General features: G+C 41.1%; 2 long non-coding RNA genes across 2 annotated transcripts; one reads left to right on the top strand and one right to left on the bottom strand.

Moving 5' to 3' along the window:
- Nucleotides 1-33,840: 33,840 nt before the first annotated feature.
- LOC122986710 lies at nucleotides 33,841-41,724 on the top strand. The gene is made up of 3 exons (XR_006404360.1): nucleotides 33,841-33,996; nucleotides 34,373-34,726; nucleotides 40,809-41,724. It is a non-coding gene; the product is annotated as an uncharacterized LOC122986710 (long non-coding RNA).
- LOC122986711 lies at nucleotides 36,135-51,518 on the bottom strand. The gene is made up of 3 exons (XR_006404361.1): nucleotides 51,289-51,518; nucleotides 51,041-51,075; nucleotides 36,135-36,185 (listed from the first exon to the last, which is right to left on the bottom strand). It is a non-coding gene; the product is annotated as an uncharacterized LOC122986711 (long non-coding RNA).
- Nucleotides 51,519-62,854: the final 11,336 nt, after the last annotated feature.

Genomic DNA, 62,854 nt, shown 5'->3' on the forward strand with positions numbered 1-62,854 from the left:
TTCTAACCTAATTGAATCATCTCTTCTTGGATAATTCAAACCAAACATTTGATTCAGGGAGATGACTGGAAGTGGAGCACAGCTTGGAAGGAAGTGGATTTTATTATAAAAAAAATGGATATGATGCCCTGTTCATCTCAGTGAGAGCTTCTCAACGGAGTTATTATAACGAGGTTCAGGAACAAGACCACACCTCTGTCCCCAATTCAATCACCTATGTCTACCTATATAGGTGTGCCTCCTAACCCCTTTCCCTCCCATTTGTCTCAGTCCTCAAGTCCGTTTGTTTGTTCTTAGACACACTGCCATTTATTAGCTTCCCTCTGTTTGTTTGTTTACTTTCATCATGGACTATGAGCTGGTTCACCTCTGACCTGACACAGCCAGCCACTCAGCCTTCACATCTGCACTCTGCTATCCACATTCCTCAACAAAGCATTGTCCATTACTCTCCATCCCATAGCTCCGGCAAGAGACCATCTTTACCACTGCATCCACATAGAGGCTGTAGTTGCCATCGTCATTCCTTGGAACAAGGCTACTCTTCCAGATGCCACATGTCTGACCGGCCAGAAACCCGACGCTCCACCCACAGCAGCACAGTGGCCAACTCGCCACTCCTGGACACGGCTCCTCCCCGTGCAACTAAAATCTCCAACTGGACAGTTGCCCGCCTTCAGCGTACCCTCAAAGAGAAAAACGTTCCGTTCCATCGGACCGACAATAAAGCCAGGCTTTTCCAACTCTACACTGCCTCCACTTCCACCTCTGCTCCAGTCAGCTGCTCACTTCTGGGTTCCCTACCCAGCGCTACTTGCACATGGCACGCCAATGACATCATTGCGCCACCCACTACAACAGAGCCCCTATGGTATCACAATGTCATGTTTTCGGTCTTCCCAGATTTCAGGGCCAAGCTAGATGATGACCTGTCCACCATCTTGGATTTGGCCTTGCGGTTCGTTGGTACTGGTACTGGTACTGTTCTTTTGCATCCCAGGCTGCTGGCCTTCTTCAGCAGTTTCACCAGGGCACCAACTGGGGTACCTTGGTGAAACTGCTGTGCCGATTCCCTGGACCTGTTCCCTGCTATACCCATTCCCTGGATTTACAGCTGTACTGCTGCATGTTCGTAGCATGCTTTTCCCTCGATTGCGACATGTGCGGAGCATCTGCACACCCAGCCACTGAATGTATCGCTACTGCTCCGCTACCCCATCCTTTCGCTCCACCTGCACACACCCCCCTCCTGTATCTTCAAGGCTTGGTTCCACCGCACCTCCACCTCCCATCACTCCCAAACCACCTACCCTTCCACCAGACAACATGCGGCTGTCTGTCTGTGGTTCGATTCCTCAGACTGTAGACAGGGCGGGAAGGCCTGTCTTCTACCAGGACAGTGGAATGGTCTGCAACAATTTCAATGACATAGGTTGCAACGTTTCAAGTTGCCACTTCCTCCACACCTGTTCCTTCTGCGGCGGCACCCATATCAGGTCCAGTTGCTCCCATAACCCCATCAAGCACAGTTTATAACCATGCCCATATCTCGAACACCCATAAACATTAAATACCCTAAACTCTGCTCTGCATGACCATCCTGACCACCAGTTTGTCCACTTTCTCACTAATGGTTTCACCTACGGTTTCCACCCAGTCCTCGCACTTGACCCCTTTCCACTTTTTTCTCGCTACTTTCTCCCCATCCCTTGACCCTCCTTCATCCCTCTGTACCTGACCCTCATCCAGCCCTTCACAAATCTACTGGCTTTTGACCTACCCCCTTGCCCTTGGATGGTCCCAAGTGCTTTCTGTGATGGCCGCTTCACCCAGTCTCACATCATCCAGCTGCACTCCGATCCTTCGGATTAAATGGTTAAAGCAGTGGTCTCTGATCAGCCATCTCAACTGTTTATCACTTATGCCCAGTTCTCAAAATGAGATAAACCTCCATCCAGGTGTACATCAATTAGATTAACTTCATCAAACTGCTTCCCAGAGCTCCAGCCCCTTCCATTTCTCACTCCCTTGCCGATACACCAATCAAAGGCCTTCAAAAAGCAGAACCTCGACTCTCAACAAAACACTTATCCCTGGAGGCAGATCTCCTCATCCGTTGCATCCAAACCCTTCACATAGGATACCGATGCTCTTCCATCGACCCATTACTTAAATTAATGTTACTCCTAGCATCTTTTGCAATGCTCAGAGTTCGTTGCTACCACTCCATCCACTCCCCAGACACCCTCATATTTAATTTCACACAGAGCAAGATCTATCAGCTTGGCCTCTCTCAGCCCAGTATTTCTCTTTCACCTGAATTCATAACTAAATTCATAACATTTCCTTTCGAACCCACCCAAAGCATTCTGACAAGGATTCTCAGACCACACCATCTCAGCCGATAGTCATCTCAAGTTTACCACAGCTACATCCACAGCCACCCCAACGACATCTGAAAGGCCTGCTCTTACCTCGTCATTTGAAGCTAACTTTGGGGGATGATAAAGCTGAAGCTCATCGAGATGTGTACCCATCATGAGTCTCGCTGCCTGGGTTCCTCAGCATTCCAGATGCATCACGACCCCCATTCATCCCCACCATACACAACCCTCATCCAACCGTCAAACCAAATAAACCATTTTGTTATTACCGTACAAATGGCATGGTCATATATGCCAAAATATTTCTTCAAGCTTCTGTCTTTCTGTATCTGGACTAATTTCCTGCTGTTTCCCTGCACACGTTTTTTTTTTTTATTTGTAAAAGTTGAAGAATTACTTTTATGTGTAGCACTCATTAAATTTTTCTTTCTGGGCCAAAACATGCCACATGACTTGTGTTTCTGGAGGCTTAGAGAAGACTAAAAGCATACGAAGTCTGAATTTTATGTGTTTGTGTTTTACTTGACCATCAAGCAATGAATATTCTTTCACCTCTTAGGGGTAAATAAAGTATTAAAAGCCAGGAGAAATTCATGAGCTGAAACTAGAGGCTTCAGGATCTACTTTATGGTGTCAGGAGCCCAGTTTGATACGGTATATTACTAAAAATGTTCATCAAAAGAACCAGATAAGTTACCATTATCAAGTAATGCTCAGAAATCAGTACATACATACGGTAACAGCAGGGAGGAAGTGTCTACCTTCTACTCTATTAATTATCTGTTTGAAGACTGAGCAGAGCATCAATTTCTCGGCACATTACACATCAAAAACATACATGTAGGCTCCCCGTCTTATGGAACAAAATGGTCTACCTCTCTTTCTTTACCTATTGTGGACATACAGTACTTAGCTTTCCTTACATGCACATGGCCACTTTCATTTGATGACTTTTAGCTTTTATGTTTTATGTTGTATTTGCCTGTGAAATCTGTATGAAAGTCTGCATAGTCAGGTAATGTAACATCCATTATGAAACTATTGACACGTACATTTTACTTCATCTTGCAGTTTGTTTGTTTTTAATAAGGAAGGATGAAGACAGAACTGAGCTCTTCACTACAGATGAAGAAGACAACATAACAAAATGTTCTAGTTTGATCTGAGCTGGTAAATAGAAGCATAACCAAAATTAAAGACGACTTGAAACAAACACACGCTTAATGAGAGAGACACACACACACTCACACAGAAAGAGAGAGAGAGAGAGAGAGAGAGAGAGAGGGAGGGAGAGAGAGAGGCTAGGTTGATGTTGCCATCATAGATCATGTGAAACAATCACTTACAGCAGAGTGAGGCCCACACAGTCAGAAAAACCACAGACAAACACATGTCTGCACACACACACACACACACACACACACACATCTACAAACACATAACAAGTCTGCACACACAGTTCAGACAGGAAAGCAGACACACACACACACACAACATCATGTGTGGGTGTAACTGTCTAAAAAGAGCTCTTTTCAGGAGAATAAAGCTAATTTACAAGAAATCCGAACAACCTAAAACCACAACTGATCACTTCTACCAGATGTTTCAGTCAGCTGAAACAAAGTTAATATCACCCCTCTAAAACGTATGAAATATTAGTTTTCCTCAAAGGCTCACGGTGAATGAATACAAGCAGAGGAATGTACGTTGTTGCATTTTGTTTTTAAAGCTTGTCTAGAGAAACACAGACAAATGAACCATGCAGGCTATAAATGCTCTGGTATGTGATCATCTGTTTACTGCATTTATACAGTGCTATACTGTGGATTTTCTCAAATATTAATAAATAAAACAATTAATAAATTAAAATATTAAAATGAAATAGACAATATAAAGAATTATTTTGTTTATTCTAACAATTGTTGCACCCATTTACAAAAGAGATGCGATGACTCTGGACACATCTGTCATATTTTCTGACCTGGAAAGTCTGCTTATTTAACTTGAAAATGTGCCTAAATAGCAAAATACTCAAAGAAAACACTGAAAACTGTTGAGGTGAAGAAATATCCCGTCATTTAAAGGATGTTAAAGTTGTGTTTTGTTGCTCTGACCTACACGGTATTATAAACAGCTCAGCTAGCTGTGAATACATTGTTAGAGCATTCCATTAAAGACATAAATCTGTGTATTTAAGAGTCTGTTAAATTGCTAGCTCTCAGATCTTAATGGCACTCTCAATAAGTGCTGCATCGCATTACATTCATCTGGCAGACACTTTCGTGCGATGTGAGTTTCTAAAAGTGCATCCAAACATCATAGGAACAAGAGCTAGAGTGCTACAGTATGTGGTTTAGGTTTGGTGAACTGTCTACTGTCCTGACTCAGCAGCAAACAAGCTGAGTGACTACAATGTCCTCCCTTAGGAGTGACAGGAAAGCCAATGGTACAGAGGCAGAGGAACACAATGGTCACACCAGAGAGACTGGATGTGAGCTGCAAAAGTGAATCACAAGACTGGTGGTAGCATTCTGGACTAGCTGCAGAGGTCTGGTGGCAGATGCAGAGACTAAGGTGAGGCACCTGGATTTGTGCACCTTGGCCACCTGCCTAGTAAGGGTGTGCTTGAATACAAATACATTATTCGGCAAAGCACAAATAGTGGGGTTTCATACAAATATTTTTAAAATTATTTGTTTTCAGGGAAAAAAAAAAAAAAGAAACCAAGTCAAATACCAGCACGCAGGTCGGTTACATCACTGTCTCAGTCTCTGTCGCCTGCTCCACTGGTACGTCTGTCAGCAGGTCTCAACGAGGGGAGTCACATCCACCTGCTGCATGACGCACATTTCCTAATTTGGACGACACTCCTGGAGTTAGGAGTGTTTCCCAGAGATAAAGCTGAGCCTTCTGACACACGCTTCATGAACACTTATCGTAAGACTTTAATTTTCTAAAAATAAAAGTGTCATTAAAAACAAAAACAGGATTTTTAAGCCTCTTTCCACCTTTATTTGAATACAAATACAAATACCGGGCCTTCTGCACATCCCTACTGCCTAATGAGGAAGAGGCAAATACTCCTCATGTTGTACAGGAGGAATCTACAGTATTGTCTCAGCAGACTCAATCTTGTCCCAGTCGAGCTTCAGATGGTGTGTTGACATCCACTCCAATATATCTGCCAGGAAAGTAGTGATGCATGGCTCCACTGAGTGTCAAACGGGGGGAATTACAAGAATAGATTGTCATCAGCATAGCTGTGGTAGGAGAAACTACGCAAATGTATGACAAGCTGAATTCAGGGAACTAGAAAAGTAAACCAGGTGCCGTTTTCCAATAAATACAAATGAACGTTTCTCTGTTCAAATCTATTGTGTACTCGCATATATTTGTTTGGCTGTGTGTATCACCTGACTCGTGTGTCTCATCTGTGTGATAGCAGTGTGAGTCAGACAGTCAGACAGATGGACATGTGGAAGTAGCTGACCTGGATGCACAAAGGGACTTTCCACCTCTCCTCTTCCTCCCTCGTTCCTTCCTCCTTCTCCCCCCTCTTCCCCCCCCAAAAAAAAGTATTTTTTGCTTTTATTGTCAGAGAGGGAAGAGTGAGAGGAAAGTTGGGAGAAGGACGTGTTAACAGATTCAGGCAGTTGAGAGTGTTTTCCATGACTTATTTTTATGACACTGAAATATGATTTCTTTCCAGTTGGTCAAAAATGATATTTCCATCTGGAAACAATCTAATAAAGCGACAGCATAAAAAAAAAGTTGAACACATTCCACCTTATATTTATTCAGTGGCTCATTTGTGAAGTTCCCTACTTTTCCCTGAATTCCCCTTACAAATCGACCGATTTTCAAACTTACCCCTCACTACGAAAAATATCATTTCATGTTCCGTCTTCACACTTGACTGGATTCTTTTCATCTTCTCTTTCCCAGAACTTCCACTCATTTTGCCTACATGTCTCATATTTTAGTGACTTGCTCAAGAGAGGAGAGCGTTCCAGGTCTTTCCAGCTGGTCTGGGATTTCAAAAACATCATCCTGTTAGATCCAAAACTGTGAAAAAAAAGTGCACAGCTCAACTCTTTACACCTCTGAGGATCGTCAAATTCAGAAAAAAAGGATCTGATGTCTTCTTAAGAGCTGTTACACCTGCTGGATTAGAATGATGTTGAGTGACTGTGTGAGTGTGTTTGACACTATTCGGGTGAATAACTCAAATGCAATTGCAGATGGTCTAATTCACTTATTTTATTTTGTGAACTGAACTGAGAAAAACCTGTCAGAGTTTAGATTTTTTCTGGACTGAGTTTGTAATTGAAGGGATTGAAGATCATTTTAGCTAAAGTTCAGGAGCAGTGACCACACCTCAAACACTCCTCTTCCTGTCTATGTCTATGAAGGCCTCCGTCCGCCGATCCCGGGAGCTGCTGCGGTGGATCTTGACGAAGCCTTCCCCACACGCTGCAGCCATTCTTCCTGCTCTATTGTTCTCATTCACTAATCACCATTCCTAAGTTCATAATCATTAAACGATCACTCGTATTTCATTGAGGTTGTGGTCCTTGCTCGTGAATCTGAGTTTGCTATTATGCAAATTATGCATCATACAGATCAGGGTTCAGTGTCCGATTTTAAGTTTGAAGCAGTGAAATGGGACAGCGGGATCCTGGTGCATCAAGATGTATCACTGATGTGCAGGTTTACATAGAAAACAATGGCTGTGTGTTGCATTTAAAACCTCAAACAGCTTTTTTGAGGAAGTAAGGACCGGATAATATACTCTGTTTTTCCAAGATGTCCTTGCTCTCAAGGTCTTTTAACTTAATCTGGTCTTTACAAAGACATGCGAGCACACATAAACACAAACACACATATATATGTTCTACTACCAGTGTGCTGCCTGAGGCTTTGGCAGCTTTTTTAACAGTGACTGAAATGTTTTCAGACTGTCCTGAGATCAGTGAACGTGATCATAATCCATCCTGAAAAAAATGGTAAGATGAGCTTGTAAGAGAGACAGAGAGAGAGAGAGAGACAGAGAGAGAGAGAGAAACAGAGGTGCGGTGAGGCTGAGCAGAGGAGGTAGAGCGGTGAAGTGGAGGAAACCATACACACACACACTGCTAACACTGATGTGGTGAACACACAACTCTGTCATCTACCCACATACGCACACATATATACACATACACGCGCTGTATATCGACGTCAGTACACACAGAAACCATGAATATTCACTCAAGATACAGTCGTACACACGGGTGACACGGGGACACCTCACAGCCACGTGAACACACAGAAACAGACACAGGTGTGAAAAGCTGAAAAGACTACATGTATACGCTGCAAAACTATAAAATTACATTACAAAAAATATCCAACCGAGCAAGAAAAATGCATATTATTGAGTTCTGAAAGTGTCGTTCTTAAAACACATCATTACCAGCACTGGCAGGAGGTGGCAGCGGAGGAGTATGGGAAGGGATAAAAAGGTGAAGCGGCCTGATAAATGAGATCCTGCACTCGTCTCTTCCTCCTTCCTGAAGCTGTGTCTCTCCTCTGAAGTGCAGCTCTGGTCCTCCAGAATGAGCAGAGAATGAAAACAGGCCTCATAACAGACGTCTATTGTTCCTGAACATGTTTGAAATAAAAGACAGAGGTTTTTTTTTAACTCCTGGGACCAACAGCACATGGAAACAACGTTGATTCCTCTATCTGACCTGACAGCCTGCCTGTCTGTCTGTCTAATGTCTCTCTGATGTCTCTTTGTCTCGACATTTAGTTCTTTACATATTCTTTCTTTTATCATTCATTAATTCAGTGTTTCTCCATCTTTATCATGTTTTCCACTCAATAGGGCTCATGCAAGAACTTGGTTGATCAGATTTGTCCTCACTGTTTGTGGCACAAACAATTGAAAGAACTTGTCGCATTCACCAATCTTACTGTATTTTGATTTTTTCCAGTTCAGGCCAGTTGTACAAGTCCTGTGCTTGAGCTAAGAATTATAGCGCTTTAATATGAATGATGTTGGAGTTTAAATCTGATACCGAAGTCAACAAAAAAAACTTTATGATAAGGAATTATTTATTGCCAATTCACTGAGAGATAGGGAAATATTTTATTCTCTAGCTTTTTTTAAAATTTCGGCCCAAGGATTCAAGCTCTCACAGTCCAACAGTTTCACATCACCTGTAATAAAATGTATTCTCTTGTCCTCTACTGTAAGTCATGAACTGCTTTGCTTTGGCAAGATGTTTACTGACATCTACTGTCAAAGCATTTCTTCTTTTTTTGCATTAACATACAGCTCTCTGATGACATGCGGTGTTGTTCTCTAATTTTTTACCACTTGGGACACAGTTAAAATGTGTTATGAGTTCATGCACTGATGACTTAAAGCTTTTCTGTGTGAATTTTTTTCTCTTGGGGGACATTTTTGTGAATGAAACTTGCCGACAAATGCAGTGAAACATGCAGGTCACCTTATATACAGAAGCAATTAGGGGGTGTTGATTATGTTAATGATCAAATCTCACAAATTCGCACAGCTTCAAGGACAGGTGGCATCCATCAGGTTTAAACAAGCAAAGTTTGTGCAGTTAAAAGAGTTTTCTCAATCAGACAAGCAAACCTGACGGACATAAAGTAAAACCGGTTGCTTAGGCAACACAATTACTAGAATAAAACTTTTGCATTGTACATTTCTGCAAATGCACAGATATGCTGAATCTCTATCTACGTTTCGATCGCATTTCAAGCTTTTCACATGTCATTTAACGCCGCATTAAACGGCCGTTATCAGTTGAGTAATTATGTTTTATGTTGTGACAACGCTGTGGTTGACGTCTGGTTAGGTTTCGGCAGAAAAACCACTTGTTTAGGGTTAGAGAAAGATCATGGTTTGGTTTAAAATAGTCACTTTTGTTGCCAGAGAAAACGGCTGCAAATGTCCCAACATCTCATACACGGTTGAAACGGGAACTGCTTTGATGCTTTTGCAACTTTCTGCCATGCAACTAATTTTCTAGCGAACCACCCCCCCACACACACAAACCTCCTAACATGGAAGTTAGCTCATTTAGATTACAACTGATTTATGTCAGCAGATTATAGAAATGTTGATATGATACATATTAAACGTATAGATTCAACGTATCCGTGCTTTGCAGAAACGTACAATGCCAACATTTTATTCTGGTGACTGGGCTGTGTTTAGGATATGAATATGAAGATGTTTTTGCATGTTTTTGTCTGTCCATCAGTCTCATCTCTTTCAGTCTCACTGCCTGCGTTTACAAAGTTTTCACAGTTACTTCAAAACCATCTGACGATTCTGATAACTTGTGTCCACTGTCTGCCTTTCATTCCTTCCATTTGTCTGTTTATTCTATCAGTCAACATTTTATTTCTCTTATTTCTATCGTCTGTCTTTTATCATTCACTCTTTCCTTTTCCAAATTCTTTTTGGTCTCATTCTTTAAAAATTTTGTCTCACACCGCCTGCCTGCCTGCCTGTCTGTGTATCTTTATGTCTTTATGTCTGTATCTCTGTCTGTCTCCGTCTCTCTGGGTGGTCTGTGGTCCAGCAGCCTCCTCTTCTCCCTCCGGTGGTGGTGCGAGGGTGTTTTTGGGGAGGGGGTTAGAAGGGGGGGGGGGGTACATATTGGGTATTACTTCCTCACCCGTTCTCCTCCCACCCCCCCCCCCCCCATTTACCCTTCACTTCCTCCCCTCCTGGTTGTTCTTGGCCCATAAAGAACATAACGTGCCCACACACCAGTGATGATGCCCAAATGCCTTCACCAAATCCTAACTCCTCCAAAAAATAAAAAGTTTAGGGGTTAACCACTGAAACCCACTGACTGCTAACACCCCTGCCTCCCTAACACACACACACACACACACACACACACACACACACGCACACACACACACACACACACATTGCCACCCCTGCACAGCTTTGTGTATGTAAACAGCGGTTGCTCACGGGCGGAATGACAGACAACAAGGCGTGCAAACACACATATATACAGTAGAGTCACATTCACACACATTGACGGACACACACATAGAAACATACACACACATGGAAACACACACACACACACACACACACACACACACACACACACACACAAAGACAGACATACAGTATACATGCCACACGCGGAGACATTGCTCGACATCGCCATCAAAGAGCTACACATCGCTTCCTCTCCTCCATGTCTTCCTTTTCTCCGGTCTGGTAGCCATTTTTCCATCAATGGCCTGGTTGCATTTAGGGGGATTTTCCCCTTCAGATCTGGCAACCACAGCAGCCGAGGCCTGCAGAGGCCGAAAAAGGAGAAAGCAGTGAGTGATTGGCATGTGGTGTGCGCAATACTGTCGAGTTCCTTCTTGTGTGTCTGACTAAAATGCAGATTACAAAACAGACACAAACATGTGCGAGTTGGTGTTGAGTTAAATCACTCTCACATGGCTCATTGTTAGTCTGTTGTAAGCACTAATCCCACGCTAAGAGGTAGCTGAAGACAAAAAAATTGAGTTTTTTTTTTTCAGATTCACTGGCAGGACTAGTTAGGAGGACGTGTCTTACAGGCCGCAGGGTGAGGACGAAAGAGTAGAAACATAATGGTCAATCATTTTTCTTAATAATTAGACTGGAAGTTTTGTCTTTTTTTAGAAGCAAATGTGAAAAAAGAATCTTTATTAAATGTGAATTAAGGCAAATCAAGGCTGTGAGCAGGATGTTCTACATGGAAAAAAAACTCTGTGACTGTCTCTTATTGGAGGAAACACAATATAATATAAATTCATTGCATCCATTGTGTTGAATATACATAATTTTCTTTAAGTTATTTTTATTCCCTCCCACATCTCACAAGTGTAAAATAAGTCGCTTGTTAATGTGCATATACAGTATGTAATTAACTGTAAACATGTGTGTCCACTGATTTGTGAAAAGTCTCAGAACAGGAAGTGCAAAAAAACATGTTGTAGATAATGACAGAGGCCTTTAAAGTCCGGTTTGAACCAGTGCATAAACTGGACTGAATGCATGTGCAGCATTTGAGGTCACAAGTCGAGCACAAAAAATTCTTAACTTCACAGTACAAATTACTAATAAATGGTACAAAATGATAGTAATTCCTGTGCACAAATAATCAAAAAATGTAAGAGATGTCTAACCTCTTATACTGCAGCTAATAACAAAGCTTCACATTTGATGCATGGGCCTATGCTCTACCAGCTTGCTTCAGTAGAAAACTATACTGTACTGAGTTCTGGCCCACTTTAAGCACTGGTCTCAACTGTATTCACACAAGACTACAGAGCATTTTACCAGTTCATATTAGACTTTTGAGGCACCTTTGGGATGTTGTCTGTATCCTTGTACTCCTTGACAATTTGATTTGTTAGCAGTAGAGTAGCAGGATGTTGCTTGCTTGTCTGTTCATAATTGGGTCCAGAGCACCTATCTTAACATCTTCTCGCCTGCTTGTCTTTAAATTGGCCGTATAAATTCATGAACCATTTTAGCGATCTTCTGACCTTTAGCACCGACATGAGGAAAATATTTGAGAAATAGGAAAAAACAGAAAAGCAAAAAGTTTGTTTCAGTAAATCATTTCTTGTTAAAAACCTGCTTTGTTGTTCTGTAAATAAAGCTGACCAGGATGTATTTGATAAAATGCGTACTTCAAGCGGTGGGAAGATGATGGTCGAGCTTTTTTCATTACGTCAACGGTCACAGCTGATGAAAACCCTGATTGAAAATGATTCATCTTGATCAAGCATATGCCTGTAATCTGCAGCGATTATTTCCCAATACCCCCCCCCCCCCACACATTAAGACGCACAGAGCAGCTGCAGAGGAATTTCTTAATTTTTTTCTCACGGATTAACCAACGTGTGTGTGTGTGTGTGATGCGACTCGCAATGACTCATTACAGTCCTCAGTGGGGATTAGCATGAATTTAGCACTTAGCTCAATTAGCAATTAGCAAAGGTATAAGCTACCCCAATGACTCATCATCCAGGGATTAGTGTGAATTTAGCATTTAGCTTGATTTGCAATCAGCAGAGTTTCAGATGTATTAATGACTCATACCGGGGATTATCAAGAATTTAGCATTTAGCTCAGTTAGCAAAAGTAGCAAAGTATTATCTTTTGCACAAGACTGATGAAGCTGCATTTAGTGATTTACAATCTTTAGATGCAACGTTTTCAGCCTTACACATCAAACAAAAATGAACTCAGTTATAAGATTCTGGTTAAATATTATACTAAATCTCCATCTTGAGTTAGCTTTGAGCCACTGTTAGCTGTTAGCAAGCTGCTGTCATTCTTAGAAGTTAGAACTTCTTTGTATTCTGTGGTTGATGGTTTTTCCTTAAACAGTAAATACATATATATATATGTTTATAACTGTTAAAATAACCATAATGCTCACTGACTAATGGTACCAAATGCTAGACAGCGCAAACCATACAGACATTGAGTCACTAACATCTCCTTTAAAAACGCTTCTGCTTTTTTTTTTTGCGGTTTGGGAAGGATGGAGAGTGTGAGAGAGAAAGAGGCAAAAATACAACTCAGGTTATTTCAGTGTGTCTGCGTGAGAATAACGTCACTGAAAAGAGTTCCTTCTTTTTCACACGCACTTCCTGTCAGTCCTGAAGCAGGAAGCAGAGAAGGACCCAACGATGTGTTTGTGTAAGTGGGGTCTGTGTGTCTGTGTGCCAATGCTGTAGCACAACTTGTATTGTCTTTCACACGTCTCTGCTGTGTCTTCACTCACTTTCAACACACTCTTGGTCAAACTGCAACAACACGCAGATGCAATCCAACACTTTTCACTTTTGCATAATGCTTGTCAATCACTTCCTGTCAGTGCAAAATCACCCTTTGCATTGTTTGCTGCTTATAAGCATCACGAAAAACTGTATCGGAATCCACATGTTGCCTTATCTGCTTGTAGGATTTAATGTCACAATGATCTGTGCTGTTATAGTTACATCCATACAGTCTCGTACAATTAGGCACAAAATAAAGGAGATATCTTGTTTATTGCATGTTCTAAAATAAACACTGACTTAATATTATGGACTCTAAAGAAGAAAGCAGCAACTTCAGGATGCAACTGTGCAAAATCCAAAGTGTATGTGTCATTCTACTCTGACCTCTCACACAGTATTTGTGGTGATTTCTGCTGAGTTTCATTCAAAAAAATTTTTTTTGTTTTTTCTTTGTTCACAAAGACTGAGATATTTTCAACACAGAAAGTGTTTCAGCCACATTTCTCAGTCATCCGTCTCACTTGTGTCACACTAAAGTGATTTTAATCGATACAGCTCTCTACCCCGGCCGCGTATCAGCGATCATGACCTGAAGTGTGTTTATTTTTACACTTCAAGTCTATTTTCTTTCATATCACATGCACAGTTATTGTGTGTTGGGCTTTGAGCGCTGCCAAAACGCTAGTGTCCTACACTCAGTACTGTTCCTGAACACATCCTATGTCATAATAACAGCCTATACAGTATATTTTGAAATAAATGCATCTTTTTTAGGTCTTGAGAACACAACAAAGTCAAAACAAAAGGCAAAAACCTGCTCTTGAATATGATGAATTCTTACATATAGATTTTTTTAAATTATTTTTTTTCACCTTGTTGTGTCTTTTCGCAGCTGGACACACAACTTTTAGCCGAGTTGGGACACAAATTCCCAGTGAAAATCACTTGAAATTGATCTGCTTCTTTTAGAAAAATGTAGGTGTTTGGTGAAAATCTGTAAAAACTGAAAACATTGATTGTTCGGTGCAGTAAGCATTGCAGAACTGGGGTCTACTAACAGTGTTTTAGATGGTTATTCTTGTTTTTGAGAGGAAAATTCCTGCGCTGACAAAAAAAAAAAACAGACAAAACATACTGGATGTGAAACTTATCTTGATATCAACAGTCAAAGATGACGTGTCGTTCTTTCTTTCTGTTGACCATAACTGACGTGTCAGTCAAACCGTTGTCATATGGATCTCGTTGTGATAACACCGTGCGGTCGAGCGGACCAATCGCAGCTCTGCTCTCATTGTTCCTCCGACTGTTTACCGACCGCGCCGCCACGCACAGTGACTCTGCTGAATGTATATTTGTAGTTGTATGTATAGTCTTCTGTCTGTTTTATGCTCTGCACTGTCATTTTCCTAACAGAGTGTGGGGTCCTGTCTCCCTGCAGCACGTGCCACCGTTACACTCCCGTACAGTTCATGTAACAAAAATAAATACGTTTTATGATGTGACAATGCTATGAACAAACATAACTTTGTTAGGGTCCGGGAAAGATTGCGGTTTGGGTTAAAATGATGACTTTATTAAAGTTGAGGGGCCTTCGTGCTATGAAGAAATGTTGACTTGTGGTGAGCCGTCGATCCATAGACTTAAACATATCTGTGTGATGTTTGTGGCACTGAAATGGCTGATTCTGTTGTTTTTTTTCCTTGGGAGAAGGATAAAAAAAATGCAGGGTAATCAAAGTACTCCAGTGGAGCTACTCAGTGTCAAAGAGAAGATGACTGTGGTTCAACTGGGAAGCTCCCAGAATACAAAGAGTACAAGGAACTCACAAGATGAAGTAATAAAAAAGACCTGATGAGTAATGATGAACTTGCTCTTAGATATTTACTTGTTTTAATAAAGATATCAGTGATTTGCTTTAAATATCCCTGATTCAATAAATACAGGCTTGATTTTACTAGTTTTAGTAATTTCATTTTATTCTAACACAACTCTTTTTTATCATTTAACCCTCCTGTTGTCTTCCCGGCGACCGTGCAACTTTTGTCCTCCCAGGTCAATTTTTTCCACAGACAAATTCAATGAAAGTAGTGATCATTACTTTTACTTGCGTGTGTGGTACAGAGCCATCCGTGTGATTTTCAGACAATTAGATGAAGGAAATCCTTATTTCTGATATAAAAAACATTTGAAAACGGGTGAAACGTGACCCGAGGACAACAGGAGGGTTAACAGGTGATCCAGTTTGTACCAGATGAGCCTGCAGAAATGCAGGTTTTACAAGGTTTTACTATGTTTTTGCAGTGTTTAACTTCACATTCAGCTTTGTCAAAATGAAGTAAAAGTCAGGAGGAAACAACTGACGTCAGGCTGTAAGATTCTCTGCAAGAGGAGTCGATCAGATTGACACATTAGCAAGAGCACAAGAACAAAACAAACGCTTAATATCATCATAGAAAATTACGACAGCTTACACACTGAAAACTAAAAGGGAATTTTCTACATAATAATCAGAACTCCTGGTCAGACTGAGCTGCCTTGACGGTGACAGACTGATATATGAAAGGAGGATAGAAAACGTGCTCCGGGTGTTGTGAAACCGGCCGGCTAACACGTGTAGCAACACGGTGAGGTAAATCTATCAATTCAATTACACTTTCATCACCTTTGCTTCTTAATTTGACAGAAAATTCACCACATCAATTATGATTCAGTCGACTGTTCCCTCGAGCCAGCGGGAGAGAGAGAGAGAACGGCGAAGGAGGGTTACTTAAGTACAAAAAGAGAAAAAAAACTGCGCTCAGCTTGAGCTCTCTCCTGGTTAAATGAAGCTCGACTCTGTTATTGCTCCAGTATTAATGAACCGTCTCTTCTCTTTATTCTTCTTTCCCATGCTCCTCTTTCTCTCTCTCTCTCTCTCTCTCTCCTTCTCTCTCTCTCTCTCTCTCTCTCTCTCCCATACATGCTCATTCAGCACACGCAGTGCTCGCAGGAAGATGAAGTGAAAGTGTGTTGAAAGTGAATGTTTTCGCTCATTCTGTCAGACACACAGGAAGCTGAGAGAGACAGTGGCCTGAACAGAGGAAGCATATGTGTGTGTGTGTGTGTGTGTGTGTGGTCTGAGTGCTGACTGAGCCCTTTCACTGTGAGCGAGCCACTTTACAGGCTGTGGCTGCTAAACCTGATTAAAAACAGCTCAGTGTGCTGCCTTAACAGCGTGGGTGGAGGGACTTTTAACAGAGATTCAATAGACTTATAATAATTTCAACACTAGTATGTCATGTTATGTAATCTGTTGGGAAAATATGAATCAAACGTGACATGTTATTATGTGGATTTGCAAGATAACAGCGGCGCAGACATACAAACACAAAATCACAGTGAATCTGCATTTTTTGGGACGAGACGGGAGAGATATGTCCACTAATTTATCACGATGTTGGTTGCACAGAATGAAGTCAGCAGTATAAATGTCTGCTGTGCTTTCAGGAAGGAAAACATTGGATTTGAGAGGGAAAAAAATGCAAAAAAAAATAAAATAATGAAGGAGCTAACAAAGGCAGGTAGCCAAACATCTGAGAGCCACGTTTGAATTAGATGAAAGATATTTAATCAGGTTTGTTTTATCTGTAATATTTCTGATGTGTTTTATATAAAACATAGTTCTGATTCTGCTTTTCTTGTGTTTTTGGATGATGCCTTTATCACAAACACAGCTACTTTTATGTTTATGCTATGCTTGATGTTCGAGGCTCTTCAAAATGTTTGAGAAGAATAAACATTTTAGCCTTCATACACAAGAGAAAATATGTGCTTCAGTGCCCTTTTTATTTATAATATCTACTTTGTTTGCTCTCTGGATTTGACATTTCTCTCTCTGCTGTGGGACTATCAGAATGTTAATTGTCTCATCTCACTGCCAAAATACATTCCTGAACTTATTGCGCCAAGAGAACAGCGCTCTGCAGATTGTTCTGATAGCGCTGCAGCTACATGAAAAGTATCTGACATTTGATAGAAGGAGGAAGGAGAAGCACAGGTGTATCTGTTAACTCTCTTAACAATGTGGATCACACCAGTGAGCAGCATGAATAGACACACCTGAATGGAGCATTAATGAGTGTGATTAGTGACGCCTGTGCCTGTTAAGTCAAAGTGTTTGTCATGAGAAGAAACCATCGCCCATCACATTACCGTAATACACTTAATACACTTATTTCCAAAAAAAAGATGTTCCCCCTATGCAAGCATCCTCGGTTTATTTTGTAATTCTGTAACTTTATAGATGTGCTCATTGCTCATTCTGTAATTTCACTACGCTGTGGGATATTTCCTTTCTGTGACGACAGCCGAGGGACGGATTGAAAAGCCTGAGAACATAAACGTGATGTAAATAAACATGAGGCGGCTTGACAGTAAAATAAAACCACAAGATTGACGGAAGTAATAAAAGTTACTGAAACTAAACAGATTAAAATACTAAGGAGCAAATGTCAGCTTCTATCTTTATTTATATTTCCTAAGAGTCGTAATTTTAAATTCTGATGGAAATACCAAATATTACAAGTATGCTAAATAGGCCTTTATCTGCCTGTTAGTATGTGTATAAAATAATGCAAAAGATAATATTGTCATGTGATGGACTGATGTTGTCATAAAAAGGGAATGAATGGAGTAAATAGATGCAGAACATTTATGCTGCGACATTTTTTGATAACTTTGATACTACTTAAGGTGATTTAAGGTCTGAGTTTCAGAGAAATATCAGAGATCAAGAGGTTAAATGATGGAAAAAACACATTTTAAAATAACAAAAAGAAAATAATTAACATTCAGAATCACTAAATGGTTCATTTTGCTTGCAGCAGAGAACTAATTTACTGTTGTTTAAGGCTGAACAACACATCTTTAGCAACATGAAACCTTTTCATCTGAGCATCAGTTCTCTAATCGTTCAGATATTTATGTCCCTGTTGATGGGAACCATTTGTTCACTTTCTATAAGTGAAAAATGCAGAGCAAGCAATCAGGTCAGCTTCAAAGTTCTGTTTTTTTTTTTTTTTTTTTTTTTAACAAGGCTGCAGCTATTTATATTATAGTTCATTAGCTTGACCGTCACATGTGCGTTTCAGTTTTTGCTCCCAATTATCCCACTTCCTCTTCTGCCTCCGTACGTCTCTGCACCAAAGAGACATTGAGTAGGTGTGAGGTGACGAGTTTATTGGTGGTCAAATACGTCACGGTTTGTTTTGGATGTGATTCAGTTTTTTCGGTGGGAAGGCTGATGTACACAAAACAAAAATAAACACACACACACACACACACACACACACACACACATGCACAGTAAGAGATTACAGTTTTCAAATGCTGGTGGTTCCCATCACTTTTGTTCGTGTACTTTACCCACGATGATTAGCGTAACGGAACAATAAGTCTTATGTAAGAGTAGTTTTCTGTCTGTGTGAGGGTGCAGAGCTGATTAGTCCAGTCAGACAGATTAATTGACTGTAGCAATGAGGGTCTAAAGCCGTCTTGACGAAAAGAGGTAACATGTGCTGGCACAGTTTGTATGTGTGTGTGTGTGTGTGTGTGTGTGTGTGTGTGTGTGTGTGTGTTGGGGCGGGGGGGGTTCCCATCTGTTGTGGTCAGTGTATCCGGTAAAGTGCGGAGGCGTAGAAGTGAGAAGGCGTGGTGGTCGGAAGCTAAAAGCTCCTTTTCTCTCTTTCTTTAAAGTTAGTTCATTCGTTTTTGACTTCAATATAAGAATATATATAATATATATAAAATGCATCTTAAAGTTGTTAAATAAAAACATTTGGCCCAAACTAAACTATATATATATTTACAGTACAATGACACTGAAATATAATGTATTGAAAATAAGGATCTGGCTGGAGCTCAAACAATGACACATTCATAAAGAGGAACTCCACATTCAACTTTTTTATTCTTTTTTTTCTGTGCTGTACACATTATCACATAGATTCTTGTTGGAATATTACATTAATACATGCAATTTTCCAATATTATGCAAATTGTGTGTAAAAAAAAGTTGAGTTTTGTCTTGTTTTGTCCTCTTAAATCAGATTTTAGTTCATTTTCCAGCCTTGCTATGATTCACTCGGGCGGATCTGAACACAGAAATCATACCCTGTTGTGAACCAAAACAACGGTAACCATCACAAACACTCTGGAGGAGGGGGTTCGTTCGTGGTTGGAAAGTGATCCGGTCTCAGTCTGACCCGGTTCCTGCAGCCAGGTGCATGCTGGGATGCAGCAGATGAGTCTAATCAACAGCTGGGAAACCCTGATTGTTCTGCAAAAATCAAATCTATATGAAAAAGGAAGTGTGAAGAACATTTTTGGCTGACAGTTAGCTGACCTTTTAAAAACGTTGTTTCCAAAATGATGCAGATCAATAACAGGAAACTGTTTATGTTTTCCAGATATTTATAACCTAATATTTTAAAAATATTCCAGATCATGAGACCATAATGCATATTTCTATTTTTAACATGTCTGTCTTAAAATAGCAAACACTTCCTCAGTGCTGCTGGTTACTATTTAATCACTCACCACAAACATCAAACATTTTCCTCATTTTTCAGAGGACGTACGTCATTTATTTCATTGTGCAAATTGTCAGCTCAAAATATTATCATAATGGATAAAAGTATAGCGCTCATAGTGTTTACACAGTTTATTTTAGATTTTTTTTTACACATTTTATTGTTTATTGTTGCTCTAGCTTCTTAATCTTTGTGTTTTATTTAGTGGGTTGTAAATACAAACAAAATAAAATAATAATAAATCCCACAATGCAATAATTATCCAAACTTTCATCTTACTGCAAACTACTGTGTGTTTATCATGCCGGTAATAGTGTCTGACACAATGAGGGGGTTGATTTCGGACACCACGTTTGATTTTCACTTCAGCTGTGACTCATAACACAAATTATTGTATAACTTACTTTTCCCATCATTTACTCTGCCTGCTGATGACACAGCGGTGATCAAATAAACCGCACACGTCCACACTCGGAGTTTTTCACTCGTACATTTCTGTGTTGCACTGTTTGTACACTGCTGTTAGCCAACACCGGCTGGCTGGTTTGTGACTGATTAATACAAACATTCAGACGATGCAACATATAAACAGAGTGCTACTTCTTTCTTTCTAATCGGTCAGACTGACTAATATATAGATGTGGAAAGCACCCAAGATACTGCTGACGTCTTCGCTGTACACTTAATCATGCTGTACTCACCAGACACACACACACATACACACACACACACACACACACACGCTTGCTACCAGACAGATGCAATCACACAACAGGTCTACATCACAGTAAAGATCTCTATGATATCATTAGAGAGTATATATGGATACGGATGGAGTTAGACTAAGCATTTTTGATGGTTTTATTTATTTGAGTTCTGCAGGTTTGTCACTGGATATCATGGTACATCATGGAGGTTGCATGAAATAAAACCATCAGGAGAAATTACAGGAAACTTTTCCCACGTTCCACGTTCAAATCAGATCAAAAACCGTAACTTTGAAGGCGTGAACGTGTTGCAAACTGCTTACTTATTTAAACTACTTCGATTCGGTTACAATTTAAGTCATTACATTGAGTTCTTTTGAATACAAGGATGTATTGCTGCATGTATTTGTGACAACAGGGACAATGATGAAAGTACATCCAGGACTTTATGCTTCAATCCTTGACAAAGTCTGGTATGTTGTCTTGTGTAAATATATATATATATATATATATATATATTGTATAATGTTCCTTTCATCCCAGCGCTCCGCCGTCACAGCAGTACTTTCACCGTCTGCAGTTTTTTCAATCACATGTACATATAAAAAGCTTATTGGAAACCTGGTTACATGCTCAAGAAATCAATCTGGAGAAGTCAGGTTTCTCTAATCCCCTTCCCTGATTATGGAAACCGGATCTCTCGTATACAGCGCACGAGTGCAGCTCGGTTACTTCGATGCCTGTAAACGTATTACTCGTAAAAGTCACAATCCGGAGTCATTAAAGTGCATGTAAATGTTTTCATGTCCTCTTTTCTCCCCCCTCTTGCTTTCACACAAACACAAAGTCCTCTGTCATCATCATGTCATCTTTTATGTCTGTTACCACGACGATGGTCCCGATACTCTCTCTCTCTCCCTCTCTCTCTCTCCGGGTCACAGATAAAAGGCTTCAGTGTAACTTGAGGAACTAAAGATTCAGTCGCACACATTTAGACTATAACCATTGTCACAGAGTTCTGCATGTGTGTGTGTGTGTGTGTGTGTGTGTTTGGGAAAGGCTGGTATATATTTACGTATGATAACAGAATGTGTGTATATTTAGTGTGTTTTATAGTTTGAATGCATTAATTTGTGCATGTGTGTGTAGGAGCATGTGTGTGTGTGTGTGTTACTTCAAAGTATAGCATGCCTCAGTCTTCACTCAGCTCGATGTTGATTTCACATGAGATACAGGCCAGTGTCATTACAAAGACACTCTTTAACAGGATGTGTGTGTGTGTGTGTGTGTGTGTGTGTGTGTGTGTGTGTGTGTAGAATGATAGAAAGCATTTTTTTCTGTCTTTTTCCACAAACTGCAATGTAACCTGGACAGGTGGCTGCGCTGCCGCTACGGGGGAGAAAAGCGGCTGCAGGCTTTAATGAATTTTTCAGCGTTTAAGAAAAATGTTGCATAGAAGCATTGCAGAGGGAGCGTAGCGCCATCGGTGGCGGGTGGAACCATAAAGAAGAGAGCGCGATCTCGTGTAATGATGATAATGTAATGTAGGAAATAAATGTCACAGTTCCAGCAGCACATAGATGTACAAACTGTTTTTGTCAGTCTCTTCCTAATGGCTTCCCACACTAGTTTTTCTTGCATGCGATTTTAAATGGTTTTATTATCATTGTTTATATTTCATGTTTAAAAAGTACTTTATCACGCCGGTAGCTCAGATAAGATCCCTTCCAGCTGATCCCATGCATGATTCATATACTAATGCCTCTGCAAGAGCTGATGCAACTCAGAAAGTCCCGATAGATCAGCTGTGTCATGGTGACCGTGAAATAGTTTATCTATTAGCTGATTCACCTCTGATGTCATCACCTACAGAGAAATTCAGAAAAAACAAGCAATGATGACGCAGCATTTGGTGCTGAGAAGTGGTAACAACTGGATTCTAGTGCAGGCATATCTAGTTTTCAACCTACTGCGGATTCCTTATCAGTCGCAGGAACCATACAAACCCTTTTTGAGCGGATATTAGCATCGACAGCGGCTCCGTTAGCCTCGCTAGCATCTGTTGATGAGCTGCACGAAACACCTCTGCAGCGTAAACGGAGCTGACAGGCGGAGTGAAACGAGAGCGGGTGAGTAAATTAACGTGAACAGAAACAGGAGAAAACTCTGACATTAAATATTCACAGCTGACACCCTGAGCTGTGAAACTAAACGCCTTCGTCCTCCTTCACTAATCCTACCTCTCTCTAATCCCCCCCCCCCAAGCCTCTCTCACTCTTTCCCTCCTTCTCAAAACTCTCCCTCAGGCGCCATCTCTACTTAAATTGTTTTTTCTGTCTGAATCGGGCTCAAAAACTCGGTTTGGTTGTTTGTATTTTGGTTTATCAAAGTTCACACTCATTATTTAGTCAGGACAGAGCAGGTGAGGTTGTTGATTTAGTGGCTCATCAATAAAAACGTGAATAAAAAGCTGGACGTGAGCATCGATCCTGTAGCGTAAGAAGCTACATCTGTCTCCTGCTCTATAATCCCTCAGATTAACAGGTTACTTCCTGTGGTCGGTTTTGATTTCATTCTCCTTCTGCTGCTCACTTGTTCAGTGACCTCAGGTAGAATTGAAAATCTCCACTATTGCTGCTTTGTTTTAGCTCACAGTAGAAAAAATAAGCAGCAAATTACACTTTTATCGTCCCGTCGCGCTTCTCATAGAAAACTAATGAATCTGAGAGTCTGGTTCTAAATCTGATCAACTTCCTAGAGCAGTAAGATTTTATCCACCTGCTGCACACGGCTCACGGCTCCGAGCCCACAGGAAGAGCACCGGGCTGTGAGGTGATTCGGCGTAGCGGCCGCGCTTTGTATTACAGGATCATGAGACACAAACTGGTCCTGAAAGACTTTGCAATGATTACAAAAGGAGCAGCTGCAAACCAATAAATATCATCCAAATATCATATCTGCTCAGCCTAAAGAGTTGTATCAGTAAATGATTTCATACCATTCATGTGCCACAAGTAAACTTTTCCTTTCAGCACAACAATTCTTATCATGCTACTATAATTTGATTGTGTTGATTGTTTCTAATGTTTTGATGAATTAACAATCTTATCTGCCTTCATTTTAAATTTGCCCGGGATGAGCGAGCATCATCTCCTGTTTCACCTCCTCTCCTCTCTCTTTTCTTCTTCTTCTCACGGCAGCTGTTAGTGTCTCGTCAGTGTTACAGGACAATGCTGCAGGGTTCAGGTTGCTGTGTGTGTGTGTGTGTGTGTGTGTGTGTGTGTTACTGTATATGACATGCTGACATTCCTGCAGCCGCTGGCTGAATGTTCGGCCCTCCACACTCTGCTTATTCAGGCTGCCGCTCCGAAACCGTGTGGGGGGATTAGAGGGAGTGTGTGTGTGTGTGTGTGTGTGTGTGAGTCAGAACATCTTAGACACACGCCTTATCATAACACAGACGGCAGTGCCAATACAGGGTCAAGACGTTGGTTATTTTAAAGCGGAGGGTGTGTGTTTCAGCTTCTTAAGCCCTCCAGACTGTGGAAGACCCCAGGTGGAACAGCAAGACCAGGAGACGGCCTGGTGCATGTGTGTGTGTGTGTGTGTGTGTGTGTGTGTTTAGACAGTAGGGTTATATACCTTTTCCATCTCTACAATGTGAGGAATGTCAGCACAGGCTGAGCTCTCCGTCAGATCGAAGCGCAGTTGTCGGCTGCGAAGAGAAGAGAGAGAAGGACCGACGGAAGATTTACACTCCAGACCTTTAAGGCCGACGACACGCTGAATGACTCTCAAGGCCGATTATCGCCGTGACATTTGGCTGTCGCCGGGGGCTACGCTCCACTTTGAGTCGGGGAGAAAAAAAAGTAGCGCTCGCGGCAGGGATGCAAGTTAAATGATTTTCGCAATGAAAACAGTGAGAGGATTGTGAAAGTTTACACAAATAGGGTCATTCACTAGAGCTCACCCGTGCAGACCGTTACACAGAACACATGCATGAAGGTATCCATGTGTTTTTTTTAGTATGTAAACAAACAGTTACTTTTGCATATTAGACAGCGTTTCCCTTCACTCATTAATCATATTACATTTTAAAAAACAAGGAATGAGATAAATTCCCCCCCGGAGATGATGAAACGTTTCACTGTAAAAACCATCAGATGAAGATAGATTCTTGCTCATCGTCTGGCAAAGTTACGGTTTAGGGTGGTGAGAAGTGTCACTGTGGTTAACTGAATCAATTCGTTGGTACTGTCATTAATGACACAGACGTGAAGAAACACTGTGTTTGACCCTGAATCTTGAGTCCTGGAGGTTAAAGAAGAATACATTAAAGAAAAACTTAAATCAATTTGGAGATTTTTTTTTATTGAAAACTCTTAAACTTGCAGCCTGGAACTTTTACACATAAATGAATGTCTGTTACATTGCTGATTTATTCTATCACTGCCGGATAAATCTCTCTGTATTTCACAGTATATATATATGTGGAGTTTTTAAATCTCATGCTGAGGGGGGGGGACACTTTCCTGCAGCTCTTCTAGACTTTCCCAAATGTTATCAGAGCGAATGGATCAAATTCTAGTAGTGAAACGAGTCATTTCGTGGGGGTTGTAAACAATTTATCCACCGTTTTACAGCAGCAACAGGAGGTTAAAGCTAATACTGGTCATTAAGCATACTGGGACAAACCCCTGTGTCAAAAAAATACGTTTTTAGGTCAGTCAACCATCCAAACACATCCATATTTACCAGCTCTCTCTGTGTGCCTGTTATTCGGGGTGCGTATAAGAGCGTGCTGCATGCCTGTGGAGGACGACGACAGTCCTGCATTCCAGCTTTAACCAGGAGATAAAACAGAAGCAACTATTATTATTATTATTATTGTGTTTTTGTTGCATCCCTCCCCCTCTTTCTTTGTGAAGCTGCATTGGCTGGGATTTTTTTGCAAATATCTAAAATAAAATAAAGTAAAAGACACTTTATCATTCTTCCCAGATAACACTGCCGTCATTGATTCCTTGTTGGTTGTTGGTCTTAACCTTTAAAGTGTGTGACATCCAGTCTCTTTAGGGGTGTAGTGTGTGTCCCCAGCCTTAGATGGCGCTCTCCTCCACATCAACACACACACACACACCCACACACACACACACACACACAGTGTCCAGTGTGACGACCTGCTGTGATCAGACTGTCACCTCTCTGTTACGGGACCCTCAGTGTAACCATCAGGCCACCCTGCCGGTGACAGCAGGCTCCTTTTGTAGCGACATGTCGCTTTGGTGTCGTTCTTGTCTCATTAGTGTGTTTGTGTGTGTGTGTGTGTGTGTGTGTGTGTGTGTGTGGCTGCTCATAACAGAGTTCCTCTTTTTTTCCTGCAGCAACTGTTGCGTTTTTACAGGTCAGGAATTCAGGACACAAACTGGTGACAAACTGGTGACAGATTGTTTGGTGGGTTTTCAGTCGTTGCACTGCTGCAAACTATTACATCGAACGCAAGATTTTCTCAGCAGTGATGAAGCTCGAGTTTCTCTGCAGCCCCCCCCCCCTCCCCCCCCCGCATACAAAAAGGAAGAAGAGAATTTCATTAAGGTGAAATAAAACGTGTAAATCCCCTGTTACTGTTGTAAATGATTCGTCATGACTGTACGGAGTGTTAAATGGTTTTGGAAGCTCCTGAAGGTGATGGGGACCAGACTGCTGCTGGACCACAGAGGAAGAGAAAAAACACTGCAGGGAGGGGAGGGAGGGAGGGAGGGGGGGGGGTCTGCTGTCAATCACAACACGTTTGGAGAGACTGTAACGATGCCACAAAGGCCCACCCAAACACTTAACACACACATAACAGTTTGGGGAAGAGTTTGTGTCTTGCCTGTGTTGTTAATAAGGCCTTTAAACTTCATGTGCAAGAAAGTGAAAGAGACTCTCGCTTAAAATCCCTTAACATCAAAGTGAAAGACCATTCTGAGAGCGAAGTTCTTCTTTAATGTGACGAATTTCCTGAGCGACCCATTATCTCATCATTCTGCACCACTGGATGATGGATGATGTTCATACGTGTTGGCAGAAAGCCATAACGGCAGGCAGGATGAGAAGTATGGCGTCATAGAGAGGGAAATGATAATCATGGCACACACATTCTCACCTCTGCACCGGCCAAACTTGTGCACGACGTGGGTACGATTGTCAGATTGTAAGAAAGTTACAGAAACCGTCAGACGTGCCGTTTCCAGTCCCGGATCGGTGAGTAAGGACGTGGAGGTTTTTTTTTTTTTTTTAGACATGTTCGGCCGTCCCACAAGCACTTCGGTAGACGCCATACCTACAGCGTGCATCGCTTTCTACGTCAATGACATGTTCCCTGCCGCAGAATTTTGCAACAGACATTGAAGTCGGTTCGCTCTCGTTCGGTGTATGTCGAGAGTGAAACACGTTCATGGTGAAAAACCAAAAAATAGCTGTGACATTAAGAAAAACCCCCACTATAAAACATCAAACAGTTCCAGATATCTGAGAGGACATTTACGCTTTTATGGGGAAATCTTTGTGGCTTGTGTGACATTATCAGATGAACCGGCATTTCAGCACCAGTTAGTAACTTTTTAACGTCTCCCAAACAGCTGTCCTCTTGAGCTTATTATATATGGAAGCTAAAAAACATTTTAAAAAAATTACCAGTGATTGGTGATCCTTTAGATGAAAACATCAGAGCAGAATGTTAAAAAAACCCTGCAGATGCAACCAGAAATCATAATTTTCAAATTAAACTCATTGTACATTGTGAGACTGTACAGAAGCTGTGTTTTAATAGGTTGTAGATGAACCTAAACCATAAACCGACAGTTTAGGTTTTCATTTAACGTCTCACTTTCTCAGAGAGACACCGAGCTGCCTCCTGCTATGTTTAGGATATTGAAATGATGCTCAGTGTGACGTTGACGGTACAGCATAAGGTTACCGTTCCAGTAAATACACACTGATATACAAGAACTGCAGTAAATACGAGGCAATAAAAGAACAAAATATAAAACTGAATCTCTGCATAAAAAACCGTAGATGACAAACTGTAACGTTCTTTCGTTCGCCGTGCAGCTTGAAGGTTGAGAGACGAAAGACAGAAATAAAACTCTTATCTCCTCCACAGCTTCTCCTGTGTTCAGACATGCTGCTGCCAGTGTGTGTGTGTGTGTGTGTGTGTGTGTGTGTGTGTGTGTGTGTGTGTGTGTGTGTGGCATGCTGTGCTGTGTCAGGGCAGATTTACAGCAGGTTTGGCCTTGAGGAGTGTTGGGCTGCGTGTGTGTATGATGGTTCGGAGCAGGTGTGTGTGTGTGTGTGTGTGTGTGTGTGTGTGTGTGTGTGTGTGTCACAGCTAGGTGAGGAGTTCAGAGTTTGTCTCGCCTCAGAAGGGAAAGTTAGCCGGCGACTTGTCACTCTGTCAGCCTCGGATCAGAACGCAGCGAGGAAAGTGAGCAAAATGGCTGCACTTACACTTCATGCATGTTTGCGTGACACTTCGTGACACATCGTAACTCCCCAGTTTAGAATTCAAAATTTAGTTTTAAGGTCGCACTTAAGTTGCAGGATGACAGCAAGTCTCAGCTTTACTCAAGGCTTCTGGAAACGATATTGTCTTTCTTGTGCACTGGAACTCTTACACATTATTATACATATTACACATCATAAATTATTATTATCAGCTCATCAGCTGCTAAAACACTGACGTTTTGCACTGTAGCTGATGTTGCTGTAGCTAAAAGTAAGTGTATAAAAGTAAAACAGCAAGGAAACAATAATAGAGGTGCAAAGTATAAATGATGCAATAACTGATGGAAAGTGTATGTTAACAGTTGCAGTGTTAGAAATTACAAGCAACGTTTAAACGCTACAGAGTTGCATCTATAGTGTGTCACTATGTTACAGATTACAAATCAAAATCATATACATAAATGGAAAATGAAAAATTAAAACTGTGTATGAACTGTGTCCATATTAAAAGGCTGCTGACTACTGATCATTAAGAGACAACCATCCTAATGCTCTTTCAGTGTAAGTGAGTCCACAGTCCTCATTCTGTGCAAAAATGTGTTCAAAACTTTACCTAAAGATAATATGAGGCTGCAACCGCTCCGGTTTTCAAAAGAAGCAGATAACTTTTACAGTTAACGTATTTTTAGTGCTTATTGTAAGGTCATTATGAAGGGATCTTCTAATGGTCAGTATGAACAGGAGGAACAATCACAGCAAGAAAAACAACATGTTTTAATGCTCACATGTGCACCTGACTGTTGTTTGAAGACATGATCCTTTAAGCGGTGCATCACATGGTGGGATACTGGGGTTTTGTTTTATACAGCAGAACAACTGTGCAGCCAAGACGTCAGCTCTTTGTGGTCACATCATCTGACAAATTGCACAAAACATCACATTTAACCTCCAAATCCTACACTTGAGGTTAAAATTGACGACTCATTTTTTCTCACAACTTCTGCGTTTGTCATGGGAACGTTTGTCAGTTAAACTCTTAAGACAGACGATAGATTAAAAGCAGCGTGTGGTTGTTGGCGACTAATGACTTTATCATATCTGATTGATTCTCTGTTCAATCGTAGTTTCTGGGTGTTTTCATTTCTGTTTCGGGGCGTGGGAAGTAAATCAGGAAGTGTGGAAGTTTTGCAACCTGACTGTGCAAAGCTTTATCAGCTGATCAATCATGTCGGGTAGATGGCCGCAGTGGAAACAGTAAATCATACCTAAAAATGTTCCCACAACAGCTTCTGTCACCGCTGCTGATGAACATCACTTACATTTTTTTTTTTTAGCAGAAAATACTAAAACAGAAGCTTGAAAATATTTTCATGCAATAAAAGGAGTGATTGTGCTGCAAATTTCACTTTATAAATCAGATTTCTATGCAGATTTTTTGTAATATTGATCTTTTTAGAGCTCTTGCGTACAGTTAAAGGTGCGCTTTGACTGAAATTATTCTGGATTTTAAAGCTGCATCTCTGTGATTTCTTTTATCCCGCTGCTCTGATGTCACAACAACATTTTCCATGTGTGAAATCTTTATCCAGACATGTAAAAAAAAAAAAAGCAGATTATAAAAAACAGTTTCAACATTCAACATTCTCATCGATGACTCCATCTGGGGGAAGTCTCTCTAATCTGATTTTAAATCTGAGTTTACGTGACATTTAAGGAAATCAGATTGCAGACAGTTACGCCTACTGAAGTGCGTCCACTGACCAGTAGTTTTGACCTTTTGGTCTTTGGCAACAATAATGGAAAACTTCATGTCAACCAGTTCATAGTTCATAGATGTGTCAGTGTTTCCGAATCACATTTATAACATTATTTCCGTCCCTGCTGTTGGAATATCATTCGTATTTCCACACTGTTTTCAGAAACAAGTGAATGTTTGTGAAAGAAGAAGAAGAAGATTGTAGATAGTGTGTGTGTGTGTGTGTGTGTGTGTGTGTGTGTGTGTGTGTGTGTGTCACCGCTCCACAACACAAGCTCACATCACATCACAGAGAATAAAAACCCTCCGTTCACCTCAACGATTTACGACCTGAGAGCTTCACCCGTCAGGTCACCCCCGCCTGTCTGTCTGCCAGCAGCAGCCGGGCGGAGCTGCACGTTTTACTCAACACAAGTAATGAGATTAAAGTAATCTGATTACAACAACTAGAACCCGTCAGGTTTACTGTTAAAACAACTGTGTGTGTTTTTTTTCGGGTGTACACATTGTGTTTATAGGCAGTCTGTTCATACTGCAGGTTGTCACAACACTATGTGTGATTAGACCCTTATAAGCTTTTTAACCAGCTTTACTACGGATTTACAATTCAGTGTTTAATTATAATAATTATTACTGACATACAGTTTAAAGATGACATTTTTCATTCACACTGACTCTCAATAAAGATTTTAGGCTTCATGTGGTCTGAGCGAATGATTGGACAATGATTTAATTAATATATGAACGAGTGAGTGATTAGAGAATATTATATATATTATATAACATAGAGATTTAAAGAATAAATGACCTGTTTAGTTGTGAGTGAATAAATAAGAGTGAACGAATGAATGAATTAAGCTGAAATAAATTAGCAAGTAGCACAAAGAATGAATGAATGAATAAATGCATCATTTCTTGAGTGATTCAGTGAATGAACTGAGTGAATGATTGGTGAGTGAATAAAACATTAATGTTTGTGAATGAATCAGGAGTCAAGTGACTGAATGAATGAATCACATGTGAGTCTCTCTATAGTTCATGTAGATTACAGAGTGCAGGTGATCTGATACTATAAACAGGTAATCTATAATCTGTAATAGATTACATCCAGACCCTCCTCCTCCTCTTCCTCCTCCTCCTCCTCCACTGGAGCCTCTAGTCTGACTCAGACGACTGTGTAAGTGCTTCATACAAAGAACCGACCTGCGTGCAGCCATAAATAAGTGTCCCCCTCCCTCCCCCCCCACACCCCCTCCACCCCTCGGTGTGACAGGACAGGTTGAGATGAAAGGTTCCTGTCTGCTCGCTTCCCCCGCAGCTTCTTATTAAAGAGCTTTTAACATGTAAACAGAACAGAGACACACACTCATAAAACACTGAGATTGAGAGAGCGAGAGAGAGAGAGAGAGCATTTTAACTTCTCATCCTCTCAGGGTACACTTCTACGTCCTCTTTAGGTTGATAAACGACAAAAAATGCGCATCAGAGCAAACATCTAGTAAGGAAGTGAGACAGACTGTCAGATAACCGAAGGAGCGTAAGATATCGGTTGGATCATGTCTCATAAATACTCCTTGTTAATCAGACTAACAGTAATTCCTGCCACCGATCAAATGGCTGTTTTATGATGGCAGTGTCGTCTCGCTGATGCAGAGAGAGGCTGCAGAAAGTCGTCCTCTCGACTTCTCTGCCAAACAACCCCGACCAATCATATCATTTCTCTCTGCTTCTCTTTTTCAGTTTTGCAATTATTTTTTTCATCTTCCTTTCATTTCCTCTTGCTGCAGTTCATTTGATCTCTTCCTCAATTTCTCATCATCGATTCTTTCTGTCTTTCTGTAGACTGTTAGGTTTGAATCACACACTCACAGACGTGGATATAGAGATGTAAACACACACACACACTTGTCAGCAGCAGCAGCAGCAGCATCGGTGTTTGATGGGTAACACACACACACACACTCTCTCTCTCTCACACTCACTACGCAGTCACTCCTGCTGGGTGGTGTAGACACAACCCCACTGAGCAGGTTGGGTCCTACAATGAACCATCAGCAGGGAGGACACAGCGGTAATCCATGTTAACATAAGAATGGAGGGATGGCACACCTCAGCCCTGAGCACACACACACACACACACACACACACACACATGCACACACACACACACACTCAGGCAACAGTTCACGTCAGGTGTCAGAAATGCTCTCACTCTCAAAGTCTAAAACTCTAAATAGACAGATAGAAGCATACACACACACACACACACACACACACTGAACTTCTGCATTTCAACGCCCTCCCATCTTCATTCACTGTCTTGTTTAGACAAGCCCCCCCCACCCCCGCCGCCCCCGCTCCCGCCTCCCGCTCGCCTCCCTCCATCCTGTTCTCCTGAATCGAGATGCGTGTGTGTGTGTGTGTGTGTGTGTGTGTGTGTGTGTACTTCCATAGAAGTGATTCATAATCACTGGGGTTGATGGGAAGGATGGATCCATTTAGAATGGGCAGGTGTGACCTCACATGCCCCTTATTTTGGCTTTAAACGCGTCTTCCTGGAAGTTTAATACTCGGCACTTCATCACACATCAGACCACACACACACACACACACACACACGCTCTCTCTCTCCACTTGAAGACACTTTCATTTGCGATATGTTTGATGTGAAGCAAATACATCTAGATCGTGTTTTAATTGGGTTTGTTTTGGTCCAGCTGAGTTCAGATTATGTTGCAGAAATGCCGCATAAAAATATTTATAAAAAAACACAACACAATAAGACAATTGTTCTCACTTACTGTGGAAAGTTTTTTTTAAAAAACTCTTTATGTAAAAGTGATTTGTGTCTGTTATGGCCAAAGCTGTTTTTTTGTGTCCGTAAATGGAGCTTTTATAAACACCGTCTCTACTAAAAACGTCGCCAGACTCAATTTATTTGTTAAAAACCACTTGACAGCATAAGCACGTCTCACAATCTGCTATATTGACTTTTAAGAAGAGAGTCAGAGGTGACAGAAATTTGTTGCTCAACTCTAATTGACATTAAACAGCGATGTGGTTCAGGAACCGGAGGAACACGGATCAGCTGGAGGACAGCGAACGCACCGGCGAATCTAAACGAGCGTTACTGGTTGTTGCACCTGCGCGTCTTTGAGTTATACCTCATTCGCACATATGGATTCAAACTACCACCCTCTCTCTCTCTCTTTTGCTTCTTATGATCCTGAAGCTTAAAGTTTGCAATGAGCAGTTGTTTATGGCTCCAAATAAGCAGCTACATTCTAATGTTGCAACTATGTAAGTAGCTCATTTCCTGAGTGGTCTGTTTTCACACATTGTTTTTCTTATCTAAGTGTTTGCAGCTTGTTAAAGATTTATTCTAACGGCTCGTCAAGCTGAAGATCAACTTTTCGTCTGCTTCGTTGATTATATATATATATTTTTTTTTTTTTTTACGAAGTTCAGCAGAAAAAGGAAAAACAGCTACGAGCTTCTGTTTCACGAAGGAATCAAGTATGATTGATCGTTGTCGGTGAATTGCGTAAAGTCGAAACTTTCGTAACTTTCCCTGGTGTTGTCCCTCATGTGTGCAACTTTAGAAGTATTTGCAAAGTGTTTTGAGGTTGAGTTCGCACCGAACGGCGTCCTGTTTGAATCCGTAACGTGTGAACGGGTGGCGGTGGTCGTCGTCGCCACGTGGATTGGAACATGTGACGTGTAAGCAAAGTTTTTCAAATGTTTCTGACTTACAGTGGACTCAGCCTGATGTAAACGCACATACACACCTATTAGCTGCTTTGACAAAGGTTAAGATAAGATCTATGTAGCTGGCAGGGATGTTACCTCCACTCCACACACACACACACACACTAAGCTCGCTTAAGAGGCCTTTGCATCCACACTTGATTCATTAACTGGGAACAATGGTTGGCCAACACCTTAGGCAAAGCATAATGCTGGTTTAAATCTTTACTGACACACACACACAAAAAAAAACACTTAAAATCTCTATTCATCATACAAACAAACAATATTTATGGTAAAAAACACAATTTTTTTGGTCTCTTTCTCTCACTTGATCTGTTTGATTCTTTCTCTCTCAAATACACACACACACAAACACACACACACACACACACACACACAGAGGTGCAGTTGTGAGTTCAAAGCGCTGCCCCCGGGGCCGCTGATGGAGGGAGGAAGGGAGGAGCGAGTGAATGAAAGAATGAATGAATGAAAGGAAGGTAACATACCTGCAGGGGTCAGGACAGGTGAGCTTTAATGGAGCCTTTCCCTTTCAAAGCCCCTTACACACACACACACACACACACACACACACACACACACACACACACACGCACACACATACTGTCTCTTTCTTGCTGACCTCTGCCACAAAACATTTGTCTGAATGACTGATTTACTCTGTTTTATGTGTGATATTCACACACAAAACTGTTTAATATGTAATATATGATATATTTGCTGTATAAATGATAATATGTAGTATTTTTCAGCTTTTCTGCAACAGTAAGTTTTCCCAGAACTGTTTCAAAAAGCTCACGGGACATCATGGTCGACTGGCTGTGTTTGTCAGTGCACACTGTGACCTTTGACCTCTTCTCTGTTTGTTTCTTGTGATGTTAGTGATCTACAGGTTGGTGAAGTTTCCCCTCGCTGTTGCATCCGAGTCTCCATCGATTGAAGATTGAAGTAAACATGTAGATTAAATCCCAACTTTAGCGTTGCGTTCAGGTTCCGGCGTTTCAGGTTGTGTTTGAGGTTAGCATGTTGTGTGGGAGAAAAGCAGCCCTCTGTCCTCACCTTCCACTCTCTGCTCTCTGATCTCCTCCAGAGGAGAGGAGGAGGAGGGGGTGAAGAGGGGGATGCAGGTGACTCTCTACCCCAGAAGTCAGAGCTCTTCCCTGGGGTGCTGACAGCTCTGTGCCTCCCCGGGTCACCGCCAAGCTAACCTCAGGCTGGACGGCGCAGGACAAGTGTGTGAGTGTTATGGTTCTTTGAAAAAAATGACGTGTCCTCCTCACTTTCCAAAAAAAAAAAAAATCCCCGTTTACAGTTTCAGTTTGATTTACTCCCTGAAGTCTCTTTAAATAGTGTCCTTAGAGATTAGAGATGATCTAATGTGATAGAAATGTTGATACACTCATCTGGGTCGCCTTCAGTTATTCCAGCGCACTAGCTGGTGCCCAGAGTTTAACCTCTTGGACTACATTCAGGCTGCTCCACCTTCTGATTGGTGGAGATGGTTGGTGCCAAACGCAGCCTGAGAGAAAGAGATACAGATACTATTCAGGGCTGAAAAACATACCGCCATGACCTTACATAATTTTCATTATATTCTCCTTAAAAGAGACTAGAACTGAACATCAGTTAAAGCCAAAATATGCAGCGAAGGACTACATGTTTCAGGTTTTTGGAGGATATTTGATACCTTTATCATAGAGCTTTCCATTCTCGCAGCCGTGGACGTTGCACTTCTTGTTCTTACATCCACGGACCACCGAGGCGACGCAGACAGAGCTCTTTTTTTTTAGTAAAGCTGCAAACATGATGTCATCTATCAATTAAATTAAATGTGATTTTCAGTAGGGATCATGCACATGTAATGTATTTATTTATTTAAAAAGTCAGAACTCCTCATGCACAGCCAGTATTTTCAGTCAGGTGCTGGTCGGTCGCAGGAACATATAAGGTGAAAATCAAAATTAACCACCGCACACTGTAATTACAGTAAAGTATTTATTTATTTATTTATTTATTTATTTATTTATTTTCAAAGCATGAAATAAATGTCATGTCATAATTAAATTGTCAAATAATCTATATTTACACTGATTTTATTTTTTATTTTCACTTTTTTTAATGCATTCTTTTCTTTTCTATTTGGTCTACTTGTTTTTTTTTTATCCTGTATATCTGTCATTTCATATTTATTGAGCTTTCAATAATATTATTATTATTATTATTATTATGATTATTGTCATAGTGTGATAATGTCCATCCAGTCCAGCTGAGCAGCGAACAAATCAAACATTTGCATCAAAATGTATTAAAACTACAGATTTTTTAGGCCCCTTTTTCCACATGAGGGATGTGGATAGGTGGGCCGGGGGCTGTGTTCAGGGTCACACACACACACACACACACACACACACACACACACACACATTGTGCTTTCCGAAGCAGCAACAAAGCAAAGAGGAGAAAAGGGCCCCTATTTACCTGAACCACCTCTCCGTAAAGAACGAGGGATCAACACCACCTTTCTTTTTTTTTTTTCTTTTACTGCCCCTTCACCCCTTTATACCCCCCCCACCCCCCAACCCCTGATCGCCCCATTGTCAGAGAGGACAAAGGCCAGGAGAGAGGGAGAGGTGAAGGGGGAGGAGTCAGATGGGGGTGAGGACTCACCTGATAAGAGGATGAATGATCCCATTCACTGCAGCATGAGGAGGAGAAAAGAAGAAGAGAGATGATGAGCTTCCCCTCCCTCTAAAAAAAAAACCCTTTTCTTTTCCTTTATACACCCATCATTTGACTTTTTACCATCACTTTTTAACTGGTGGTTGGAGTTAAAAAAAACACTAAAGTTGGTTATATGTGAGGTCACTTTAGCAGCAAATAATAAAGGATTTAACACGAAAAAGGAAAACAAAATGTAAAATGAATGAAGTAAATGTAAAATAAACAATAAAAAACCTCATCAGTAAGTAATAAAATGTTAAAATGGAGGCAAAAACTGATTCCAAGTCACTGAAATAAAACAAACATGTCTTCAAATTCACAGTCGACACTTAACACACTGAGTCAAAATGATCTTTGACCTTTAATCTCTTTACTGTTGTTTGTTGTAACAGTGATGATGACGTTTTTCTCTGCTGTTGTTTTTACTGTAATTTCTAAACTGCTCAAATGTTGTGAATCATCAGTGGGAAGAAAAAAATCTTTTCACGTGGGAAATGAAATGATTATAGATTATGATTGTGATGATGTCAATCAACAGTAGCAGTCAGTAGCTGCAGCAACACTTCTTTCTTTTCATTTCTTAGAACCAGTTTGTTACTGTAATAGTTTGTTACCGCAGATGAAGTTTTTTTGCTTTTGCTGTCGACAGCAAACGAGACTCGTCATAATTCTTTCCGTCCTTACCGATATGATTTTCATACATTAAACTGATCTGGAGGATCACAAAAAGTTCTTAAAATTTAGTCTTAAAATGTCATTTTTCAACATATTTCAGTCTGATGCAAAGTGGTGGTGGACTGTGCAGCCAACTGAACAACACTGAAAATGTAATATTTGATTATTAAACTGCTGCAAAAGGTGCATTTGCAGCATTTGCAACATTCCAGCAACCACAGAAATGGGGACTAATAACAATAACACAAAATTCTGATGTTCCCTGTTTGCAACCCCATTTCAGGTAACTAAGCTACAACTGTCTAAGGATGTTGCACTCTCCAAATATCTCTCCAAATGTTCCTTTAAACACAAAATAGTCTGTTCAGTGGTTCATTTCAATTCATTTTCCTTGTGATTCCCAATGATTTTACCAATTTGAGTAACAATCCACCATGATACAAAATGGAAATCAGGAGGATCACAAAAAGTTATTAAAATTTAGTCTTAAAATGTCATTTTTCGACGTATTTCAGTCTGATGCAAAGTGGTGGACTGTGCAGCCAACTGAATAACATTGAAAATGTAATGCAAAGGTGCATTTGCAGCCTTCAGCTCCATCCACAAAACCACCCAAAACATTCCAGCAACCACAGAAATGGGGACTCATATCAAAAACACAAAATTTCTGATGTTCCCTGTTAGCAACAACATTTCAGGTTTATAAATATCTCTCCAAATGTTCCGTCAACCACAGAATCATCTGTTCAGTGGTTCATTTCTATTCATTTTCCTTGTGATTCCCAATGATTTTACCAAATTGGGTAACAATCCACCAACATTTAGAGAATACTGCAATGTTTCTGTGCATTGAACCCCCTCCCGAAATGTTCTGACATCATAAAGATACTGTTAAATTCATCTATGTTCAATGCTAGCGAGAAACGTCTGATATCTCCGAATGTTACTGACCTTCCAAAAAGTGATGATGGTTGCTTTACATAATAAAATGCAAAGGTTGCTTTGTTTAAATCCTCAGGAATGAGTGAAAAACGTTCAACTAATGTTCCAATAATCCCCAAAAACAACATGCATTTTCATTATTTGTACATTTCTGATGTTTGATGCTTTTTTCCCTCCTCACTGTAAGTCACAACTGTCTAAAAACCCAAAATGTTAAATTACAGTAGCCAATAAATGAAAAGAGGAAGAGAAAGAGGGAGGGGAGGGACAGAGGGGAGGAATTTATACGGCCGGGGCTATAGGTTATGGTGAATTATCCTGAATTAACAGTTTGTTTACTTTAGCTCGGAGGCTGCTGAGTGAAGCGGGTGAAGTCGGGGCGTCAGGTGACCTCGGTTCTTTGTTATGGAGAGAGGAGGGCTGGCAAACACAGCGACCGAATGACTGGCAGGAATGTCACCTGGAACAATGCCGTGATTCTGCACAACAGCGGCTTCCATCATCATTAGAGGTCGCCCCGTCGTTGTGAGAAAAAAAAAAAAAAAAACCCACCGTGAATACCTTTGTTAAGTTGTACTGTCATGGCGCTGCGACTTTGACCCTTGACCTCTTCACTGTCTGTTGTCGTGTCGTGTCGCTGATCGAGGAGTGGAGGTTGACTCTGCTGTAAAGATGCTGTAGATGACTCACACATTTTAACGTTCTCTCTTCAGTTTGTCAATAATTTACATCCATATTTGCAGTTTTCTTGTTTCTGTGTGACCAAAAACAAGTCTTTCATGTTCATTTCATCATGGATGTACAGTGTGATGCCTAATATTCCTGCAAAAATCCTCCTGAAGTGAGTAGGAATCAACTTCAAGACATTTAGAGAAATTAACATCTGAGTCTTGAAAGAGTAAAGAAGGCAGATTGATTTGTTTAAACTACTTGAAACAAGTTGATTTGCATTGGAAACGGTTTGAAACATCAAAGACCTAACTGAATTCATAAGACGGACATTTTTGCTCATCTTGTTCTCGGGAAACAACTTCCCATCGTCTTTTATCTCTAAGCAAATACCAGCCTTAATGCAAAACCTCTTTTCTCTGAAAAGCATGTTGATTTGCATCAATTATAGCTCAGTTTTGTTAATTTTAGGTAAAAACAAAACAAAACAGGGCAGTTAATCTGATGCAGACCCACCACCTGGAAGAAAACCGGTATATACAAACATGCAAGACAGCGGCGGTTACTTCAGTGCTGCTGGAATGATAAAAGTAAGGAAATGTAACCGGGATCATTTCCATAACAGTAAACGGAACTTATTTCTAGGGAAATAACTGCTTTTGCAACATTCAAATATGCAGACGATGTAAATGTTCTAGTTTAGGAGGAATAATTGCTGAGAGAAGCAACAAAATATTAATGACGCTTACATTATGACTCCTTGTTGCGTAGTCAGTTTAAAGTCTGTATCAGGATGTTCTGGAGAAGAAGCTAGTTGGAAGTTATAACCACAACACTGCCTGGCAACAGTATTGCGCAGAGTGTGTGTTTCTATGCGTGTGCATGTCCTGTATGGGTGTGTGTGTGTGTTCATCTCTGCGTTGACACTGTAGCACACACACAAACACACACACACAAACACACATGCAGAGCGGGACACGCCGTAGGTAAATGCAATCCGCTCCCCGTTCACGGTTTGTTTACGTAGCCGCCGTCCCCAAACGACTAGCATTAGCATTAATGAGCTAAAGAACAAAGGGAAGTGGATGGGCCGGTGTTAGCATTCGCTCAACTGCCTTTTATTTATACAAGCTCAAAGTCAGCTGAGGAGAGGTCATTAGCACTTTATTTACAGCTCTTTAACAAGGGAACTTTGCTTTTTGATGTTTGACGGAGGCACATTTTAGCCTTTTTCACACAACACACTGCAGCCTCTGTCAGGTTCTAATGCACCAAAGAATTCTGTCTGTTAAAAATACATAAATACACAAGTTTTGCTTTTTATAGTGTTATCAGACCATGTGTTTTTCTTGTGGTAGAGGAAAAGAATAGATGTGCAAGGTTTTAAACATTTCTATTTTCAGATTTAAGCAAAATAAAAGCTGAAAAAGATAACTTTGCTTTAAAAATAAAAGCATTCTGGCATGTGATTACTGTTACAGAGACTGTTGCAGTTACTCAACATCACTGGATGAGCACAGTGAAAATGTAAAACCTGTATGGCTGAGTTGTTAAAATGTTTGTCTAAATGTGTTAGTCGACCTTTGGAAAGTGTTAAAACCTCATCGTCCAACAACCAGTTTTCAAGGAGCAAAAGTTGTTTTTTTTTTGTGATGCAACGCAACAGGAAGCTTGTGAAGGATAGAAAGTCGATCAAATTAAAGGACGACACAACAACAAACATTTTAATGGAGGGGATGCTCTCTGTGTGTGTTTGTTTGTTAACTGATGAAACTGAGGAAATGACGTGTCAAGTGAGTGACAGTGAACTAACGTTTGTCGAGTCAATTAGCACTTGCTAATAGAGCTCCATTTACTTGCAGCCGGGGTTTGTCAGAGGTTTATTTGCTTTGCCATGATGTTGTCAGCCTGCTTAGGAAAAAGCAGATTTAAAACATAAAGAGAAACTACAATATATGGATGAAATTACTCATCAACAAGACAAATATGCCTCTGACATCAGCTCAGAGTAACAGCAGCTGATTCGGGTCGACTAGACTCAAAGATACCAGTCACACTGCAAAAACTACCAGCAATTATCAGCCATGGACGCTCAATGATGGCAGTTTCAATGTCCATACATAAATACACATCTGAAGCTTATTTAAACATATTTATTTTCTAACAAATGCTTCGTGGCTGCACAGTGATGACATTTCGTTGCTTCGTGAGTCATGGAACATGCTTCTGATGCAGATTTTTAAACTTGTAAGTTTCCAACCTCTGACTCTGACTTTGAACATAACGCATCATATGATCTGTGCTTTCCCAGGAGAAGAGCTACGTGAGCTCGTCGGGCAAATGATCTCGCCTGCAGCCAGTAAAGTAAGAAGTTTGTCAGCAACAGCATCCAGTCTGTGTACATTTACATGTATGAATCAGGCTAAGGCAGGAAATGAAGTGAGTGAATTTCCACACACGCTGCACAAAAAAAAAAAAAAAAAAATCTGCATGAGTGATGCATGGTGCTTCAAAATAAAAGCTGTCCATGAGGGAGCTGCAGGATGAACACAACGGGCTCCAGGTGGAGTGACGCATCTTTTGCATGCAATTGTCAGCTTGTGTTTTGTTTAAACTGAACGCTTTAAATTTAATCAACACAGCTGCTTACAAAGGCCATAAAGATGCTTTTATTTTTTTACAATTTACACCTATTTTCTTCTGACTCATGCAGATAGCTATACAGCGACTGTGTATTAGGCTGAGAGTACACAGCAGTACTATCAGTTTCGGTTTAAGTCAGATTTTACATTCAATTATTTTTGCAGGAAAGTACACAACCACACAGCTGTCACACCATGCTTTCATTTTCTGAAGACTTCATGCATGTGGTGTTTTTTTTAAAAACTCTGAAATGTTAATAAATGCTAATTGTTTGCAGAAAGTTGGCTGTCTTTGGCTGTCAAAATTTTGTAATCAATAAATTTCTGGTTAAAAATAAAAAAAACATATCCACGGTTATTACAGTTCATTTGATGACACAATCTGATGACATGTGGCTTCAAAATTTGCTGTTGCAACGTGTGTGCGTCTCATTTCTGTGGTTTTGAACGTTTACGTGTGCATGTGTGTGTGTACGTGTGCATGTGTGTGTGCGTGTGTGTGTGTACGTGTGTGTGTGTGTGTCTCAGACAGCGAGAGCCTGTCTTCAGACTTTGAGCAGCTTACATGTTGGGGGTGTTTTTTTTGGGGGGGGGGGGGGGGGGGGGGGGGGGGTGGTGGGGGGGGGGGGGGGGGGGGGGGGGGGGGTCCTTGTGTTCTCTGGCTGCTCAGCGCTGAGAAAACTCATCAAGCTAATTCTTCACCAGTTTAATCCACTGGTCTAATTCCTGTGTCTGAGACAGTGAACTGGCCTCAGCAGATTATAAACAGCGAGCGGGACTCGCCAAAAACAAAGATGACTCTCTCTGTTACGGTTCGAGGAGGGCGACAACAGGCGCAGAATTAGGACCCTAGAGGCTCCAATGGTCATGACATCACACAAAATGTTGCTTTGAACTAAAAAATATACTGATGATTATCCTCTTTTCGTAGACCTTCCACCCCCAGCCTTCCCAGTCTATACCTCTCTTATCTTTGCTGTAATCTTTTGTCAAACGTTGTCTTAAATTTTTGGTAGTGAACTCACAGGAAAATCAGACCGCAACCCAAATCCTCCACCCAGCCCAAAATCCCTCGGGTGTAGCCCCAGTCTGTCCATACAGTGGAGCAGCTGAACGCGCAGAAACAACTAACTCCACCCAGAGTGTTTTGCACCAATTCTCGTGTAGTAATGAAAATGACTTCCTTAAAACAACAACAGACCGTGAAAACCTGGACGGGAGTTTCCCCGCTTTACTCGGGTTTGTGAATTTAGTTTATCCAGCTTTAATCCACTGAAGTCTGAAGAAGTCTGTTTACCATGCATCTAGAGGACTTCTCATCCCATAGTGCATGGCCTCATTTTTTATTACCAGAGCACAGTCAGCTAAAACTGTAGGGCTGCACAAACATCCAGAGATAAATCATCATTCACTTTTACTGGGTAGTTTTCTACATATATGATACAAATTGTGAAGACTGATGAAGATGTGAGATACAGTTGAGAACCAGTAGTATTCAATATCAATGCAGAGTCAATCATGCAATCATTAATCAATGCAGAGAAGTGAATCAACATTTCAGTCAAAATATTTCAGCCATTTTTAGCATATTAGCATTTTGGGGTTTCAGCATGTTAAACCTGAACCCAGTGACAAATGTTAGAATGAAAGATTTAGTAGATAAGATGACCCTTGTGTGTGTGTGTGTGTGTGTGTGTGTGTGTGTGTGTGTGTGTGTGTGTGTGTGTGTGTGTGTGTGCATACGCACAGGAGGAAGAAGGATTAATGTGTCTGTTTCGGCTGTAGTAGCATGTGGGATACGTCACCGTGCTCTGCAGGTTGTTGTCCCCCCCCCCCCTCATTCCCTGCTGATGATTAACTTAGTTCAGCTAATTAACACACACACAAACACACACAAACACACACACACACTCTCTCTCTCACAATGACACATTTCCTTCTAAACATCCTGAACTTTCCTTTCAGTTCAGTGAAACTTAAAGCTTTTAAAGTGCTTTTGTCTGACTTTATAACAACACACTTTCTGCAGCAACTTCTGTGATTATTTCCTTCACAACAGAAAGAAGAAAGAGTCTTCAAACCAACGACACGGGGTGGTTTATCATACAACCTTGACTCTTAATCAAAATAATTTCCAAGAATTCAAAGAAATATCCCGCGTTGCTCATCATTCCTGATAGCTGTGTTACTCACCAGGTTAATCACTGAGATTTGAGGATGTGGTGGCATCACTTCCGTCGTATTGGAACCTGTTTTGTTGTGTTTTTTTTTGCTGTCACCACATTCTCAGAATTCAGCAACTTACCTAACAAGTGAGATATTTTTATAACCGAAAGGAATGAATGACCTATGATACTGACATCCAGGTTGAATTGAATTTCCCTCCATAATGAGTCCTGATCATAACTGTATAGATGCAGTCGACATTTCTTTGGTTTCTAACTAAAACTGAAATTCATACTAAATAATAATAAGCAGAAATGTATTTAAATAGCAAGTTCTTCACATAAAAAAGAGGAAACGGAATAAAAACAATGCAGAATTGATTATCAAATTATTAAATTAGAAAACAAAGCAATTTAAAAAGAGTTGCATTCATTAAAATCTTAAAGTTAAAAACATACATGTTAGCTATTTTTAAAGGACACTACTGAAATTTGGTGTCTTCTGGTAAGTTGAGGAAAAAGATGCTTCTCCAGTATTTTTTTATTTTAAGTATGGTGTTGAGAGAGCAGCTGGGTATTTGAGGATCTAAAATTTGAAGCCATTTAATGCTTCGTAAACAAAAAAAACCAAAAAAAGGAACTTAAAATAAATTCTCTTCTCAAAATAGGATCATAATTTTTTTGTGGGGTTTGACAGAAATAGTTAAATACTGTGAAAACATTTTGCCAGAAGACTCTGAATAAATCTAAAGGGTTTAACTGACCATCCAGGAATTCATACACACATACTAACTCATGTAAACACACACACACACACACACACACACACACACACACACACACACTGCGTTACACTCACAGTCACCCCGCCTTACCCCCCATGTGGTGGCTGCAGGCCCAGATTTGAAAGGGATTTGTTTGACCTGAGGAGGTGTTGGCAGGAGGGCCATCATGTGTGTGTGTGTGTGTGTGTGTGTGTGTGTGTGTGTGTGTGTGTTTGGGGAGAGGGGTGGGGGGGGGGGGGTCGCGGGGAAGACTCAGACAGACAGTAAAACATATGTCGCTCCCAGGGAGGGGCTATCTTGCTAATTTAGCCGTGGCGATGCTGCGCTGCGCCGGTCAATAGTTTTGGATCATCCACACCCTGAAAAACCCACAAACCTGCTGGTTTACAGCTCGCCAGAGGCACGGCGGCAATACGGAGGGAATGAGGACCCCTGAGTGAGTGTGTGTGAGTAAATTCCCCCCTCCGAGGCAGAGAGGACTATAGGAGGTGTCGCCCTACTGCTTGTCTATCTGTCTGCATGTCTCACATTCCAGCTTCTTGGTTTTTTTTAAAATAAAAAGTTAGCTTCTCAGTTTTAATATTATTATGATGGAGAACGACAGAAAAGCAGACAGCGAGAGGGACGGGATGGGGGGGGGGGGGGGTTTGATATGAACCTGTGACCAACAGGTAATGTCATCCTCTTCAAGAAAGCAGATTTAATACACATATATATAAACCAAAATCAATGGTCTCTATCCTTTCTCCGGCTCCCTTTTTGTCTTCTTTCTCTTTCTTTCTTTCTTTCTCGCTCCTCTTACAGCTGATGCATTTCTGTTGCCTGAAGCCGTTTCCACAGTTATGTCCTTTACAACCCTCTCTCTCCCTTTTTCAATTTGTTTCATGCCCCATGACTCACACACACTCTCTCTGTCTGTCCCTCTTAGTCGTCAGTGATAGATGGATGAGGTAACAGCTTGGTCTTGGCCCCTGGAGGGGAAAGGGGGGGGTGGGGGGGGAGATGCCAGGCCTACATACACACACACACACACACACACACACTGTCCCTGAATACCTGATCTGGATTGCTACTGGGTTAAATTGGGTGGAAGGAGAAACTACTGTTTCTGTCAGGTGAAAACATTTCTGCCACCGGGCTTTGAAGCCAGTTTGACATGGTGGTCAAATCGTGGAATTAAAAGTTCTGGTTCCAACAGGGGCCCAAAAAGCATTTTTCCTGCACACAATTATGGGAAAAGGAGTGGCTGTTAAACAGTGGATACATTTTTTTGAGTGTCACAACCCCCTGCGAAGTGACTCATTACCAGTGTTGGGTGTAACGCATTACTTTGTACTGTCATCACACTACATTTATCTGTAGTAATGTAACGCGTTACTGTTCCTACATTCAGTAATCACATTAGAGTTACTAACTACTACTTGCGTTACACAGGTTCTTCAATTATCTGCATTAAAAAAAATAATCAAAGGTTCCTTTCATGCATGCTTGCACAACAATCGCCTGACCTCGCATGACATGACTTTGGCTTGAGTTCTGACACACACACGTACAAACGTGTGGGACAAAAGACAAAAATGGCAGAGCGGTCTACAGCTTTTGATTGGCGGATGAGTACACGCTACTTCCAATTTGTTACATGAATGGACAAGAATGTGACGGTAAAGTGTAAACTGTGTTTAGGCCAAAAACAACAATCCACTGCTGTGAACACATCATCACACAGCAGCACTAGCAAAGGCAACATGCTAACACAAAAGCTAGTAGCCAAAGACTCCCAGAGTGATGCTCAAGCCGAGTGTATGCCGACCCCAACCCCAAGAAGCCAAAGCTTGATTTTCAACAGGTACAAAAGCTTCATGCACCGCTGAGCAACTTTCATAGGAATGAACGGGGCCCCACCTCTGATGCTGTGTCCACTTCTCTTTATACATCCATGTTTTCTGCATAACAAGTATAAACAGTTTATCTGTGAGACCGTCGTCTTCTTTATGAAGGATGCAGGACTCACCACCTTCGTTCTCTGGACTTCTGTTGGGGCTGTTTGCTTTTGCTTCTTAATGTTCCTTTCTTCTGTCCTCTATCTTCTTTCCTATATGTGTTTAGCCAGGATGATTATCGCTGTTTATGCTAACTACCCAATTCTGTCTCAATCAAACAAACCGGAGCATACGCTTGACAGGAAGAATGATTTGGTCGCACAGATTAGTAATTTGTACGTTGTTGTTCATTGCATTGTATACCATGTAATAACTGAAGAGCCAAGTTGTTAGCAACAGACTAGCAGCTGTGTTTTAGAAAGGTGTGTTTCTAGAGAGAATTGATTTAAGGAACATTTGGAGTATGACAAATATTTCTTGGTTGGAAACACGGACCTACTGCATTCTCATAGTCATCATGAGGTTTCCCGTAGGGGTGTGCCAAGACAAATACATTATCCGGCAAAGCACAAACAGTGTTCTTTTTTATCAACATTTGTTTCATGCAAATATTTTTTAAATTATTTGTTTTCAGGAAGAAAAGAAAAAACAACATGTCAAATACCAGCACACTCCTCTGCTCATCAACCTGCTACGTAACACACATTTCCTTATTCAGACATCATTCTCAGAGTTAAGGGGTGTTCCCCTGAGTTACTGACACAAGCCAAGCGCTTTCGTGGGACTCTCCATAACTACTTGTTTCACTTCTCCTTTCCACAAAGTTAGGTTGTAATAAATAGGCAAATAAATGAAAAGAGTCTGTGAGTCTTGAACTGTTGCTGTGTGTAAATAAGTGGAGATCTGTCGACACATTTGTGATGTGGTTGGTTTTAGCTCAGTAGTCATTATTGTATTATGCCATTATTTGTATAGTTTATAAAAATACAAATAATGGGCTCTCTGCACATCCATAGTTTCCAGGAAAGTCAGCAACTGTGGAAGTGCAGCAGCCAAACCCATTCTCTTTCTTTCTTTCTTTCTCTCTTTCTATTATTGTGATAGTATGTGTAATCTAACTGTGGTCCTTTCTTGATTGCCAAATAACTACATGATGTGTCCATATTTGGTGTTTGTATTTGAAAGGTTTACCCACAGTGGGCATAACTTCTGTATTTCAAACTTGACATCAACATGTTACTCCTCCATGCAGTTTCTGTTCCTAAGTGTTTAAAATGGTCGGTGAACTCAACAGTGACTGTTACTTTCACGTCTCATTTGATTACCAGAATTCACAAATATGGAAGCTGTCTTTTAGGAACTTAAACCTCTTCGTATCTCCTCTGTGGGTAATCTTAGAAGAACGTTTCTCTGTAAAAATACACAGTGGTTTAGTAACTCATGCACTCATGAGCCTGAGTCACAGACTGGACGTCTACCTGTGCAGGTGACTCACTCTTGGAAACCGAGGGGGGGTTTTCCAGGACCGCAAACACACTGTCAATGTAAAGGTCCAAGACGTCAAGAGATCAAAGAGTGGGACGAAAGGGGGGCGTGGTCTCTTGGCACCACCAGGTTGCCGCAGGAGACAGTCCCTGAGGAAATGTCGCCGGCGACAACCCTGTTGTCAGGGAATTAATGACAGGGTTGATGGCCAGGTAACTATCACCTGGACCGGCTCGCTCTCTCTGTCTTTGTTTTTGTTCTGGGTTACTGTCTCTTGGCTGTCTCCCCCGCCTCTTTCATTCTCTTCATCTGTTCCCCTTTCTGACAACACTGGAAAGATGAGTTTTTTTTTTCTTTCCATTCTAAATCATGAAGACCAATTTTCCAGGACATGTGTGACTACATGGATTTCTAAGTTATTTTATCTCTTGGTAAAGGTCAAATATTTGACAAGAAAGCCTTTCTGAGTATTTATGCACTGTATGACCTTAAGTGTGTGGACACTCCTGTCGATGCACGGAGCCAGATTGTCTAGGAAATGGTTTCACATTTGGGATGAACCAGACTACCAAATGTGAGCCAGGCCTTATCACCCAACATCAGTGCTGGACCTCACTAATACTCCTGTGGCTGAATGGGAGCAAATACCTGCAGCCGGGCTCCAAAATTGTGTGGAAACCCTGAAACCAGAAGAGCTGTGGCTGAGATAGCAGCAAGTTAAAGTGTTATTTTAATCACTTGTTGTGTGGACACATTTATATGGGTGAGCTTTCAATAGATTCCTCTTTCACCTGTAGGCCCCTCCCTTCCTGACGTGGGTGTTTTAGAGGCGTGACATGAACGTAAAATATCCAAAATTCTGCGAGAAAGTGAGGTGGTAAACAGGCAAAACAATTAAGACAGCAGGTCAAGGCCTCTTCCTCCCTTTCTCTCTCTCCCTCTCTCTCTCTCTCGCTCTCTTATACACACACACACACACAGTGTGGGATCTGAGGGTATTTTACAACAGGTGTGGTTCGTTTGCTCGTCCTCTGGCTCTTTAATCAGAGAGCAGACGTTGTACTGAACTGCGAGAACAGCAGACTTTACAGCACAACCAGCCGTCTTCAGATCTTTTACTGGACTTTAGAAAAAGTAGAAATACCACAATATAAAAACTCATTCATTCAATTAGCTAAGCACTTCATAAGATTATCATGTTTTTTATGAGAAATCCTCTTATTGTATATAGCTGACAAACATATCGTGCCCTGCAAGTTCTCTGAAATGGCATTTAAATAGAACTTTAACCTTGTAACTGGTGGCACATCTGTACTAAAGGTATCTATGTCATATCTTTGGGATGGCAAAGGAATTGATGAAATGATTTATATATGACAGACAGCCTGCCAGGTACCATATGAACCTCTCCAGGACCTGCTTGATGTATGTGGCTACACAATATTGCTGGTTTCTAAACTCAACACGTGATATTCTCATAACACTAGACTAGACAGAAATGTTGATTGGTGTTTTAATCAACCTGAACAATACTTCTGAAAAATCTGATCAGAAATTGATATATTTTAAACTCATGCGTAGAATTTATTTAACTCACAGAAAAAGATTTTTCTGAAACTTTTTCCTCACGGCAATTTTTGTGCAAACAACCACATTGCTACTTTCTTAGGGCGTTTTCAAACCTATAGTTTGTTTGCTCTGGTCTGAATCTGTGGACATTTTCCCCTTTTTCTGTCGGTTTCTTGTCACAGAGAAAAATCCAACTGCACTAAAATGCATCACTACGAGCCTCGTTCATTCTACGTATCAGTCAGATGTGTCTGGGGCGGAAGCAAGAACATAAACACAAGAAGAAGGTCCTGAAGGAGGCTCTCTGGCCAAGTATAACGGGTGCATCTCAGTTCCCTTAAATCACATCCACGAGTCCCTCACTTGTGTCTCAGTCCCTCCCACTGAGGATGCATAGAGATGCGAGGAAAAAAGGTGAGGAGAGAAATTACGAGGAAATATGTTTTTAGAGAAATGAGACGTCCTTTCCTCAGAAGTGTCATGTTAAGCAACGTCCGTTTCCAATGACGATGGCAGCAGCTGATTACAGCGGTCATTTGACTTTAAACAGCTGGAGCGACTTCTGATGGAGTTTGTGTCTGTGCATATGTGTGCTGTCACTAATAAAGGTGCACAGTTATCACTGCCAGTCTTCTCTCTGCAGCCTTTTACCTGCACATGAAGAAAAACCTGCATCAACCAGACACATCAACCACTTCTACTGGCAGAATGCATTTATATTATGAATTGATTATTGGTGTTTGTATTTATTGTTATCCTGATTGTGAATCATTTAATAACCCAGAATATGATTAAGGTGTCTTTTTTTTTAACACAGGAAATGATTTATCAGGCTAAATGTTTCAGGGAAAATTGAAATTATGTAACTCACATCAAACCTGACGATCAGGAATTTTCAGCCTCATGTGTGACTGAATGGAAATGATGACAAATTATGTAAAATATACATTTGTTTAAAAAGTGTTTCTTGCTGACAGACAGACTGTCTCTGACTTTAATTTGATCCACAGTTAAAGTTAATGTGGGAAATAGTGTCATGAAAAGAAAAAACTTTCTAATAAATGAAGAAAGTTGTTTATGGTTCTTTTGTTGATCAGACCGACAATTAACACAGATGCTCTATTTTTAACTAGACGGTGAATCTGTCGCCACTCAGTGATGTTGTGATGTATCAGATCAGTTCGATCAGCTGCAGCGTCCAATCAATGACTGATATCCAATAAAGGGGGGGGGGGCGTGTCGGCTGGTAAAAGACTTCCGTGAAGGCTGCTCTCATGCATCCTCGCTCCTCAGTGATCCCTCCTCAATCCTCCTTCCTCACAGCAGGAATAAGCGCTTTGGGACGGCCTTCAAGATGGCCGACCTTGAACGATTTCCGGGTCAAGTGAAGAACAAGATAGAAATCAGCTAAATATTCGGCTGTGAAGGAGTTATGAGGAGAGAGGAGTGCGGGGAGGGGTTTATTGTGTTGGAGTACAGAAAGCGTAGTTTAGTGTTATCTAAAAGATTTTCAAAGTAATGGCCGAAAACTCTCGCAGGATTTCAGAATAAGACTTCTCCTTGAGCGAGACTTGGTTAAACACAATAACAAACAGACCGGATCAAGCGAAAGGTGAAGAATAACATTTTGTTTCTCTGTATGATCCTTTCCATAATGTTGTCAGACACTTATTATAACAATCTGAGCCTGTCAGTGATCAAAAACGAGCACTTTTAGTGGACGTACATTGACGGGGTGCTGTCGCCCCAAAGGATTGGGTGCCGACTGCAGAGCTCTTGCACAATACTGTGGACCACTTTCGAAAACTGTTGTCTGCATTAGTCACAAAATGGTGGGAAAATAGGGTCCACGTTGAAAAATACAGAAGTTCCCCTTTAACATAGTACCACAAGTGTAAGTGTAAATAGTTACTTCCCACAAAAACAACAGCAACATGTGACATTGAAAACCTAAAGTTTCCCCCTCACATGTTGCATTCTTTGGAAACGCTAACAAAGAAAGAGGCAGTTCTTTTACCTTCTTCATCCCTCCTGCCGTATCTGTTCGCTTATCTGAAGGAAAAACACCACAGGCAGGTGGAAAAACTCAATTACTCAAATGTTCCCGTCACCGAACGCCGGGCGAAACCCCAGTCACATTGTTGCTCAATATTCTCCAAATGTTACTTATTAGTCACACCAGTACTTTCACAGGTTCGATGGTGATGATAAACACATCACTTTATCTCATCACTCTATTCTCAATATTTCCATTATTCTACTTACATTTCCTCAAAAATACATTCAGTGATGGGTGGGTCTTTTTTTCCAGTGGTAGATTCATCCTGTACGTTACAGTTAGCTGCATCTTGTACTTTCATTCTTAATGTCTTCTTCTTCTTCTTCTTCTTCTTCTTCTGTAATGTATTCTTCTTCTGTTTTTTTTTTTCATGAGAAACACTGAGAGAAAAAAAAAGGTGTTTATATAAACCAGACAGTTTATAAGGAAGTCTGGTATTTACAGAGCACAAACTCTCCCTCTTTTATCTCTCCATCACTCACTGTTTTCCTTTTTACCTCTTTATCACTTCCTCTTTTCTTTCTGTTTCTATATCAGTCTCATTTTATCTTTATTGCTTTTTTTTTCTTGTCGTTCTTCCATTCCTTTCTCTCTTTTGTCTTTTGTCTTTCTTTCAGTCCTCCTATCACTGTATACTTTCTATATTTAACAGTTCTTCACTTGGACACTACAAGCAATGGTTCATTTTTATTGTCTCCTACAAAAAAAAATCTATGATGTTTCCCTAATTTTAACCAATTCTTTAGCTGGAAGAAGACTGACTTTAAACCAGGTCACATAACAACCAGGTCATGTGACGTTTACAGTCCCGATTCTAGTCGTAAACCTTAAAACATTTGAAATTAAAGAGACGAATCAGAAGGCAAACCATGTGAATTCTTCAACAACATAAACACACACGCTGACAGTCTGCAGATAAAATCACACAGACTAGACTGGAACACACACACTCGGTCATATCAGTTTATTTATAACCAACATAATCATAATTTGCATTCCCTCCTTTTTCAGGGGTCAGGGTTTGTCTTTTCCTCCATCATCTCGCCATCGTGCAAACTCCTCCGCTTCAGCGTCTAATCATTTCTCTTTCTTCTTTTTCTCTCTGCTCTCAACTTCTTTCTTCCACTCTCTCTTTCACTTTCTGTCTTCTTTTCTCCACTTCCCTCCCTCTCCCTCCCCCTTCCCTCTTTGGCATTTTTTTGGTCGCTCTTCCCAGCAATCTCCTTCAGCTCCCTCCTATTTCTCCTTTTCCACTTTTCTCTCCTTTTTTTTTTTCTCCTCCTCTGAGTTGACAGCGTGCCTCTCGGGACAGGAGGGATTGTGTGATGCTAATCGGAGCAACGCGGATTACAGTCAACACACACTTACACACACACACACACACACACACACACATCTGTCACAGAGGCGGTTAATAAGTCAATATGTTGACGCTGCTCAGGGCCACAGAACAGCTCCTGTGGGGAACAGAGGTTGTGATTGTGTGTAATCAATCCCAGACAGACATATTATCTATCTGAATATCTTTATACAGTAGCTTCCTTCCTGATGAACTTAAGAGGTAGATAAAACAACAAAGCCTGTCACAACCTGGCAATCCAAACACAATTATTTATGTCTTATAAGTCATCTATAAAGATGATTAGTGTTGTATCATCATCAACACAAAAACAATCTGTGGATCAGTGAGGAAACAATGGAAATTTGCATCAAAATTTGCTTACTTTTTTCTCAGAGTCAGCGGTACTTTCTGTCCAGCAGCATGTGAGTCAAATCTGACACACTTGACTCACATGTTGCTGGAAACAAAGCACTTGTCAGATTGCGTAACAGCAATGCGAATCCCTGCTTTTTCCAATTTGGGAATTCGGGGGACTTTGTTCAACAATTTTCTGTAACTTTCCAAAACACACACACAAACACATCTGAGACTCATCCCTCTTTTTTTTATGAGCGGTGATTGAAGCAGTGATTTAGGACAGACTATCTGAGAGCTATGACATGCAAAAGACACAGAGTTCATATCGAGGAGGTAGCATGATGTCACCAGGAGGAGGCTATTCAAGTGCGGACCTGATTGGATGATACGTCATACAAACTAGCTACAAACTGCAAACTGGCTCTATCTTTGAAACACTGACACTTCCACAATTTCAAATATTGTAAAACTTTATGTCATTTCTGAGCAGCCCAGCACAAACTAGAGCAGGTTTTTACAGACTAAGGATGCGCCAAATGACTTGTTCTCAAACTGGAGGTTGAGACCCAGACAGATAATGATGTACCTGAGAGGAAAATGGGGTTAAAAAAAAACCCTCTTTGCTACACAAAGTGATGTTTATTTTTTCAGACACTGCATTGTTTGAAGGAGCAACAAGCCAAAAAGGTCGGGAACCACAGGGGTAAACGGCCTCAAAGTACTCAGTAGGTTGATTTACTGCAGGAATGAAGCAGAACCAGAAAAAAAAAAAACCCGTCTGCATCTTCAGATCTATGTTTGAGAACTTTAAAAAAGGAGTGACTGTAATTTCCATATAAAACCAGTCCAGGCCAAACTCAAGGCCAGACTCTACTCCCAGTTTACAGGGTGACCTCTGACCCCTGAGGCCAGAGAGGAAGTGCTTAGTAAACAGGAGTGAAGGAGGGGTGGGGGGAGGTGGGAGAGCACAGTAGATAATATCTGAAGCTGATTCAATCACAGCACCGTGGGAAAAAACACACACACACACACACACACAAACAGCCACTTTGCCTTCAGGACAACAACACAGGAAGGATTGCCTAAGTGGCTGTTTCCATGGAAACGACGACCGCCGCCCGAGCCCTAACCCTAGCTGTATGAGAACTTTTTTTTTTTTACCCCAGAGGACTTGTGTGCATGTATGTGTGTCCGCCGCGCGGTAAGCAAACACACACTGGTGCAGATTTCAGCTGAACTCATCGGCCCTCTCCCCCGACGCAGCATGTGGTCCGACTTGAGAAAGTGGAGGACGCAAACACACTTCAAACACACACACACACACACACACACGCTTTCTTTCAACAGTGCTCTCTCTTCGGATGACAAAACATTTCCTCGCTGTCTCCGCATGAAAATTTTTTTTTTTTTCCGACCTCCTCCGTCCTTTTGATGGATGCGGCCGTCGAGCCGGGTCGGGGGCCGCTGTGTGTGTCGGGGAGTGTTTTCAGGGGGGTTTTTATGCTCTCTGTGTTTGGACTGCGGCCTCTTGTTAACGTCCCCCTGGCTACAAACATACTGACATGTGATTTATGGAAATGAGCCATGGAGGAAATGCAGCAGGATAAATCAAACGCACTCAACCTGTACAGTGTGTGTTTCACTGTGTGTATGGAAAAAAAGAGAGAGAGAAAGAAGAGATGAAAACTAATAAAAAAAAAGAGAGACACAGAGGGAAAGTGCGAGAGATTGGTTTCCTCTTTTGATGTTCTTTAATGCAACAACAAAGCAGGGGGAAAGAGACTAAATCAACATGCAAGTAAGTGAAATATTAGCAATGCCCCCCCCCCACCACCACCACCAAAACCAGGTCGAGCCTTGACCGACAAGCGCTCCAAAAGTTTTCAGCTCAAGAGTCTTTAACAACAAGAGTAATCAGAAGTTAGTTGAAAGTGGAAACAAAAACAAGCACATTTTTATAGTTTCAGGCTGCAAACAATCTTGATGGAGTAAAAGAGAAGAGACTGCAGCAAAAAAAACATCTCATGGATTTGTGCAGAGTTAAACCTAAAATAACCATAAAATGAATTAAAGTGAATGATTTAACATAGTTCTTGAATGCTGTTCTATTATATAAGGCACATATGTCTATTAGCCTGCGTTTATTGTAATATTTGTGTCTGTTTTGTTTTTCTCTTGCATAACAGCTGCTGAAATCACTAAAATGTTCGTGCAAAAAAGAAAGAAAGAAAAGACTTTACATCACAAATAATCACACAAGCAACAGGAAAGTACCATTTCAACACACACGTTTGAGTTTTTACGTATCAAACTCGCTCTCTCTTCCCATAAAACTGACGACTCATCCTACACTCAGCAGATGATCGAGGGATGAGTGGAGGTCTCTACTTATTGCTCCAAATATTCCTGCTGTTTTAACTGTGTCCGTTTCACTTGTTTCACTTTTACTGACTGTTTCACTGTGAATATGCACTTCTATGATGTGCATAAGAGATGCAGCAGAGTCTGAGATCTCCTGACTTTTAATCCGTAGCAGCAGTAGTCCTTTAATAGCGCCCTTAGTTAGATTCCCTGACAGGTCTTTTAAACTCTATGACCCTAGTTTGTAACATAAGCTTTATAGTCTCCAAGCAAGACAACTACTAAAGTTACTCTGCATGAGTAGTAAATTGAATTTGATGTGTATAATCAGTGGAGTCTCCTTTTAATAAAAGCTCCAGACTGTCAACAGTCTTTTTCTCCTCATAGGGTTAAATAACGTCATCTTTTAGACGCTCTGAACCTGACGTTACGACCGATAAACACCGGTGACAGATGTGTCCTACGTTAATGTGTTTCGTCACAGGCCGTTGACGCAGCTCGATGCGTTCGTTAGAACAGAAGAAACAGACCGACGTAAACAACTTTCTGCAACTGGAAAGGAAAGTTCATCGTCCTCCAGACTGTAATCAGCACTCCTCATTCATAAATAAGATCTGAATAACATCACTTGAATCTTCAAACGTTTCCTGTACTCTCCTCTTTTGTAATTGTAGCGGTTATTTTTACATATTTTACGACTTCGGCCATTGTTTTGAGAGCAGATGCTCCTCTTGACCCTCCTTGAATTCATATGGAAAGCTCTCTGTTTAACTGTACATCAACACTGTTATAACAAATAGAAATGTGAAGTGGTTAACCCTGCGCTGACCGGGTCCAGCTGGGAGAAAGGCCAGCCGGTTCACATTCATTTCAACCCAGTATGGATCAAGACCACCAACCATTATCTGCTTAACTCGGGAGATTTCGAGGAACCTAATGCTTAGGGGGCCTCCGAAAGCTTGCGTGTTGACGTGGGTGTACAAATACATAGTTTGTGTGTGTGTGTGTCTTCCATGTAAAGATGCTGATAGTCGTCCTGACTTTGCAGGGTTTAGGCTCCGGGTCAGGTATTAGCAGGTTAATATATGGTTGAGAACAGTGACCTCAGTCACCCTGCAAACTGTCCATAGAACCTGCTGACCCCTCCTCAGCTAGATTACATTGGGTGGGTGGAGGGGTGGGGGGGGGGCGGTGAACCACAGATGATGACCTTCGGCCTGTTTTATAACCTCCCCACCTTTGAAAACGTGAGTTATGCAACTTCACACTGGTGTAAAGGTTGATAAGCTGGTGGTAGAGCGAGGAAGTTGAGTAAAATTGGTGAATTTTTGTGACACACAAAGTTAAAATTAATGCATTCGTCATAAATCATAAAACTTTAAAGAAGATACAGAATGAGAAGGACTGTCTACGTCTCCTGTCTTACATTCACACTACAGTACATATAGTATATATACTGTATACTAATGTTCAGTGCATAAGTACAATTTTGAGGTATTTGGACTTTACTTATTTCCATTTTATGATACTTTAGACTTAAAATTTAAAATTTTGCACAGATGCACAGATTTTGAAGAATACCTCCTGTTTCAGTGACTGTGCTGCTTCTTTCTCAACACACAGAATTGACTTTGCGGCAAATAAATGTTATTTGGATACAGTTGCATTTCACCAGCAGACACCTTTTTACGAAGATAGAAGTTTATATATATTACTGTGTACCTGTTGAGGGATTTAACAGATCTGTTCATCTTTAAAAGGAACCAAAGGAAAACGTTATGTGACAGCTTAATGACAGAAAACAGAATATTTGGCGTCACAAAGCAAAGATTCATAAAAACCAAACTGAACACTGAAATCCTTTAAAGTTTGAGGTCACAAGACAGTGACAAGGAGATGATCCCTCATCATGGGCGTCTCCCGAGGGGTCTCAGAGAGGCGGGTGGGAGATCCTGGGATCAGCGGACGAACTCAACAAACCCTCCGCGACCTTGAATCGTCCTTTAAGCGTAGAGAAAACGCAGCTGCGGACAACTCTCGATCGGTGCGTTTTCATTGGTAAAGCTGGCGTGATCGCTTTACGCTTCGTAGCGGCTTTCTTACAATGTCACTGTGGATGAACTCTCTCTCTCTCTCACACACACACATGTTGAAGTACACGTGTGGTCTGAGGGGCCCATATGTAACGGATTGGGAGTGACTGAGGGTTTGAAGTATTTAGATGATAAACTCCCTGTAGATTACACCCTACAGTATGTCAATGTGTGTGTGTGTGTGTGTGTGTATGTGTGTGTGAGCAAGAGGGTCCACGGAGGTGAAAATTGGTGCGTCTGTGTGTGTTTAATGTTTATGTGTTTTAAATTCTGCACATATGTTCATTTTACTCTAATGTGTGCAACCTCTTTGTCTGTTTTCCCATCTTTAAATGTGTTTACCTGTCCATCTGTGTGTGTGTGTGTGTGTGTGTGTGTGTGTGTGAGTGTGTCCAGCAGGTTTAATCAGAGAAGGCCTTGTCCAGGATAAATTTGTGGCCCCCAACCTCCTAATTCATCCTCGGCCTGCTGGCCTTGGGCCACTAATGAAACCCACCAAGGTTAACCAGCTACAATCACACTTACACACACACACACACACACACACACACACACACACACACACACACACACATTCATCCTCCTTCATATCTTCATCTCATCCTTCCTTCTCCCTCTCTCTTTCCTCTCAGTTTCTCTTCCCATCACTCTTCTGTTTTTCTTTCTCTCCTTTCAGCTTCCAAATATGGTCATGTCCTCCTCGGATAGAGAGTCATGCCCAGTTAAAGAGTAACTTAACTCTACATCCACCTTTTTATATGCATAGTGAATTTATTATACGACTTATTCTAGTCACAGTCTATAGTTCTTTACTGTTTTCCAGAAAAAAAATTGATAAATGCTGTAAACTCGAGACCGAAAAAAATGATCTGTGGTGATGTTGTGTACTCCAAACTCTCAAAGCACAAGGTAACGTCATGTTCACTATAATCTGGACAACGCCTCACCTATCAAAATCAAAATCACCTCTCAGTACCAACAGCATCTGATCCAGGACTGAAAAAAGCCGTTAGATCCGGCAGGTGTAGGCAAGAATGAAGGTGTGTGGGAGTATCGCAGAAAGGAAGGGAAAGGTCCTGCTTGTTTTGTCCAAATGACAGCATATAAACCCAAAGATAATCAATCTACAATATTAATAAACAGGATAAAGCAGCTATTTATCATATTCAAGAAGCAGCAAACAAACCACATAGTGTATAAAGACTTTTTCTGCCAACTTTTGCTAATTTAAACAGTCAGAAAGACGCTCAACAATGGAGTAACTATGGAGAAAATTGGGCAATAGGTAGGCTATGAGTTGCTACAGTTGCTAACTAACTGCCAAAAACCTACAAGAACAGACAAGTCAAGTACATTTTTTATGTATTCAGCTCAATATCACAAATCTGAAATTTGCCTCAGAGGGCTTTACAATCTGGAGGAAACCTCAGGATTCCTCTTCTAAACATGCAATAGATGTTGTGATGATGAATATATCAGGAGGACGCCAAACAAACAAGCCCTGAGTCACACAACCTTACAAACATAAGCTAATAGGTACTCTCGCACGCTCCTGTATCAAACATCAAAGAGTTCACCTCGCTTAATTTATTCAGCGATCAGCGCAGAAAAAAGGGGAAGAAACAGATGAAAAAATGCAAAACGGAGACGAGATGGAGGCTGTGACCTCTACACGGAGAGAGAGAGAGAGAGAGCCGGAGGGGACGTGAACTTTACCAGACTGAGGTGAACTTCAGGTGAACTTTGGCTCTACACCGAAACCTGACGGAGTGGATTCTATGATACGTGCTCTCTAACTCACAGTTTCACTCTGTTGTCCAAATCATATTGATACCCGTCTCTAACGACTGGGACGAGTGGATTAATCAGTACGTGCAGCCAACGTTTGCCCCGATCGCGGCGATATGGTGACTGATCATTTGCTTATAATTAGTCGAGCTGAACCAATATTAACTAAAAACACAAATACACATTTGGAAGAGAACTTTACAGATCTGACAGAGTAAAGGAAAGTGAAACAGAGAGAGGGAGAGAGAAGGATAAAGAGGAGGATAAAGGATGGAGAGTCGAATGAGAGAAAGTCCAGGATGAAAAGAGGGACGTGAGAGTGTGAGCGAGCGAGGAATAAAAACAGAGGGAGAAAAAGAGAGAGAGAGGGGGGGGGGGGGGGACAGATTTCCCAAGGGGGTGATGGAGGGGGGGGAGGGGCAGTTGATCAGTGAATACAACACACACACACACACACTCACACACACACACACACACACACACTGTACTAATAAGACTTCATTAGCGACTGTCGGATGAGACTAATCAATGTGTTGTTGGAGATTGAGGGAAGCCGAGTGAGTGTGTGTGTGTGTGTGTGTGTGTGTGTGTGTGTGTGTGTGTGATTTACTGGCGGGGCTCAGCTGAGTTCATGGAATGATCAGCACCCCAATCAGACCCCATAACACACACACACACACACACACACACACACACATCTGGTCAGCCGATGTCATCTGTCACCTGTTTACACGCTACAAGTAGTCAGTTCAACAGCAGGTTATGTGTGTGTGTGTGTGTGTGCGCGTGTGCGTGTGTGTGTGTGTGTGTGACCTTCTGTAAGTGACAGCTCCGATACAGATGACACACATATCATGTCTGCTGCTAAACACTATCCCTCACCAGGTAGTATGTGTGTGTGTGTGTGTGTGCAAAGAATAGCTTCATGAAAACACACACACACACACACACATACTGTGTACATCGTGTATATGCAGGTGGTGGAATAACTGTTAAACTACGAGATGGATCAACTCTTTCTCTCTTTTTCTAGCTCTGTTACATGCAAACAAGTAAACATATCTGAGAGCAGATGTGTTGTCGTCACACTGTAGTTGTTTTTCACGTTCACGTTCCTCAGAGTTTTTTATCCCGGCTTGTCTTGTGCAATATTTGCACCGCGGTGGAGTCACTGCTGATAGTTCAGAAAATATTATGATATCAAGGAAGGAAAATGTGTTTTCTCTCACAGGCTGAATCAGCGATGACTTTGGACATATTTTGGAACCTTAAATAATGACGAATCCCACAGTGAATCCTGTAGTAAATGTTTTATAACGCCCATCAGTGCAAGCAAAGAATAAAAACACATCACTTCCTCTTTGCTGACATGCTGTATTTAAATAACTTTCCAGGATTTATGCAGGTTTTGTTCGTGAGTCTTACTTTTGTTCAGCTGTAGAACTTTTATAACTTGTAGCTGTGTCTCTGGTTGGTTTGGAGATTCTTTATCAGACTTATTGCTGTTTACTGATCACTTTAGAAGAACTAACTTCTCTTTAGTCTACACAACAAGATATGGTAATATTTTTGCACTATTTGGTCAGCAGATCAGTGTCACAGTTGCCTACAGCTCAGACGGGAGCCAGTTATCACCGTCCCAAGTCTGTCTCCTTGAAATTACATTAACATACAGCTAAATTGTGGTCAAATGTAACTGCTGCCTGGATTGTGTTCACAGGCAGCGTTTTATGAATGAATGAAGTGATACATGTGTATATATTGCCCTGAAGTCTGAGGGAGTAGGTCAGGATGGATGGTGGGTGTACAAAATAATTGTCACTGAATATTTCACTTGTATGTTAAGTATCTACATCTTTGCAACATGTTCTCATCTCAATCCAGTCGCCAGAAGAAAACGTCGGCATTGGACGTTTCTGCAAAGCACAGAAACGTTGAATATATACGTTTCGACACGTGTATCATATCAACATTTCTACAAATGTAGCATATTAACATTTCGACACGTTGAATAACGATGTTTGATGGTGTGACAACGCTGTGGTTCAGGTCTGGTTAGGTTTAGGCATAAAGACCACTTGGTTAGGGTTAGGGGAAAGATCATGGTTTGGGTTCAAATAAAAAAATAAAAAATAAAATAGATGTCTCACTAAAAACACCTGGTTTTGTTGGTTGAAACAGGAAGCGGACGTTGGTTTTGAGGTGGTCTCGAACCGCACTCTCTGCTGATTTACAGCTTGCTGCCAAGAAACTTACTAACCATCCACCGACCCCTCCTCCTCCTTCTAACAGGAAAGATCAACTCATATGAATCACATGTGAACTACGTCACTTTAGAAATGTTAATATGCTGCATATTTCACGTGTTGAAACGTAGATAGTCAATGTTTCTGTGGTTTGCAGAAACGTAAACTGCCAACGTTTTATTCTGGCGACCAGGCTGCTCATTTAGAAGAGAATCCAGCCAGGATTATATTTATAGCAAAACATATCTGCTGTTGCAATTTAATCATATATGAAGGTAATTTCTAGGAAACATTGTGGCTCATGGAAGTTTAGTGGTTGTTGTTATTGCTCAGCTGTGATTGGAGCGTTGAGGGGAAAGGGATCGGGCTTCATTCATCATTCAGTTCATCATTCAGTTCATTCTTTCTTCTGCGGATGTGGACGCCGTGAAATAAACAGGTCTGGTAATGGTGTTCGCTCTCAGCGACGTCCAACAGCAGCTCGTCTCTGTTTCCTCCTTGGAAAGAAAAACTTTTGGATTCCTGTGTGTGATTGTTGAATAAAGTTTAAAGATTTCCTTCCCTCGCTGTTTGCTGTAACTGCCAGTGGAGTACACACAGTACACGCACAAATTGTTGATGAGGGAGACAACACACACACACATGCACACACACACACACACACACACGCACAATTTTTTGCTGACACAGATGTGGTTTTGTCAGTTGTCTTGTCGGCCAGCTCAGATCTTCAGGCTTCCAACGAGAGCAGAATGCCAGAGCGGGCACACAAACACACACACACACACACTCTTTCACCTCTCACAAATTAACACACACACACACACACACACACACACACACACACAAAGACATAACAGGCTCTTTTTACCAACTCACAAAGGCAGCTCATCCTCGCCACGCTCCTGCAGTGACAGATCGATTCCCAGGACAGCTGCTGCTCAGACAGGTGTGTGTGTGTGTGTGTGTGTGTGTGTGTGTGTGTGTGTGTGTGTTGTGTTTGGGGGGCTTGGGGGGGTGGGGGGGGGTATCTTCTTCCTTTCACACTTAAAAAGAAAGACAAGAACTCAGAGAATTTCTCTCTCATTTTCTTTCTCTCTCTCTCTCCAGGATTTTATTTCATTGTTTCCAAAGACACAAAGTCTGATTTTCATATTAATATTGTTCAAATTCAACTGTCGCCCTTATTTTACTGATCTATACTGAATTGATAAGCATTGACGACTTCTTAAAGATGATTACTATGTAGAGGGAGCAGTTTGAATCATTCTTTTCTCTTTTGCACGTATGGAACTTACATATAAAACGTGTAATTGGCCTTTATTGTGTGATTTTTCAATAAAGTCTTTAAAATGCAGCTCTGTGGGTTTTATGTGTTAAAATAATAAACATATTGTTAAATTTATATTAGAAATAACAGTATAACAGTAAAATGATCAGAATATTTCTGCTTCTGCAGTTAGTATCTCCAAAATGTTTCCTTTACATTTGGTTATTTGTATTTTTTCCACACTGAGAACAAAAATCCACCTGCTGTGAGTTGAATCATCAGTTTAAACTTCCATAAAATAATCAGCCGATATCA

The sequence above is a fragment of the Thunnus albacares genome, chromosome 8 (genome assembly GCF_914725855.1).
Source record: "Thunnus albacares chromosome 8, fThuAlb1.1, whole genome shotgun sequence".
Lineage (NCBI taxonomy): Eukaryota > Metazoa > Chordata > Actinopteri > Scombriformes > Scombridae > Thunnus > Thunnus albacares.